This window comes from Cebidichthys violaceus, unplaced genomic scaffold (genome assembly GCF_023349555.1).
Source record: "Cebidichthys violaceus isolate CVI_PGR_0920_01 unplaced genomic scaffold, fCebVio1.0.p SCAF_1, whole genome shotgun sequence".
In the NCBI taxonomy this organism is placed as follows: domain Eukaryota; kingdom Metazoa; phylum Chordata; class Actinopteri; order Perciformes; family Stichaeidae; genus Cebidichthys; species Cebidichthys violaceus.
The window spans coordinates 22,954,940-23,021,125 of record NW_027176262.1 but is presented as its reverse complement, the minus strand read 5'-3'; the positions used below and the strand labels follow the sequence as shown (position 1 = coordinate 23,021,125).

The 66,186-nt window shown below is 44.9% G+C and overlaps 1 protein-coding gene and 1 long non-coding RNA gene across 5 annotated transcripts in view; one reads left to right on the top strand and one right to left on the bottom strand.

Moving 5' to 3' along the window:
* Window positions 1-2,565, top strand: part of hic1 (hypermethylated in cancer 1) — a 15,633-nt gene extending 13,068 nt beyond the window's left edge. For all 4 annotated transcript variants that reach the window (XM_068715773.1, XM_068715746.1, XM_068715755.1 and 1 more), the window contains exon 2: window positions 1-2,565. This exon is cut by the window's left edge. The gene's annotated coding sequence lies outside the window, so the exon portion shown is untranslated.
* A 3,413-nt stretch (window positions 2,566-5,978) lies between these two features.
* Window positions 5,979-35,991, bottom strand: LOC137888062 (uncharacterized). The gene is made up of 3 exons (XR_011105106.1): window positions 35,953-35,991; window positions 14,499-14,659; window positions 5,979-6,042 (listed from the first exon to the last, which is right to left on the bottom strand). It is a non-coding gene; the product is annotated as an uncharacterized lncRNA (long non-coding RNA).
* Between the last annotated feature and the right edge of the window lie 30,195 nt (window positions 35,992-66,186).

Sequence of the window (66,186 nt, the reverse complement as noted above, 5' to 3'; positions counted from 1 at the left end):
GCCTTTGATTTGGTGTTGAAACCAAAAACTGACTCTTAAGTCGACCAATGCAAACGTGCCTTCAATATAACGAGCGTTGATGATTCTGCAATAACGCGTATGTATGTATGTATGTGTGCCTGTGTGTGTGCGTGTGTGTGTGTGTGTGTGTGTGTCCACCTGCACATCTACATGTCCGAACGCCTTTCCCACAGTGTAGCAGAGTGAAGTATACAACAGAGAGATTTGACACTTTCAAGAGTCTTTATTACAAGCAGCTGCTTCAGATTTATTTCCCCAAACTGCACTTTTCTGGAAAAAAAAATCATTGTATTGTGATTTTTTTTTTTATTACTCTTATGATCCCCTAGAAGTCCCACAATTGCCTTTCCTCTGGCTCCTTCGCTTTCCTCCTCTTCCTCCCTGCGCAGAGCTCTCTCTCTCTCTCTCTCTCTCTCTCTCTCTCTCTCTCTCTCTCTCTCTCTCTCTCTCTCTCTCTCTCTCTCTCTCTCTCTCTCTCGTTGACCCACAGCGCCCGCTGCCTCCCTCCTCTCCCATGATCCACTTACTTCCAGCTGTTTTTCATGCTGAAGAAGACAGTTGTCTAAATGTTTATGTGAGGAGCTACTTTCTTTTTCTTTAAGCCCCTGATCAATTTCCAAAACGAACTTCGTGGCATGTGTTAAAATACAGGAGATGACGGGCCAAATAATAATAAAAAAAAAAAGAAAGTCTGACATCGTTATTGTATTCGGATCCCGAAGCCAAGAAAGGGCTTACAGAGGGAGATTAAAGGCAGCGTATCGCTGTAGAGGAAATGCAGAGAATAATGTGAGGGGAAATGTTCGGGGGGGAAAATATGCTCCGAAAGATGCCAGTAAAGTAAACATGTATGAAATTGCACAATTGAGCCGGGCCTCCGCTGCACCAGCCAAGTCATGCACTGAGATGGAGAGAACAAGTAAGGGAGAGGAGCTGAGAGGGAAAAAGAAGCAGAAACGGAGAGAAAAATAGCCTGCGCCCAATAGTCACAACCTTCAGTAAATCACAAGGAAAAACCTGGCTGCTCTGTGAGTCTCTTCACCCCCCCCCCCCCCCCCACCCCTCACTCTGTGAGCTTACTCTTTTTCATGTCCCGCTTACTCTTTTTCATGTCCCTCTTTTAGGACGTTACATTTTTTTTCTTTTTGCCTTTTCATTGTTGACCTGCTGCAGGTCATTTTTTTCTTTACTTCTAGATATTAATGTTCATGTCGGCGTGTCCTCAGAGATGTCATCCCCTTTTTCCCCAGACCTAACAATTATCACCCAATCAGCACACGACCCACAGTAGGCTCTTTGTCTTCGGGGGGCTCTGGCTGCCCGTGTCGTCTTCCATCTGTTTAGCTCGGACCTCTGTTTCTGTCTCTACCTTGAACACACACACAAGACAAACTGAGTGGACTTTGGCTGGAACCTTTTTTTCGTTTACAGTGTTCAACTTCTGCTCCAGAAGTTTCAAATTTTTTTTATAGACAAACAAAGAGCAAGGGCGACACAAGTAGGGATTTGGAAGAGCAAAAGTTGGTCAAGGAGAAGATTTGATTGTGTATATATTTCTCACACACACACACACACACACACACACACACACACACACACACACACACACACACACACACACACACACACACACACACACACACACATGCGGACACACACACACGCGCGGACACACACACACACAGCTGGATGGCAGACTGCTGCTCCAGCCCAGATTAGATCAGATTTAATTAGGTTTCCGTACTCCGTTTGGACTGTCGCTTCTTGTAGAAAAAGTCATTATTAAAGAAAAGGTGATTCCACTGACAGCTTCCTCCCAACACACACACTAAAACCTATGCCAAAATGTTACAGAGCCTCAGGGGCCTCACACACACACACACACACAGAAACATCTATTCTGGTTTTGGGGAATGTCTCTGTGTATAAATGATGGATTGTGATCTGATGGAGATCAGTGTGACGTTTGGAGGTGGTGGTACCCGACTGGTTGTGGTTCACGGATAAGGACGTTCAGCAGTAACACAGACTGCCACGCAGACAGTAGTAGCTGCGGATAAATGGAAAAAAAAAAAAAAAAAAAAAAACACATGACAGAGCATACATGACTCATTTAAAATGGAAATTAGATTTTTTTTTTTTTTTTTTTTTTTTTTTTTAGTGGAAGACAGGATCTTATTTCAGCAGGCATGAAGCGAAACATCAGTAATGTCCAGCGTTTCATTTTGTGGTTTTACCATGAAAACAAATTCAAAGCAATACATTTATTAACCAAACAGTATTTTCTGCATTTCATTGTCAATATTGATCTTACTTTGCTTAGAGAAATGAATGTATTTATTGCATGTCAAAATGTTTTATAATTCATTATTGTGTAAATTTCAATTGTGGGTTTTTATAATTTCATTTAATTATGGTGTCTTGATAAAATCATGTTGATAAGGCTTTTGTTTTTTTAAAAGCCAATGTGAAAAATGTCGTCTTTGTTTTGTTCGTCAGTATACTCAAAAATCAACTTGGCAATAAAGTGAATTGCATAACGGATTTACAAGGAAATGTGTCTTTATTACATTTATTTAGTGTTTCTTTGCACATCTAATTCAAAAACAAACAACTGTATCTAATAATACATAAATAGACATTTCTGTTAGACAAACGGATCAACTTTTCCAGATAGGATTACATTGATAACCTTAAATTTTATTACACTATTTTACCCCAATTCAAAACTCCATCAAACCATACCGTAAGTATAAGACCAGGACAGCAACCATTTGTGGTTTTGACACAGTTATTGAGCATGATATGGGTTTCGCATTAAAAAAATACACAAGACAAAAGACCGCGATCGAGACCGTTTCACAGCAACGAAGACCGCAAAAAAACCAGCAACTTCTTTACTTTTTCCTATAATGCATTCACATTCAAGTCCATATTCTCCGATATGGAGACATGTGAGTGCCTCATTTAGGACAGAGAATTTCAAATGAATCTCATACATCACACACAGTCCACATGCAACAATGAACAGATCCATTACTCTGTCAGCAGGAGCAAAAGCAGCCAGGCAGGCACACACACACACACACACACACACACACACACACACACACACACACACACACACACACACATCCTTTTCCACTGTGTGAAAATAACCTTATTATCACCAGCACGTAAGAAATCATAGCGCCTTCCAGATGTTTGATATGAATCAAGCAACTTGCCACAAATTACGTCTTTGTCTTGACATTAAACAAATTAGCATCTTTGTCTCTGGGGTGCTGTAAATCAGCAGCATTCGTGAGGCAGAGGTGCTTCCTGAGAGATCAAATTCACCAGGTGTAATGGATGACATCGTCCACTTTTATGCCGTTTGAACAGTGGGCGAAAACAAAAAGGAACAGCGTGACCAGTCATCACGCCGCAGTTCTTTCTGTTTCCAAAAGCTGGAAGGCAGACACAGCTGTCTCTGAGTTAAAAGGAACAATTCCACTTTATTACACAGTGGGCTTTGCTTAAATCAGTCGTTCTCTAGCTAACCATGTCCTGCACGCTTTGAGACATTTAGTCACCACACTTCTGTCACTATGGTTGTTCATGTAATGAGTCTGTTGTCTTTACTGACCTGAACCAGAACCAGAGGACGATTCATAGAAAGTATTTTATTCATTTTTTTGTTGGCGCCTGCTGCAGTGAATCGTTCTCTTAATTCTGCTCCTGTAGTTTATCATATTTGTTTTTATAATTTCAAACATAAACAGATCTGTCTGTCTCTCCACAGCTAATCTCGAGTTCTGCTGGACCCACCGGTCTGATATTTTGTGTGCTCATTCATGACTTCATGCTCAAGGACCTCTCGTGGGTTTTGGGGATTCACAATGTTTCGTCAGTGACTGCTGATCGCTCCTCTTAGGCCGGGTTTGCACCGGCAAGGATTCATTTAATCTGCATTTCCATCAACTGATTTGGAGCGAATCAATTCGGCTGCCATGTAGTGAATGGCTGTAATCCGCCAGTAAACGGAGTAGAAGAAGTTGTGAACCGTAAACAAGTCAGCGTGGGCATACAGCTTTTCTGATGCGATGCTTCGACATTTGCGTTCAACTATGTGAATGGAAACACGGCTGTATCGCTGATGTCAACACATTTCAGAACCACTTTTCTCGGTTCAAGGAAAGTTTTACAAAAATCAACTTCCTGGCAAAGTTAGCCAATGTTGACTAGCTCATTCAGAGGTTAGATGGAGTCAGTGAGCCAAACAGATTGAGTCAACTTATGCCTATCAGAAATGTTAGTGCCCACTGCTCATGCTGAGGCACTGTCTACACCGTGCTCTCTCTGGCCTCTCTGCCACCCGGAGTCCTCACATAATAAATGGCAAAGGTCTGAGGTGTCTGGTGTCGGGCACTGGGTGCCCCGATTCAGGCTGGTAATGACAAGGGGGGGGGGGGGGGGGGGGGGGGGGGAGAGAGAGACAGGGCGGGTGCAAGTAATACGTTTAGACTTTTCTGTGTGGAGAACACATGTCCTGCTTGTAAACTGTCCACCGGTGAAGTGTGGTATCTCTCTGTGTTTGCTCAGGGATGGAGCAATTCACTTTCCGGGACGCCGTGTATGCTGAGTGAGACCTTTTACACCCTGGATGGTATTAATACAACACGCATATAGACAATCAGTGAATTTCCAGGACTGGACTGGACTGGAAGTTTGCGTAACCTGGTGCTTCAGATGTAGAGTATACGCGGGACATGAGAAGGGCAAAGGTGTTGACTGCATAGTCATTAAACTCTGAGGGACTCTGCGGTCGGCGCACGCACACACACACACACACACACACACACACACACACACACACACACACACACACACACACACACACACACACACACACACACACACACACACACACACACACACACACACACACACACATCCTGCAGTGACTGCTGTCAGCAGGAAGGAGATTCAGGAGTTTTTTTGTTCATTTATGTGTCTGTGTGTGAAACGGTGACTCCAAAAATACAAGTGGATTTTGCAAAATAGCAAAATTATAGTTTTAAATTGGCATCCTCGGAATTTACTTTACTTTACCGCATTGCTCCAGGAAAAGATTCCGCCTCTGAAAATGAAGCATTAAAGCAACGTATGGTCACACAACAGTTCGCATATCATCCTATGAAAGAGCTTCTCCTTATTTTCTTGCGTTTCCCTACGAAAGCCAGCGACATGTGTTCCTTTTGTTACACCTGTACGGCCTTTTTAAAATAAACTCCACAGGAAATAACTAAAAAAAACAAAAAACTACTTGGTTACGCCGAGGAATAGATCGTCGTTTGGGTTCTAATAACCTCTGAAGTTACGTGATGAATAAATCAACGTTTACTTCTAGTTATACACAGGGAACGAACAATGGTCTCCTGGATGAACGATCCCTGTGTTTTGCAGGAAAACAGGGGAAATCAAGAGGAGTTAAACAAAAAGATGTACACTGGTGTGGACAGTTAGAACTTAATTGTATCTAGGCATGTGTATTTTACACAATGTTAATAATTAAATAGGTGTAAAAACATGATGGTTATTAATACAAGCATACGCTACAGACACACATGTAGGAACAACTCGTTCCTTTGATGGGTGTGTGTTTTGGTGCGGTGAACAAACCCAAAGTTCAGTCCAAAGTTCGGAAGAGAAAGAGGTGAACATAGACAGAAAGAACAGGACACACCAGTCAAACCAAGCCGGCCATCTTCATGACCTATACATGTCGCGTCTCACGCCATGTTGTGCAGTCTCTCTCCCTCCTCCTCCTCCTCCTCCTCTTCTTCCTCTGCCTGTCTATCCCACCCCAGCTACATTTCACCGCTTAGGATTCCCACCGAATGGAAAACAGCTGGGCCAGGGACTGCCAGAGCACATTATGCCCAATTCTTCAATGACTTCCCACCTACCTCTCCCCTCTCCTCCCTTATCCAGCGTGCTCCCTTGCTCCCTGTCCTCATTTAAGGTGGGGCCGCGCAGCTGAAAACAAAAGAAAAACAGCCTGTATGAGAACATGCTTCTCACCCACATATGGTATTCTCTCGCTCTCCCACTTTCTGTGAATTTGTTTCCCAACCGTACTCCCTGGTGATACTCTGGTGTTATGGCTAGTTCAGCTTTTTGACAAGTTGGGAAAAAAAACGTGGAGATATAATGCAGCTGAGCTGCACAGCCAAGCGTGCATATAGTTCAGTAACGTGTCAGAGTTATTACTCTGCCCTCACATCACACCTGGTTCACCTGCTGGGCGAGATGTGAAGACAAAAGCAGCCATAAAAAAAAAAAAAAAAAAGGCTTGAATGTCTTCAAGTTAAACTGTAGAATTAAGTTAAGGTGCAATACATCCACCCTGCTTCACCATGTTGAAGTGAGACCTTGCAGCTTTTTAAATGAGCAAAAATAATATCTTCCCTTTATTTAAACGATTGTTTTGCCCAATAAGGAGCAGTGTAACAAGACGGAAACGGTGACATACTTTCCCTTCATGCAGTTATAAAGTAAACATGGTGGCAAGCATTTACACATCCAGCAGACATGGAGCATTAGCATTCATTTGGAGCTGTGTCTTTGGCCACCGACCTGGAAAAATAGGAGGCCAGGAGGTTAACCTGTGTTCTGAAGTGAGAGGTTTGCTCTAAAAAAAAACAACTAAAAATACTTAGCCGATAGGTGCTAAAACGGTATGTAGCGCTGTGGTGAAGTTACTTAAATTAGTTTAAAGTAATGATCGATGCAATGCACCCTCGCTCTGTTCACTACACTGTTTAGTTTTGTATTCGACAGCTTTCCTCGATCTGGTAACGCATGCTAATGCTAGCTAACATAAGAACGATGCTGCTGTGTAACTCGATGTTGAATTTCGATGCATCATCATCTGAGCATTGCTATCGTGGCCACAGTTCAAAGTGCACATAGTCTCACTTCACCGTGCCTGATAAAAGAGCAAAGGTCACGTGAATATAACATGTTTTAGCTGGAGGGAGTGTCGGTCGACCTTTACTGGCAGCCAAAGCTTTAGAGAAGTTTGTAATTTAGTCGAAGTGGAGTCAACTACAAAGCGCCTTGTTGTTGTTGTTGTTGTTGTGAGTGATTGGGAGGATTAGGACGGTGCTGGGGTTTGACTGTGTCACAAAGATGAAATCAGATTTCACGAGAACTGACAGCGTAAGAAGCAGAGCAGGGTCAAGAGAAGTAGAACGTACAAGGAGGAAGTATTGCTTCACTTTGTGAAGGGGCCTCGAGTGACAAATCGGGTGTATATTGCGGGCAACGCGTGCGTTCCTATGCCAGTGCAATTTCCTGCCTTCAGATTGACTAACATGCGGGCACCTGCCCTGACAAATCCACCCATCCTGTTTCTCTCGGCTCACACAATGCATATACTCTCTGTAACCACTGCGCATACTTTGTCAAGCGAGACGCATGCAAATGAAATATTGAGGAAACGGACACAAAAGTGTAGAAACGGCACAGCCTCCTGCGCACCGGGACACCGAAACACCAATAAACTGGCCTCGAGTTATGAGCTAAACTTTCCAGAAGTTGGTGTTCCATACCAGCCCACGTGGTGATAATAGAAAACTGGTGGTTCAAGAGGTTCATGAATTTGCCATTCACAAATCGCTGGGAGCAACAAGGAGAAGCACACACACACACACACACACACACACACACACACACACACACACACACACACACACACACACACACACACACACACACACACACACGGTAAACCAAACAGGGACTTCACGCCATAAAGTTTGCACATCCAGCACAGAGGAGCGCAGCGGCCAGGCAAGCCTGGACAAAGCTGCGTGGCCTTGGGGGAGAGAGAGGCTGACGGCCAGCCTGGCTGGGTGACACACACACACACACACACACACACACACACACACACACACACACACACACACACACACACACACACACACACACACACACACACACACATAAATACAGGCAGCCCAAGCATTAGAAGTAATAATGAGATCTTTATCATTCAGGGGGAAGGTAGTGAGAGCCTTTATACTGCAGGCCTGGAGGGGGAAAAAGTTGAACAAACTAATGAGCTGGCATGCTAACAATTGCAGTTCAGAAGGTGAGAATGTGTGGTTCTGTCAGATACACATACAGGCTCTGTGTGTTAGGTCCATGGAAGCTGTGTGACCTTTCATTTATTGAGAGTGACTTCATGTTGAAAGCGTTGGCAGTGAACGTGTTCTGTGTATGACACAAAGTGTGAAGGTGAGACTGCCGGATCTGTTGCTGGAACTTCGACTCTATTGTGTTTGGTGACGCACTCTCAGGACTGAGCCTGGGCACAGTGTGTGTGTGTGTGTGTGTGTCACAGAACAGAGAGAGTCACTGAACTGTTAAAAACAGGGTGTCCATTACCTTCTTAGCGTGGAGTTACACACTTAAAAGCAGTCCATTAGCATTCTGTTCAGTCTGACAGGGGTAATAAATTACAGAGTGCTTCATCACTTTCACTTTGTGTGTGTGTGTGTGTGTGTGTGTGTGTGTGTGTGTGTGTGTGTGTGTGTGTGTGTGTGTGTGTGTGTGTGTGTGTGTGAGCACAGGGGATGGGTGTGGATACCAGCACTTTGAAGGTGAGAAAGAGTGCGGTTTCTGTATGTTTTGTGCATCTTTCTCCCTGTTAATGAGCATCTGCCTGTGAGAATCTGTTCATTTATGTGCAAACATTTAATCTTCCAAATGTTTTTTTTTTATACACAAATATAAATACTTACAAAAAAAAGAAGCAACAAATAGGTGAAAGCGGTAGCTCAGGTGGTAGGTTGTCTATTAATTGTCAAGTTGATGGTTTAAAGTTGGTGATATCCTTGAGCAAGGCCCAAATTTGCTCCCAAGTTGCTTGGGGGAAAAAAAAACCCAAAAAGATTTATTTCCCACCTACGCCGACTGCCTACATACAAACGGTGTACAAAGTACAGTGAGAGGATGTTGTAAATGCACATGTGGCACAGGAGAGGTTACTTGGTCTGTTTTGGGAAGCTCAGAAGAAGACGGTGTGTGTGTGTGTGTGTGTGTGTGTGTGTGTGTGTGTGTGTGTGTGTGTGTGTGTGTGTGTGTGTCATCCAGCTGTAGATTAGAGCCCCATTAGCCTCAGAGGCTGGTCTGCTGTTTAGACTGAGTGTAAACACAGAGCGATGGGGACGCTCCGACGTCTTCTGTCTCCATCTTCAACCTCCTGATAACACTTGCAAAAACACACACACACACACACACACACACACTTACACACATGCAGACACAAAAACATGTCTGGACAGTGAGGCTTCACCGTGCCACGTGTGTGTGTGTGTGTGTGTGTGTGTGTGTGTGTCTCCTGTGAGAGCGCTCTGTGGATTGCTCTCATGCCCTCCACTGGCATCATCCTCACTTCCTGTACCAGCTGCAGCTCGTCTCCCCTCCTCTTCGTGTCTTTCTTTCTCTCTCTTGCTCTCTTCGGGCAAATCATATTCTTCTCTCATTCCCACGATCAGATTACAAAAAAAATGTGGTTTTTTTTACGAGCGAAGCGCTATCAGCTATGAATATTGTTAGTGGTGTTACGTGGAGAAAATGAGTTCAGTAAGTAAAGCTAAAAGCAGCTGCACAACATTACGTGATTAAGTGTGGTTAAGGATGCTCTATAACAAAGATTGGTTTGAAATGGGACACACTACCTGTCTCCCAAGTGGGCGTGGTCATTGCGTGTTTGGAAGTGTTGTAAAAAGATGAAAAGCAGGTTGGGTTACACGAGCATAATGTATTCATATTTCATTTTGCTAACCTCGGGGTTCCCCAGGAAGAGCTGGAAAGCATTGCTGCGGGGAGAGAGAGACATCGGGAATACCCTCCTGAGCCCGCTGCCCCCGGGACCCCGCCCCTGATAAGCGGGAACACGATGGATGGCTGACATATCTAGCGTTACGAAAGTGCTTGGGAATTTTATTTTTTTTTTTTGATCACCAAGCTCTATTTGATGCTTTTTTTTTGTTCACTCTGGCACTCGATTCACATGCAAAGTAACCCACATGTCTTAACCATTGAAAATGGTTTGCTTATCTCAAAAACTGTTGTTGACTTTGCAGATTAATTATGAATTATGATGTCACATGATGTACGCTCTTCCATTTCTCCTTGTAAACTGTGTCGCTCAGTAGTCCACTGTTCTTAGGACGGGTCGAATTTCATGTTTGCACCTGTATGTATGTGACAATTAAATAAAGTTTAAGTTTAATATGAAACTACAGCCAGCAGCTGTTTACTTTAACATAAGACTGGATGGGATAAGACTGGACAACATGGGGAGACAGACAACCTTTTACAGGAGGTTAATTGACTATTATTAGTGTGGAAAATGTCCACTTTTATACTTCCGCTCAACAAACAAGAAGGAGCTTGTTAATTAGTGAGCTTTAGAGGTGCTGGTGTGCAGATAGTGTCACCTTCAGACAGGAGCCAGGCTCGCTATGCGCCCCTGTTTCCAGTCTTTAAGCTAAGCTTAAGTAACTATCCAGCTTTACATTGAAACGTTGACCGTATTCCTTTAATTTGTCGCCCGCTCCATCTGTACATGGGATGGCAGAAGCAACGACACCAACTCTGAATCGTTGTGAACTACATCTGTCTCTGTGGCTGCTTGAGTGTGTATATATATATATATATATATATATATATATATATGTCACAGTCAGCCTTGTACATGGACAACACAGCACATCTTCAGTCAGTTCTGCCCCGGTTTACTGGCAGCGGCCCCACTGTCCGTGCTAGAAGTCACGTCGCGAAGAGAGAGAGAGAGAGAGAGAGAGAGAGAGAGAGAGAGAGAGAGAGAGAGAGAGAGAGAGAGAGAGAGAGAGAGAGGAGCCCAGAGAAATAGTGTAGGAAGGAGGAGGGGGTGTAGGGGGCACACGGAGCAGGACACAGGAAGTGGAGAAAGATGAAGAGCCGGGAGACAATGTGATGCACAGGGGTTCTGAACCGGAGGGGAGGACGAGGGGGAGAGGAAAAGCAAGCAGAGGAGAGAGAGAGGAGGAGGCAGAGGAGGAATGTTGGAAGAGGAGGAGAAGAGGGAGAGCACAGGGTGTGTGCATCTGGCACTAGGAGGCAGGGAAAGATAGCGTGGGCCAGGCTGGCCGGACGTGTGTGTTTGTGTTTGATTGAAGAGGGATGTGAGACAGAGACCCCTCACTGGCTCAGTTTTACTGGAATGCTGCCACGGAGAGATGCACACAGACACACACACACACACACACACACACACACACACACACACACACACACACACACACACACATGCTTTAGACACACATGCACACATTTGTACAGTGCAGAACATGGAGGAAGAGGAAGTGAGAGGGGAATGAGAGAGCAACAAGGATGGTTATGGTTACAGAGGAGGGCATCCTTTTTTTCTTCTTCTTCTTCTCCTTCTTTAAAACAACAACCTTAACAAGCAGTAGCTTGCTGTGGTGGTTTGTCATTACAAACTCATGCTGTGTAGACATTCAGAGAATCCTAAAGTTCCCAAAGTTTGAAAGAATCTGGCCATAGAGCAAGGAACCTCTGCATGTGTGTGTGTGTGTGTGTGTGTGTGTGTGTGTGTCCTTCGCACGTCTTGAGAACCGTTCACCCGATCTACTCCACACTTGTAGGGTGTATTGCTGGGGAGCAGCCGAGAACGTGCGATGTCGAAGTCGGCGCAATTTCAACACGGCGCACGCTCAGTCGTGATCAACTTTGGAGTTTAGCATGTTGCCTTTACAGGCCACGGCTCATTGCCTGCAGTTCACCGTCGCTGCTTTAATGCCGGATATTCTAGCACAACAACCAAACTCTTTTTCATTTCCCTGGAGTCAACGAGCAATCAGCAGCACTTCCAGGGGCCGAGCAATCGGGTCGTATGACTAGAAACTTTACAGGTGTGGAGTTGATATTCAAAATTGAACGTTGAGTCCAAAGAGCATCGCGACTTCTTTTGATCTTGTGACCTTTGGACAGGCTAGATGTTTCCCCTGTTTTAAGTGTTTTAGTGCTAAGCTAAGCTAATTTGGCTGCTGGCTAATTATATTATTCATTATTCAGACAGGAGCGTGGCGTCAATCGTCCCATCTTATTCCCTACAAGAAGGCATATAAGCATATTTTCTGTGTTTTAACTGTAGAGGGCAGGAGAAGGGAGAGCAGATGAACTAATGAGCTGCCGGCGAGGCTTCCTCACAAACCCCGATGATAACAACAACCGTCTGTTTTTACCCAGGCGATCCAGAAAAATGACAAGTTTCAAGGTTGCAACCAAAACAGGATGGACCTTAGATCACCCCATCGACTCCTGTTTGTGTGCTACTGTAGACAATCATGCCCTTACAGAGTGGTGCAGGATGAAGACGCGCAGTGTCTTTTGGTTATTCAGCGGGCTGAAACCTGGTGAGTGAATGGGTCAATCAGAGGTGGACTAACGGCATGTTCTTGCCCCCTGTCACGTCGGTCGGAGCTCTCCGTCTGAGAACTCCTACGACACCCAAGAGTCACTTCCTGTCCAGTGAGGCAGCGTGTCCTTATCCCCACAGAAACGACATTGCAAAGTGAGCACAGGAGCTGCTAAACATTTTTGCTCTTCCTTATGGGACTCCAGAGGCCAGGTGGACTCCAGGCATATGCGCACACACACACACACACACACACACACACACACACACACACACACACACACACACACACACACACACACACGGCTAAATAGGGAGAAGTAGAACATCCCAATAATGGCACAAGAAGTGTGTGTGTGTGTGTGTGTGTGTGTGTGTGTGTGTGTGTGTGTGTGTGTGTGTGTGTGTGTGTGTGTGTGCTGGGTGGGGGGGAGGATGGGGTAGTGACATAGGGGGTCCATTGTTTCAGACTGGAAGGCAGAAGTGTTGGGAGGGGGCGAGGGAAAGTCTCGGGGGAAGCTAAATTTAGAGCACCTCCGCTCAAGTATTCCAAATATTCTTACGTGTATTTGGACGCTCACGTATACACTTTGTTACTTCATCCACTTCCATGAATTACATCACTATGCAGCCGTGACATGATCGTCCTTTTCTTTGGGTAAATTCATACTTTACCCTCAGACCGACACCGCCGCTGTACTTTTTACATCCGCAGTAAAGAAAACAAAAAAACAAACGGTACTTCAACACTGTTGATCATTTTACAGAGACGACTCGTAAGACGTGTTTGTTACTTAATTCAACTCTCTGCTGACAGTAAGAAGTGATGATGGTTATCGTCCCGGACGACAACCTCAGAGGAGAAGATGACGTGGTACACATGGGGTTAATACTTCATGTGCATGTTTTAGGTCATTTCCTGCCGGCTGTACAGCCCTGACCTGCTCGTGTGGACCTGGCCAAACAGACGGACAGACACGCACACACACACACACACACACACACACACACACGTCCTGCACTGACCTATACTTCCTGTCAGACAGCGACACCCCCTTGGAGAGCAAGTCTGAGCTGTCTCCACTACGTCCCCTGTAGAATCCTCTCATCCACTTCGGTCTCCCTCATTGTTCTTTTCACACTTGGACGTGATCACTAGGGACCACGACTGAAAATACAGCAGCCTCCTAAACAGGTGCTTCTTTACACAAACAACACGCACGCTTTGTCAGGAGAGGCAGCGCCAACAGTAGGTGTGCGGGATTTACTGACAGGCGTGTCGAGTAAAAGTAAAGAACGTACATCGATGCTCTTTGGTAACCGATGGCGACTGATAGCTACCAGGGAAAACAAAACAGCGCTACCCTCTTCCTGTTGGAGTTGCGCAATGGTTGACGTTCTTCCTTTCTGCCGTAAATCAAGCCTTCATTTTTCCAAAGTGGTTAAATTAAATTCAAAGATCACCAGTTACAGCAAATGTCCTCATCTGGAACATCATAATATAACGTATGATTCAGTGCCAAATATATTGAAGTAGCTTTTGATAATGGCCACGGTCCCGGGAACATGTGAGACAATGGTTTTGAACTGCCAGTGGGAAGAATGAACGTGTAAGAGTCCTTTCCATTCCTGACTAAACGCTCTATTTCCGCCGTCTTCTTTTCTCTTTTCAGAGCACGCCATTTCAAATTAAAATCCCAGGTGCAGAGCTGTTGTCGGCAGTTACACAAATGGTGATCTTATGCTGCTCTATATGACAAATCTGTCACTTCAAAATCTTTCAAAATGGCATAAATTTCTTGAAAACCTTAATTGTTACATGCATAACATGCCTTAGATTAAGGAAAATGCATCTTTTAAAAGTTCATTTTCTATTTGTGTGTCCTCCCTCTGCAGCAGGAGTGTGGCCGCGACGTATTGTCTTTATTGTAACATGTAACATAACGTGCGTCTGGTGTGTTATGGGTGTGTTTGTCTTCGTGCGCATCTGGTTTACCCATCAGAGCTCCAGTGTCACGTCCCTGACCCGGTGAGTGGCACAGCGCGGTTAAGCTGCGTGTGTTTCCATAGATCGCTGGAGTCTGATGTCACTCGGAGTAAGGTGTCGCTGTGGGAGCGAGCGCTGGAAGACTGATGCTGGGAACCGAGGAGAGAGCTCTGAGAAAGAGATATCAGAACCTCAGAACCTGAGTCAGGACAGGAGTGTGTGTGTGTGTGTGTGTGTGTGTGTGTGTGTGTGTGTGTGTGTGTGTGTGTGTGTGTGTGTGTGTGTGTGTGTGTGTGTGTGTGTGTGTGTGTAACGGTAGGGGGGCTCGAAGAACAGATCGATCAAGGTTTTAATGACATGCTGCAAAAGACCCATGATCAAGAACACAGCGGTGACTTTAGTGGGTCACACACATCCAGTCTGTGTTGTCACACACTGGTCAGCTGTTATAATCAACAATCTGTGTTGTAATTTAGCTCTCTCCTTTCTACCTATAACACATGGATCTCCTCGTCTCGCTGTGGTCATAGCGACCGCATGCTGTGGTCTGTGATTACAGCTGAGTGTTTACAGTCCTCTCATATTAACACTTGTGTTAAAACAGCATGGGGTACCGTCCTGGACCAGGTTGGGTGTTTTTTGTTTTGTTGTTGAAAATGCACAAAATGAGGTTTGAAATTAGATTATTTATTTTTTTGATAAGTAGAGAGGTCATTTTAGCTTAAACTATTGCTTTTGTTGCACAGAACACAGTGCTGTAAAGAGAAAAGAAGGAGACAGAGAAAAGTGTGACAAGTTCAAAGTGGATTTTGAACTTGTTACTCGTCGAGTACAGCCAAGAAAGCCAGGAGAAGCCCGTTGAGTTAAATATGCATCCTAGATATTGTTTAAAAAGTGCGTTGGACTTTTTCTTGAGAGTACTGCTCTACTTGTTTGCCTTCCCACTCCTTTTGCTTTTGCTACTTTCATTCAGTGCCAAACTACCAATGCCCAATTTCACAATACACATGTAGGAATGGCACCACATCTTTGAGATTGCACAAGTTTGCATCTGCATCTTTATGTGTGTGTGTGTGTGTGTGTGTGTGTGTGTGTGTGTGTGTGTGTGTGTGTGTGTGTGATTTCTCAAGTGTGAGGGTGTGCGTGCGTGTGTGTGTGTGTGTGTGTGTGTGTGTGTGTGTGTGTGTGTGTGTGTTCTGGGTGTGCACGTCCATGTGTGTAATGAGAACCAAATGGTGGGGTGTGTGAGTGCATGGTTTCTCTCCCCCATCTCTAATCAGACAGCCCCCTGGAGTACGTGAGCGCGGACTCGGGGCTTAGAGCGCTGAGCTGCTACATAAATCAGCTCTGCCCAAGGAGAAGCCTGGATACATGTGGACTCCTCTAACCTAGCGAACCGAGCTACAAAACCGCTGTGGGCCGTTTGGATTTGAAGGGCGTTGTTGTTGTGTTGTTCTTCGGTGATGATTAAAAAAGGTGTGAAAAGAGGTGTGAAGCTGCAGTGATGATGAGGCCGTATTTGATGACACACTGAGGTCTGGGTAGGTGGGCTTTAATGACGAGGCCACGCTCTGTCTAAAGAGGAATCACTCACGCTACATGCGTGCTCCTCATATTTGATGACGAGCTATGTTATTCCATCTTTCCCCATTCTCTCCATCTCCTCTTTCCTCTCTGCAACTTCCCCCTCTCCCTCCGTTTCTCCATACCTTCCTTTTCTACTCTCTCCGTTTCAAATCCTCATTCCCCGCAGGAGGTGGCCTCTCCTTGTCCCTCCATCTCTTCTCCTCCTCCTCCTCCTCCCTTTCTTTCTCTTTCACATCTGGCCAGGCAGCTGTGGCTGGCCAGGGTTCAGTGGGGTGGGAAGGTGTGGAGGGAAGAAGAGGAGGAGGAGGAGGGTGGTGGTGGTGGTGGTGGTTGAGTTTTGAGGAGGCTATCAATTGCAAAGCCCAGGGCACAGTAAAAAAAAAAAAAAAAAAGAAGATTTGACACAAAATGTGCACTGTGAAAAAAAAAAAATGTTTGAACCAAATCTCTTCAGTTTTTCTCAGTCTATCTATCACACTGTCTCCCTGTGCACTATTAAACTCTATTAAAGAGAGCAGCAGCGCTGGGAGGGGGGGGGGGGGGGGGGCAAGGAAGGCCGGGGGTTTAGGGAGAAGCAGGGGAAGGAGGGGGAGGACGGTGAGGGCAAAGATTTCAATATCTGATTTCCACATCTTAAATACATTAATGTATATTATCCCAGCGCTCGTTTAAACTCCGGAGAAAGGAGGGGAAGAGACGGGAGGAGGGAGGAGGGAGGAGGGAGGAGGGAAAGGGGCGAGGGCACTTATGACATTTTCATTGTGGAATCTCCTTTCTATTGTTTCTGTGGTCAACATATTGCCCAAAGATTTCACATGCCATCATGGCCACACAGGCTGCTAAACGGTCACAGATGGTATTACGGGCTTCGTTCATTGCAGACGACTTGATTCCTGTCAGTTTTAGGTGCTTTTTTTTCGCCTGCAATATGCCAATGTCAGCGAACGATTTACCGCTGTGCGAGTGAGTCATCGTGTTCCACATTCCAGGATGTCATCCGCGCTACCTTCATGCCAGCTAGTCGTCTCTGTCGGCGGTGCCGGTTCCCCTGCGCTCCAGCCCAAGTTCACGACCCCTCAAAGTTCACGTTGGGACGAGGGCCTTTCTGGAGGGAGAGCGAACTCCTCGCTGTCGTCTCACGTGACTCTTGAGCATATGGAAAAAGCTCCACTTTCAGTTGCTTGCGGTTCCTTCCAACTTATTTTATGGCCGGTTTCAGAGCCCGAAGGAGCCAAACAAACAGAGGGGGGGGGGGGGACGCATGGTCGGAGTGAGGGGGCCGAAACAGGGACGCGGTGTAGGGCCTACGGTATTCCGCAAGAGTGAGTAGGAAGTGAGAGATGGGAGGGAGCCAGTAGGATTGAAGGGGAGTGTGCAAATGTGTGCGCGCCCTACTGTTGTGTGTTGCGTGTGCGTGCACGTGTCTCGTGTGTGTCTATGTGTGTGTGGTTCTGGGGTACTCGGGAAGGTGAACTCATGCTCCTCTCGGTACAGGAAGCCCCTGATTAGTGCTAACGACAATTGCAGACCATATTAATGCAACCACACACCTCTCCCTCCCTCCCGCCCTCCTCTTTCTCTCTCTCTCTCTCTCTCACTCCTGCCATCTGCACTCTCCACACTCTCTGCCAGACATCATAAACCCACTGCAGGGCCCTGAGACACTCACCAGAGCACCGAGGGGGGGCAGGCCGAGGGGCTGCCACGCACTCAGCCCCCTCTTGCACATTCAACCCCTGCAATAACACGTCTCTCAAACAAACACATGGTGTGGAACATACATGGTACACACACACACACGCACACACACACACACACACACACACACACACACACACACACACACACACACACACAGGAAGAAATCTTATGGCAGACAGTAGAGTTGATTGCGCAAACATTTACACACCTAAACAAACACAGAAGGTACGATGGAAAGCGAAACACTTCACAGGCGCAAACATTAACAACAGCACCGAAACACACACACACACACACACACACACACACACACACACACACACACACACACACACACACACACACACACACACACACACACTTGTTTTTTCAGTTTCCAGCGAACTCGCGAAGAGAAGAATCTGAGCTTGGAGATCAAAGATAACGAGAGCATGAGGCTAGAGAGATGGGGCGAGAGAGAGAGAGAGAGAGAGAGAGAGAGAGAGAGAGAGAGAGAGAGAGAGGATGGAAAAAAGGTCTGCTGGTGTGCAAGTCTTATTAAATGTTCCTGCAGATGGACAGACGGGGCGTTTTCACATTGAGACATGGATACCCTCTCCTCTATTCTCTTGACTCCCACCCACACGTTGACATGTGTTTCACATTCAAAGCGGAGATGTGCAAACCGACGGCCAACCACTCCGTGTGACTGGCAGCCCCGCTCTCTCCCACTTGATTTCTCTCTCTGCAGTCACAGAAAGGACCTTACAGAGAAGTGTGTGTGTGTGTGTGCATTTATTGAGCTTCATGTGAGCGTTTTGAGTTTTTGATAAAAATGAGATCAACCTGCACATTTCTGTGCCAAAAAATTCAAAAACAGCTGAGGTACACCGATGCAAACTAGGCGGTAATGGTGAAAATGACAAAAAAAAAATCATTTTGCTGCTTCCAATTGTTTTGTTCAGTCCAGTTCAAAGATTTGTATACACACGGCTGTGTTGTGTGTCTTTTGTTACGCTGACTAACACACACCATTGTTGTTAAGCTTGCGACGTAGCGACCGTCTTCACTTCGGTCGCAGCTTTAGTCTGTTGCTGACTTGAATGGTTTCGTTCAGTTCAGTGAGAAACTAAGAACTCATTGTAAACAGAAACCAGTCGTTGCATGATGGTTGTTTATTTGGCTGTCATGGTCTGTTAGGCAGCTTTTAACCAGGAAGGAACAAACCGTGTGTCACGACTCCGCTGCAGATTCACTCAGTGACACCAATGATGCAGTTCAGCTTGAGGTTTTTACCGTTAAAAGATTTGTTTGTTCGCCCACGAAACACTTCTACTCCAAACAAGGTAACACATGGCAACATGAATGCCAACGCAAACACACATAAAGACACATCACTCACACATGCACTCCTTCACACTGCTGTTTTGATATCAGTCCAATTTAGTTATTTTTAATGTAAATATATATAATATGCAATTTTGATAGAACACATCTAACTTAACATACTGAAATTTGGAATTCCGTCGCCATAATCTATTACTTAATAATCCACAAACAACTTGTATTTCTTGTAGCGCAAAGAAATGTCATTTATTACAATATCCAAATTTGGTAAAGTGCAAAAAAAAAAGAAAATCTAAAATCTATTATTTATTATAAGCTCAAAAATTGCCGTAGCGCTCACAAATGCCACGTCCCAATGGTTTTGTCGGTCAATACTGAATACACACAAATCATGAATTGTATCTCTAAAGACATTGTCTCGGGGGATCAGCTCTGTCCTTAGCAACAAGAAGACACATCTCTGAAATGTATGTGTGCTCATGTAGGTCTACTGCATGAATGCATGTGTAAGACCAGCAACAGGTTTGTTTGATCACATTCAACAGAGATGTGAGGTCAGAGTGAGCGGATGAGGAGCAGACACTCACACAAAACATAAATATACACACACACACACGCACACGCACACGCACACACACACACACACACATAAAAGAGAGAGTTAGATAAAGGGGAGACGGCATGAGGAAACACATGGCATCATATGTCTGTGAGTCCGAGGAGGCAGGTAGTGACTGAGAACATAAACGTGGTCACAGACGAGAAGAAAGGGTGCTGGGCTGCAGACAAAGGCGGAGATGGGTGGGAGCGGGGGTCTTTCTCTGTCTAGTTTACCCAGCTGGAGGACTAAGAGACCCAGACAGAGCCCTGATGTCACCTACTGTACCCTAACCCTCCCAACTCCCCGGCTTCCTGTCCCCGCTGGAGTGATGTCACAGGCCAGCTGGGGATGTCACGTCCACCCCCCCCCTCCCACCCAATCCCCTCCGCCCGTCCCCTCTCTCAAGTCCCCTTCAATCACCGGAGTCCCACTGCGACCCCGGGACAGTCAATGGAGCACGTACCAAAACACAGACAGAAACGCACACTCACACACACACACACACACACACACACAGCAGCGATCATGTTCGCAAACTCAAATCTATCAAACATAAATCATTTCTATTATGTAATGTAGGCAGAGCGAGTAAATTAAATGCTAATAAATACAACAACACAACCAGCTGTGTGATCCCGAAACACAGTTTTAATTTGGTTTATTGTTTTACGTAATTCACTTGTTTTCACGATACGAAAAGCAGAGAAAGGAAATAACACAATCCCGGGGAGAGCAGCTACCAAACACCGCAACGCGTCTCTAGGCACTGCACAGGATCCAGTACCCCTCACAGGATCCAGTACCCCTCACAGGATCCAGTACCCCTCACAGGATCCAGTACCCCTCACAGGGCTTCACTCTCAGGACTCCTGCTCCTCAAAGTGAACTAATGCACCACACCGGTCACCACTGCCGATTTGATCGTGATGGCTCACAATATCAGGTGTATTGCAAGTAAGCCAAGGCGGGAAAGTAAAGACACGTCCGCTCGTATCAGTTACATCACTTAGAACTCCATTTTGGCTCATAAACAACTTGATTTACCTACAAACCTTTTGTTAAAAACTCACATTTCAGGCCGGATTACAAGAGCTGGATTATGAACACCATTCAATCCTGTCATAAAGTAAAGCAGCATCACTACTGGGAGGAAGTAAGTGACAGATTTATGGCCAAATGTGACCATAAAGAGATCTCAAGCATGTTCAACCTCTTAGGGCCACCTCAAACTAATGAAATAGCACTGAGTCCCTGTTAAAGAAAGAAAAGGAGAGGACTGCAGTTTTCATATTCTGAAGAACTGTCATGTTGGCTGTAAGATATTGATAGATTTATGTAACGTCGTCTAAACAAAAACGGAGATGGGAAGGTGGAGGAAATAATGAGTGAGCATGCCTGAGGAGTGGCTTAGGCATGCAAGAGTATAGTCTACCTGACTGAACTTACGCTAGTTTCATTTGAATGCTAGTCAAATATAAAAATGGATTAAAAAAGATGGATGTAATAATTTCTAAAAACATATTTTGCTTCATTCCATGTTTGTTGGTGTTCAGCCTTTCAAAAACAACATTTTCATCACCAGTTGCAGCCATGTGCAATAAAAGTCGGCATTATGCACAAAAGCAACACATTCTCTCATGTAGCATCATCACCATGAGAACAGTTAGGCAGGAACACAAATATGCAACAGCAGGACTCTTTTAACAGGATTACAGCAGCACAATGTCTTTTAATGACATGATGTAAAACCAAGCGTGAATGTAGGGCAAACCAAGACATGATGGAATTTGTCGGCTGAATCTTTTTTTTTTGGCATTTTTTTAATATGATAGAAAGGATTGACTATAGGGCTTTTATCATTAACGTGTAAAATGCAATAGAACCATTAAAAACTACCATTCGAGGGCTTTCATTTTCCTGCTCAGTTACAATGAAGAGAGAGAGAGAGAGAGAGAGAGAGAGAGAGAGAGAGAGAGAGAGAGAGAGAGAGAGAGAGAGAGAGAGAGACACACACACAGAGAGAGAGAGAGAGAGAGAGAGAGAGAGAGAGAGAGAGAGAGAGAGAGAGAGAGAGACAGAGACAAAGAGACAGAGACAGAGAGACAGAGAGACAGAGACAGAGAGAGATCCATGCCCCCCACCCACATACACACTGTGTTACGTGCAGGCCGACAGGACCCCCCCCCCTTTGCAGAAACTGAACGCCACAATCTTCCTCCCTTTAGCATCCCCTCTCCCCTGCCCTGAACCCACCCTGTCCCCTGCTGGCCACTGTCCTTAACCAAACAGACAACACACAAATGCATCCATGTACACACACACACACACACACACACAGTACCCGACATTCTCACACACCCACACATACTGTACAAACACTCTCTGAACTTTAATACCGGATTATGTTTCAGCAAAGCACATCCGTGTGTGTGTGACACACACACACACACACACACACACACACACACACACACACACACACACACACACACACACGCTCTCCTTCTGAAAACACACACACACATCCTTTCACTTTCTTTGATGGATGAGGAAATGCTCACACAAACATATAAACAAGACCTCCATCCCAAACCCCATTACATCTGTATGCTTTTCCTAGAGCTTCAGTTGAGCCTTTCGGGACCTGACGTATCCAGCGGCTCCGCCTCCCCTCCTATCCTCTCTTTCTCTCTCCCGGCTCAGGCCCTACCTGATTGTCTGCTTGTTTTCCCTGGCGGCTCCCGGCTTCCGTTCCCAGGCTGGGAGGTGGGAGGTGGGAGCGCAGCCTACAACACATACTTTCCACCCCTGAAGGCTGAGGGCCAGCGGCGGTTCCTCCCGTCCACAGGCCCTACAGGAAGCACTTAAGCCCCGCTTGCTGCCCACCAGCTCAACTCTTCGGGCTCAGGCTTGGGGGCAGAAGGAGGCAAGAGACGGGATGAGAGAAGTGCATAAGAGTGAGGAGAGTGAGGCTGCAGAGTGTCCACTCTAAACCACTCTCAGTTTTGGATGGAGGTTTTCAGGCTCGACAGGGAAACATCCAGAATGCATCTAGATATGGCGTCCTTATATTTTAGTGTGGATGGGGAAAATTGACATTTGGAAAACAATGCTCAGAAAGTAAAGTCACATCTTTCCACCGCTTCTAACCTTTTCTTTGATCGCTAATTTGAATTGTCATTAATAATTGCAATCATACATACATCTGGGAACCAGACATGTCTTTTTTTAAGTCTTTTTTAAAGCCAATCCAGGAATTTTAAGCCAATCCATTTGGTAGATGTTGGGATATTTGTCTGGTTAATCGAAAACTCTTGACCTGCAAGCGGAACAACAACAAAAAAAAAAAGGTCAGAGGATCATCAACGTTATTCAGATCAATCCTCCCGTCCAATAGATAGTTTGTTGAGGCATTTCACGCCAAAAAACCTCATGGGGGCAAGAGTCAGGGCAAGAGCAGCCGAGAGGAAAGACAAGACATCAGTGGGACAGTCAAAGGTCAGAGGTGCACTGCAGTAAACAGCTCTTTTTGCTCACTACGTTGATGGTGCACCTGCAGGTCTCTATTTTCCAGCTTTCCCCACGTTTGACTTCCCGCTTACAGCGGCTCCTCTCAGAGTACGACTCGTACAAATGACTCTCATTATGTGGTAATGCTGTAATTACATGACCTTAAAGTGCTGCCCTGCCGTAGAGCGCTGCAACTTATTTCACTGTAAGTGACAGCATTCACACCGTACACCAGTCTGTGAAGCTTGTAATGCATTTGTGATGCATCCCCCACCCCAGTTGTTTGCCTTTGGGCTTTTTCATGCTGGAGTTTTGGGGCCGAGCCATTCTGTCACTGTTGAATGTTTTGGTATAGCCAGACATGGAGGTGAACACTAACAATGACTGTGAGGCTCTCATGTTAGATTAGTTCTATTTTATATGAACCGAGTGCTACGGTAATCCACCAAGATCACATAATGGTGATTTGGTACCCATTTCCTGGTTCAACGAGCTTTCATGTAGGCCCAGTAATCATTTGTAGAGAACTTGAACTGTACGTTATACCACTAAAGCTCAAAAGCAGCCACACGGGCCAATAAAAAGACAAGTACGGGGAAGTTATTAGACATAAGGACTTCTTTTGCTGTGCACACGGATAGAAGCTCTGCACTGGAAAAGCAGATTTCTCAACAAAAAAAAAAAAAAAAGGTCTGACTGCCCGGTTTGCCTCAAAGCTTGGATCTGTTTTTAGTGGTGAGTCTGGAGAATACGCAGACACTTACTGTTTTTTTGCAGACACTGCTTAAAAGCAAGAGTGGCTTTTGTAAAACATGGGTCAGTAATAACACACTTCAGCGCTGAATGATATCATTTGGCAAGAAGCAAATCAACAAAGAAAACTGGAAACTGCAACTTTTTTTTTTTTTTTTTTCGCAACTGGGTGATTAACTGTTGATAACTGTAAAACCACATATGAATTTGATGGTGAGAGGAAAAATGACTATGATAAGGTTATGACTCTGTGATCTGATAAATGCTAATACCACTTATCACACGACGTAGCCATGGCGACAGAGGCAGTGACACTTCCGCTCTCAACGCCCTACAGATAAACACACCCACAGAGTCAACGTGATCGGTGGCTCGGATGGTATGACGAGCTTCAACCGAGCTTCTTTTTTCTGCTGCTTAACTTACTAATCATACTGCAGTTGCCATGCGTGGATATAATGTAAAAACATTTAATGAGAAAACCCTGGCATTGAGCTTTTAAAAATGTCACCGCTGAACATAATCCAGGGTTTTACAGAATTGTCCCATATGAATGTTTAGTCTGGTTGCGTTCACTCTTTGACACTTGGGGCTCATCCAAAGTGCTGCAGCCCATCTAGTGATGTCTAGCCCCCAACTCCTCGAAATCCTCCCATGTACCCCGACCATTATCCAACATTGGTTTGAACCTGCAGGGCGAGCAAAGGACACAACCCTAAATACTTGGAAGCCATGATTGAAATGTGCAATGAGAAACTACATTTGGCCACTACTGACTAATCTGGTCATGTCTCTGTCCACTCTGGACTCCTGCACCTCAGTCATGGACCATCCTCCTCTCCGCCTAGATACCACTAGAGTCTCTCTCTCTCTCTCTCTCTCTCTCTCTCGCCTCTCTCTCTCTCTCTCTCTCTCTCTCTCTCTCTCTCTCTCCACATCCTGACACACTATCTCTCCGGACTCCACCTCTGATCCTGAGCTCCAACCTCCAACCAGACCCTGACCCCTCGGCCTTGAACTGAGGTTCATATCCTGTTCTCAAACACACACACACATACACACACCAATCAAGTGGTTGTTGCTGTTCTTATTTTATCAACTTGTTGATAGAAAGAACATTTTTTGTTGATTTCTTTGTTTGAAGGATTCTGACTATACAAGACTTGTGTCACTGATAACGACTTATTTCTTGAGAGTAATGTCGGCTAGTTAGTGTGTGGTTTATTGATGGATAACTGAGTTAACTAAGTTTGTAAAAAATGTGGAGTTAGCCTGGGGTTATATATATATATATATATATATATATATATATATATATATATATATATATATATATATATATAATTAAAAAGCAGCTCATAAAAGAGTTCCAAACACTGAGCTGGATAATATGAATGCATACAATTCAAGCTGTTTCAAAATACGCTTAGAGAACCAAAAAATGAACATAAAATGATAAAAGTACAGAGCCTGATCGGCGCTGGTGAGGGTCTTTTTTTCCCACTTTCTATTGGTGGAACTATTTTCTCAGCAGTGCTCACCACAAGACCAGGTTTACTGTAAGCTCCAGCAGAACAGTGTCTTCCTATCAGAAACACAGAAACACACCTGTGATGGGTACAAATTATTAAATCAACTACCGTATTTATGCTGAAACAAAAAGAGTCAAAGTAATGGACCTTTTGTCCTTATCTTCTTATGATTGTAACAAGTCAACATTTTCTGCACTCCTGACAAGTTGACTTGTTAAAGCACTTTTTCCAAGTGTTGAAATCAAAACGTTAATGTCATCACAGTTGTGCTGACAAGAAACTACATGGGAAGAACATCACATGGCGAGACCGAAAAAGAACCGTGTCTGGATGTAAAATCAGGTCGAGGAGACGTCTGATTTAAAGCTCGGTCTGGCCTCCTCCCTTTTACTATTATTAGAGGGCGTGAGTGAGTGGCCTAATCCTGATTGAATTACATAGTAAAGTCACTCGCTGGGTATCCAGAGCTAAGACAGTGGCCTCTGTGTACCCTGCACTCAGAGCAGGAAGCTGCCAGCCTCTCTGAGATTAGGCCTGTTTCCTCTCTGCGCCGTGCACTCCCAGCGACCCTGTGGCCCTGCGACCCCGTAACCTTCCTCCCAGTATGTATGGCATACACACCATCAGCCAAGGAGTGTGCCAGCTGGCGTGTGACACACACGCACGCACGCACACACACACACACACACACACACACACACACACACACACACACACACACACACACACACACACACACACACACACACACACACACACACACACACACACACACAGCACTAACTCATTCCTCAGAAAATGACACTTGAGTTCAATTCAAAAACAATATGGCCTTTCCTGGCACAGGATTGGAATGCTGAAGCGTTCAGCAGACACAACACACTCACGTATGTCAATACTGTATCCATATACAGCACTACTCCAATAGCCCCCCCCACCCCCCCATCCTCTCTTACAAATTGTGGCAGTAATTTTTCCCTCTCGCTGAGTTTTACGAGCCGTAATGTGAAGCACCTGTAGCCACAGAGAGGCCAGACGACGGTTGCAGGAGTCTGTCTGTGACCCAACTCTAGCTTAGCAGGACACACACACACACACACACACACACACACACACACACACACACACACACACACAAATTGTGAACATTCACAATGTATGTTTCATTGGGGCATCTTTTCTTTGATGTTGATCCTGAAGCCGCTACTATCATTTTTATTCTAATAGCAGAACGGCAACAGCTAAAGTTGCGCTAACGGCGTGACTCTGTGGATGGCGATGTTTGTCGGTCAGTCAGTTTACCGCTTTGGTCCAGACTGAAAACATCTCAACATCTGCCAAATGGATTGGCACAGGGACCGTGATCCCCTGACTTTTTCTCTAGTGCCATCAGTACGGTTGACATTCATGGTTCTGAGAGAAATGAGTTGAACTTTTGGATTTACCGTGCAAATTTGGTACAACATTCACTTTCGCTCTGTGAACTTTGGTGACATCTAGCACCATCATCAGGTCAAAATTCCCTTTGGCTCACCTACCTGACATTGTTAAACTGAAAGCCTCACAGAGCGTGTCTACTATTACGCTTGTCACTGTAAAATACTGTTTTATACCGCAAAACCATCGCGATATCAGAACAGCAATGCTTACTGCGACAGATAAACCAGCAGCAATAAACATTCATATGAGAAAATGATACAATCGCAGCGGTAACAAACCACTGGAATCCAAGCAATAAACAGAGTGAGGAAGGAATGGGCTTATAAAGAAAGCTCAGTGTGTCTCATCAGTGTATTTGTGTCACAAGCCTAACACCTGACCGGGAGGATAGGATGCTGCAGCTAACGATGATGTAGACAGCGCATCATCTCACAGCGACTCTGGACAGCTGAGGTCAAACCTAACGCTTTCCAAAGTTCATAGCGCTTGCTGTTAAATGGAGGGTGAGATTCCCTTCATCTGACCATATGTGTGTGTGTGTGTGTGTGTGTGTGTGTGTGTGTGTGTGTGTGTGTGTGTGTGTGTGTGTGTGTGAACATGTAACACCCAGGCACTCAGCTTGCTATGAAAACAAGGGGTCATTAGCCGGAGCACAAGGCTGTAACCTGCAGTTCTCTGAGGTTTGAGGTCAGCTGCTTTTTATTACCTCGGGGGGGGGGGGGGTTAAACTTGGTGCGGACTGAAAGCCCGTTATCCCCGGCCGGGTCATCGAGTTTGGATACAAACACTGATGCTATTGATGGCCTTTTGCTCTTAGTCACTCAAGAGAGAAACCTTCAGACGAGAGGTTAAGTATGTGTGCGTATGAACACACTTAGACACACGTAACAAGCTCACCCTTTGACCCGGTCGCCCGCTGCGGTATACACATCCATAAAAACGACTTAAATCTCTCACTGTAAAATATTGGCACGTGCTGCTATTATTAGTCAACCATGCAGTAGGGCTTATGCGTGTGGTTTCTGGACACATCTCCTTTAATTATCAGTAAGGAGTCATGAGCAAAGTGAGCACAAACTCCTATTTCATTCGGCTAATTAAAGCAGGGCCGTCAATTGACTTGATTGCAGCAAGGGTATAATTGTCACAAGCAGCCTGTCACCACAGCTGTACCGCAGACGATACACAAAACAGGCACCGACTGTAGCACAGGGTGCGCTGTGACTCTGCTGCAACGTGAACGGAGGAGTTTTTTCTATGTTGTTTTTCAGGACACTTTCTTATTTAAGTCACAGTTATTTCACTCCCACATACCACCAGTCCCCCCCCTGTGTGAGTAAAAGTCATTCATCTAAATATATATATATATATATAAGACGGCACCAGCCTGTTAAGCAAATGTCAAACGGGAACGGAGAAAACATGAATGAAGCAAGAAAAAGGGGCGGGGGCTAAAGGCGGTAAAAGACTCAAAAAGGGAATAAAACATAAAAAAAGGACATGGCATCCTATAAATATTATTATTATCAGCATTCCTACCATGCTATATAATTATGTCGAAAATACATTATTTTCATTTTCAGTGTAGGGCTTCAAGAGAATGTACAATATTGTGACAGAAGGAATAGTAGGAGTTAGAATATGTTTTCATGACAAGCTAGCAGGCTACTGAAAACCTGACTTTGTGCTTGCATTTGTGTTCATTAGTTGGTGGTTATTTTCCTTGTGCATGTCATTTCAGACATCTGAGTTAACTTTGTGTATTTGACTCTTTGACTCAACATGCTCCCTTTCAGTGCTTTTACACACGTTTTCCGCTGACATGTACCTTTCACTCACTGACTTTTACAAACATGTTCCCTTCCCCTGCTGTAGCTTTTCCGTCACTGCTACTAAAAACCTGACACTGTTGCACACCCTCTCACACCTGGTCCCGACCTTTACTCTTTGGGTTTCTTTGGCCCTCACCGGGTGCTGGGCCTTGGATGGTGTTAAATCAAAGAGTCGTTTTGATCCGGGTCCAGTTTAGCGAGTGAGGAACATGTTCAGTCAATGAAGATGTGGCTGCAGGGCGACGCAGCTTGTTTGAAATGGAAATGAGCGCTGCTTCTTCCTCTCCTAGCTACCACCAGGACTCACAATGGTAATTCCCCTCCTGATTTATCAGTGTGAATCAATTCCAAATGAATAGATTAGTTCTTTCTCTTTTTTTTTGTTGGCGGAAGGATGCCATCTGTAACGGATCATAAGGTTTGTGAGGAGCTGCAGAAAGTGTGTTACAATGAGTGTAAACCCGCGCTCAGTAGAAACACTTAAAGCCTCTGATAAACATTCTTATCTCGAGGTGAGATGTTGAAATATGATCTGCTCAGACAGAGCAGAGAGCCAAAGCCCAAGGGGTGTGTGTTTGTGTGCGAGTATGTGTGTCTATTAGTGTAAAGGAGGTTGTCCCCACATTGCCTCTCTTTCCCTTCATCTGCAGCGCTGAGGGCCAGTTTTATCAGCTCCATCTCTGGAGCTGACAGTAATGTGTGCCCACCCATGTAGTCAACTCTCTGTGTGTTGATGTGCTTTGTCTGCAAGAATATATCTCCCTGTGTGTGTGTGTGTGTGTGTGTGTGTGTGTGTGTGTGTGTGTGTGTGTGTGTGTGTGTGTGTGTGTGTGTGTGTGTGCCAGTCAGCAGGCCGGGACAATGCTCAAAATATCTTGGCTGATTTATAGCGTCTCCTCAGGCTTTGGAGAGATCCAAGGTCTGTGCAGGGACAGCCAAGCCTAATGACTTGAGACACACACACACGCACACGCACACGCTATCTAGACACACACACACACACACAACAAAAGATTAGTCCCATCTATGTGGCTTAATGTAAACACATAAAGAAATGAATCAAAGCAAAGCAACGTACCAACTCACTGAATGCACAGTGAATATATAATTAGAATCTGACTTATTTCACTGAGCTCAACAACGCACGCAGTCAACCACCAATTTTCTCTCTGCCTTAACACTGGTTATGCTAGTCACTTGTCTTGGGGGCAGACTAGTGTGAGCATGAGCATAAGCGCTGCAAGTCCATTTAAAACAAACTGATAAACAGGTCTTGTCTAATCATGTTGTTGACGATTTCAGGAATATGAATTGAAAAGAACCTGTCTGCTAAATGGGATGAATCACATGCAAATGGCTTCAAAAGTCTTCACAGCTAAATGACAAAATAAGCTTTTTACGATTTTCTTCCAAAAGCAACCCATGCAGTGATGTTGAAGTGTGCTGCTGGTGTGGTCATTGAAACAACACTTTTCAGATGGATAATACGTTTCTCTTTAAGGCACGGTTGAGTTTAGACAACCACAGTTGGTTAATGTCAGGGGAAAATCGCTTCCAGAGTAACATATTTAATACATTTGAAGGCTTATTAGACACCAAATACTGCACAACGGTTTTTAAGACTCAAACACAGGGTTTTACAACACCGGATAGTTATCTCAGGGGCAACCCTTTTATCTTTCGTTGTGACAAATGCAAGTTAAACTGTAGAAATACGTTATTCACGCTACAAACAAGTCTACCAGGAACGTATGCCCGCATGCATGTGTGGCGAAAGTTGAGCATGTTCCAACGCCGTGTTGGTTTTGCTGGTTTAAATATGGCAAGAAGTTAGCAAGAGAAAGCAAGAGAGAGAGAGAGAGAGAGAGAGAGAGAGAGAGAGAGAGAGAGAGAGAGAGAGAGAGAGAGCGAGAGAGAGAGAGAGATAGATGACCGGCAACAAAGGTTCCTGCACAGAATAGAACCAAAGAGATCTTCACCGATGGGCTACCAGGAGTCCCCAACTTGTGCTTTATCTTGTCACACATACTGAAAAATGTACTTCCATACTCACAAAACAAAATGAAAATGGTTTTAAGCTGGTGGGGCAGTCTCAAGAATGCTTTTATATTGTTGTCTATCAATATTTTACAATGCATCTCGTGACCCAGAACGTGATCTCGGCCACAGCTCACGTTTCACTTGAGTGTTCATGGCCAGTTGAATATATATATATAATCAGCTATTTAAATCAGTGAATTCTTATCAGAGCTTCAAATTGGGCCATTCAAGTCCCGCCCGGGCGTTTCAGAGTGACCACAGGGCACTAATGTGATTCACAAACAGAAGGATTTACAATAGAGATTCGTCTACGAAGATAATCTGCCTCCCGAGGCCACCGGCTCCCCTTATGTGGTGCTTTACTGGAGCCACGTCAGTTCTTGAGGAGGGAAGTCTACCCAGCCAGATATGAGAGCACCGTGACCAGGACACGGGGGTGAGGAGAGGCCGGCCGAGGGATGGAGGGAGGTAAGATGAGGGGGGATGTTTGAAGTGGAAAGAGATCCTAGAACAGTTTTTATAGCTTCTTCTTATGCCCTTCTGCAGGGAGAAAGCAAAAGGGGTGTTGTTGTTTTATTTTTTTCAAACACATAAAGTTTGAGATTTTGATGATTTATAGAGAAAGGAAGAGAGGGAGAGAGAAAGAGAGAGGGGGAGAGAAGGAGGGGTGGTGGCAGGGGGGGGGCGGGGGGGTTTAAACATGATGCAAACCATTTGGAGTGGGGAGCGGAGGTTGCCAGCACAGCCTGCTCTGTTTAAACTGGAGAGGAAGTGACCGTATATACAGCATGCCAGCAAACTCCCTCTCCCTCACTGTCTTTCTCTGCCTCTTCTTTTTCTTCAGCTCTCTCTCTCTCTCTCTCTCTCTCTCTCACACACTCTCACACACACACACACACACACACACACACTCTGAGTTTCAGAAGCTCAAGGGTGTACGTACACATACGCACACACTCCCATCCACAGAGGTCAAATGATGACCATTGGTTAGAGAGGGTGTTTGTTATTCTAATATTAGGTTTCTTTACATCACCGTCACCAGGCCCATCACCATTATTATCATTATTACTATTATTACAATCTGGAAGGCTGGGGGGTACACGGGAGAGTGAGAATAAAAGGAGCGCAGAGGGGAGAACAAGAGCCAAGAAAGAGAGACTGAAAAATGAAAGACGGAGCGAGAGGGAGGAGAAGAGGTCAGCGTTTTCCCTCAACACCCGTCCATGACTTAATCTGATTCCGCTCTATTGAGACCTTCCCAGGAATGAGGATTTGTTGTAAGAAGTGAGAGACACAAGGAGCGAAAAAAAAAAAAAAAAAAGATGGAACAGGGAGAGGGAGACGATGGAGAGAAAGGGTGAAGAGGAGGTGAAGGAGAAGAGGAGCAGAAGAAAGAAAAGAGAGGTTTAGAGAGAGAAAAATGTATACCGTGATGACGTTACATGATGTACCTCTTGAATTAAAGAATGCATTTAGACTACAAAATAGAGTGCATTAAAAGGGAGCGTTTGGGTTATTGGAAGGGGGGTTTGTAGGAGGACTTATCCGAATTACCGACAGTTATTTGCAGTCGGTAGTTTTGCAGAAACAGACAGGAGTATAGGCATCTAAAAGAAAGACCCGCTTAAAGAAGTCAAAATGGTTTAAGAGTACGCTGAAGCAGTAGACAGTTGTCCTCTGGTTCAGCCTGCGGAGCCTCCACCTTATTACATTAACATGGTGCACACTGCATGGACATTAATATACTGCATAATATAGTATTCTGGACCTTTTGCAGGTTGGTTCAGTATATTTTTTTGTCTTTTGTCTGTTCAAAAATGAATAAACAAAAAAAAAAAAACCACATATCCATAAGTTGTCCTGACATCTTTGTTTTCCCCATCAAATCAATAAGAATCGAGCGTGAATCAAACTGAAACAGAACCAGTAGTCCCCACGCTCTGCAGACACACAGGCCACCTATTTCTGGTGTCGGCCTCAGCTGCGGCGTGCCAGTCTAGACCTCACTAAACCGGAGCACTGTGGTCTGGTGATGTCATCCTAAAATAATAAATTAAAAAAAACACTCTACAGCTAATTGGTTTATGATCACCTCCAAATTGGCTCCCAGTGGACTCTATCAAACGGAGAGGCTAACATGAGTGGAAGGGTTACTTGGCAGTTCAGAGGTTTGACACGCTGCCCCCGCTCTTCCACTTCCAGTTCAGACAGAAAATAAAACCAAAAGCGCTAATATACCAAGTGCTCGTTTTTACTGGTACGCTTTTGTTTTGTTTTCTTCTTCCAAATGAATTCTTATAAAGAGGGTCATCAAATTAAACCCAATAAATGGCAACAGAACAGGATCTGTAATCCCAACGTAAGCCAACTAAAACAACAGCAAAGGAAGATTCTACAATGGGCCCGAGCGTTTGCAGTACCAGAGAGAATGGATCCACGGTGGATTTTGACTGAGGAACAATACACAGATGCTGAACAAAGCATGCCGTTTCTTTCTAACTCAAAGAAAACTGACTCATGATTAAGGATTCAATGCTTTATTGCCGTTTCTATGTGGTTAATAGGAATTTGCTTTAGTGAGCTAAAATAAAGCAAAACAAAAACCTCAAGGCATCACATAACCACACTGAGGACATAAAACAAGTGGTGAAAACATTAAATTACTATTATATGCTATAATGTATCGCTGTTCTCCATGTCTTTATGTGTAGGGTAACGTTTAATCACTACACGTACATTCTTCTCTCAGAGTTCACTACACAGGGACGCGCAACACATGCTGTAAATGCTTCAGAGTGTGCTCACACACGCCCACACGTGTGTGTGTGTGTGTGTGTGTGTGTGTGTGTGTGTGTGTGTGTGTGTGTGTGTGTGTGTGTGTGTGTGTGTGTGTGTGTGCGCCTGTGCACTTGAGTGCGCGCTGTGCCGTTGTGTTGCTGGTGGCTCGGCTTCAGGATTGTGTCGAGGCCGTCTGTAATAAATGTGCCCAGGCGAGTGGGCCCAAAAAGATATATCACAAACAGGAGGGGAGGCAGAGTGCACAGGGGGAAGGAAGAGGACGGAGCAAGTGGGGGCGAGGGGAGCGGAGTGGGAAAAGAAATGCAGAAGAGGAGAAAGGAGATGGGGGGAGAAAGGGGAGGATCGATTGGTGAGGGAAAAAAGAAAGGGGGGGCAGGGGCTGCTTTCTCCTGGGTCCTGCTATGTTTCCCATTATGTAAGCCCTGGTCACCGGCAGCATGCCAGCAGGCAAAATAAAAGAGTCTCTCTGGCTTGGCACGGCTCGTATTTTCCTATCCTCGGCACGGGGTCAGGGAGGGGTCAGGCAGCTGGATGGGGCGCTGGGGGGATTGTGGGGTCTGGGCTGGCCTCCAAAACCCAAAAGGCCCAGGGTTCAAGTACCAGCTGAAAGCAATCAGAGGGAAATCTGGGAGTGCCACAGCTGCTCGCAGCAGCGTTGTTCTGTGGCTCAACTCTCTCTCTGACTCTCTCTTGTCCCACTTTTCCCCTCGTCGTTGCCTGTTTCCCCCATCCCCTTACGTCTTTTGACAGACAGACACACACACACACACACACGCGCGCACACACTGCATACTTTAAACATGAAGCCGTTAACACATGGAAGCTGGTATGTGCATCAGGGTCGTGTTTGTGAGTACGCTCATGTGTTTGCATGCGGGTATGTTTTTGTGAGCGTGTGTAAGCAGGGTCACCGAAAAGACAAAAGAGGATCCAAACAATGGTAGCGGTCCAGTCTGCTTAGAACCGCGGCGAATCTCACACTGCGGCTTTGTATGTGTGTTTGACCGCAGAGCCCGAGCATCTCTGTGAATGTGCACGTCCGCTAATGCTGCATTTTACATCAGTGTGTGTGTGTGTGTGTGTGTGTGTGTGTTGTGCACATTTTTGAAACGCAACAATGTAATGGTCTCTTTCAAAGATGTTTAAGCCGTTAAAACACTGGGTACCCATTAGGCTGCAATATACAACGTGCCAGCGTAAAATGAAGAATAAAAAGTACGGGTGTGGTGAATTTTCCTGCTCTGGTTTTGGTCTAATCTTCGCCTCGGAGGGCATGAGAAATACCAACAAGTACAATAATATTCGTATATTACTTCCATGCTTTTCGGAAGTTTAGAAGTCTACAGGTTTATTTTTTTCTTCCCCTCCAAGATGACAATCCACAGGGCACAAGAGGTCACTAAACAGCTTGATGAGCATAGGAACAAATGTAACCCAGCGCAGAAACAGATGAAGTATGACTGACTTGAAAAGTGCATTTAGGGACATTTATTTCCACACCCTGTTGTTACCCAGACTTTTAATTTGAGCAGATAACTAAATAGAGAGCCCAGAAAAAAAAAATGCATATTACAATAATGTTTTCAGTGAGGAGAAAAAAAATGGCATACTGACAAGAAGAAGATGCAATAAAGGCTAATGCACAGGTGACGTTTTGAGTCATTTGCGCGACTGTTTAATAACTTTCAGCCATGAAGGATATTACGTTACCAATTTAGTTTCTAGTGTTCTGTTTCCAACCCACCTCCCAAAAGGAAGCTGGATCGAGCATGTCTGTGAAGCTGGGTGCTTAGGCTCCTCTGCGAACTATGGTTACCTGTAACGTCCTAGATCAGCAGAGACCGTTGATTGTACCGAGAGTATAATCTTTCATTCCTAGGGTAGCAACAATTAATACCTGTTAAGCCCGACGGACCCGTATTCGGGTACGTTGTGCTCAGATTAGTAGCGAATATACCGTCGAAAAAAAGTCCATTTATGCATGTGTACAATTTATGAATGTGTACGTGTTATATACCAAAAAATAAATAAAAAATGCTGGGTAATACAAACAATCCAAGACATTTTTACAAACTCCAAACACAATTCTACACAACTAATATAAGCAACTAGAAGATTTACCACAATATCACGTATTTCTAGCCATGACTCGGCGAGCTACCGCTCCTCTCCGAGTTAGCATCACAAAGCTAACGGTTAGCACGGACAACCGAGAATTCGACACAGATTCCAGAGATACCTTCAGAATGTATCTCCGGTAAACCGTCACAAGGCTGTGAGCAAACAAACACCAGAAGCACAAACCGCACTATCCTTCAAAATCATACAAAGCTCCTTACCTTTTCGTTGTTCTCCTGTAAATCTCCGCTTAATTCCGTCAAACATATTCTCTACGTGTATCCGGTGCGTCTCTGAAATGTTCCCGTGTAGAAACAACATTCATTCATGGATGGAGGAAGGAAAATAAGTCTGGATTGGGATATTAGTGCATTTTACAACTTTTAGGACCTACTGATTGAAATGAGGGCTATTCAAGTGTTCATAGTGGGAAGTTGATGTACCTCAAAAAAAGCAATTTATTGACTGATTTACAGATGTCTCTTTGCCAATGTAAGTCTATGGGAAACAGTCTTTTTGGGCCCAATGGCATCACATGAAGAATCAGGAAGTTGTAATTCCAAAAATTCAAAGCCCAGCGCTCTTCGGTATCAAGACTCAGCATCTGAGATGACATTTTCCAACAACATCAATAAAACAACATCAAAAAAGTCACTGGATTTATGGAATTGTAAGTATTACAGACATATGCAAATTTCCCCCAAATGTGCAATGAAGGTGTTTTGGCAGATTGCAGAAGCTAGACACCCCATTAAGACACCTTACGTTGCAAATACTTACTTATTAACACAGACTCCTAAGAAACACTTGCTATGAATCCTCTCATCAGTTGAGAGATTAGTAGCTACAGCACCATTAAACTTACTCCAGAGCCGTTCATCTAATAATGGGCCAGAGATAGTGCAGAGCATCCAGCAGGGGCCATTAAGCTTTGCATAATATTTAATAGGGGCCATGGATCTTTGTTATGTCTCGCTTAATGTGCAGGGTAGATTGTCTCGTGGCCTGCGGTGTATCCAACGAGCTGGCACCGCTGCTCCTGCCAGAGCAAGAACACCGTCCTCGCACACGAGCCAGGCTTGCAACCTCTGTTATCATCCGTATTCCCCGTGCTTGTCTCTGGACTCCCTCAACTCATGCCCCCCATCTAGACACCTGGGAGGAGGAGGTAGGGAGGGAGGGAGGGAGGGAGGGAGGAATGGAGGGGGAGGCAGACGGATAGAGCAGCAGTACGACAGAGAGTGGCAAAAACAGAGGAAGTGATAGAGACAGTGAGCCAGCCAGCTGAGCAAGACCCCAGACACAAAGGGCTGGTATGACACACACACACACGCATGCACGCACACACACACACACACACACACACACACACACACACTTATACACACACATATACACACTGACATTTGCTCACTTGTGGTCCAAGAAAAGGGGGGACTGACAGATAAGGCTTGTGCCTGAGGCATGTGCTGGAGGAGACACCCACACTCGTTCGTCGAGTCGTTCCCTCGCTCTGAGTGACGGAAGGAGCAGGGCTGGCTGTCGTCAGCCTGGCCCAGAGCAGGAAGTGTGCTGGGGATAAGGCGGCCATGTGGCAGGATGTTATGGATTTCTAATTAGAGCAATTCATCTGTCAGCAAGGGCGCGCTTTCACTCGCGCTTTCTCTGGCCCTGCTCTCGCCGGACCTCCATACTTCACACTCCTTACTTCACCCACTCTTTACGCACGCATTCTTCACCCAGGGCGAACGCGAACATGCACACGTGTCCCCGGAGCTTTCACAGTCATGGCTTGTCCAACATACTTCACCTTGGACCGACTACACCAGAACCAATAATTCAATCACCACCGCCCACATGGACCAAACAGCCCAAAACGGGCTGAGGGGATCCCCTGAGAGAGCTCATTCTTCAACAGTGTAAAACCACAACTGAGATAAGGACTCGCCACTGCAGAAGGTGGAGAGGGAGGGAATGAAACCAGTTGTCTGAACACGTAAACACCCCATGATGCAGTATTCTCAGCGTGCCTCGAGGCAAGTGTTGCAGAGAGCGGCCTGATCCCTGGTCGAAAGCGATAATGCTAAGCTGGATGCTCCAGTGGACTAACAGTACAGATCAGCGAGCTCCCCGGGGAACAGACCCGGCTATTGTGTTACACCAGATATCCTGCTGCTGCTCTTTTGGACGGGGGCTGATAATCAGACAAATAAACAAACAAAGAGGAGGTGTGCTCTATGTCTGACTTGTGTGTCTGTGCCTGTGTATGTGTATGTGTGAAACAAGCAGTGATACTATAATCAACTGATAATGACCTAATTATTGGATAAAAATGACAAGGTGCAAAACATCGCCTCTGGAGAGCTGTGATTTTCTTCTCCTTGCCATGCTAGCGGTAAAGCTGCACATTTGTGTTTTGGAGTTGTTACAGTAAATCATCTTTCAAACCGAGACGAATGGATTTCAGAAAATAGAAGCAGTATTTCTACCCACAGCAATGCTAGTCGGTCTGTGGGCCGGTTGGTTCAGCACTTTGGTCCAGACTGTAATATCTCAACAGCTATTGGAGGGATTGCCATGACATTTTTTAGACATTCATGGTCCACAGAAGATGAATCTCTGTGAAATGACATTAGTGATCCCTTGACCCGTCTAGTGGCGTCAGCTGGCCAATTGAATCCCTTAATTCAATGAAATATACATCTGCTCAAAGGATCGGCACAGAATTCAATATAGATTTTGTTACCCTGACTTTTCCTTCAGTGCCACAAACAATTTAACTTTTTTTTGTGTGGAAATATTGGAAACATTTTCACAAACACGGGATGGATTGCCATGCAATTTGGAACATATATTCATGTCCCCCTCAGGATGATCCCTTCACTTTTTCATATAGCTCAATCATCACAATTTCAATCTTTGGTTTATGACTTAAATATCTGCTGAATTGATGACATTATCGCATCAGCCTGAGCCCAGTACTAACACGGTAAACCTGGTAAACAATTTACCTGCTAAACTTTAGCATCGGTATTGTGCACCCGTATTAGAATGCTACATATGTAACTGTTACTGTACCACTCTGTGAGGATGTCTGTTTAGTTCAATCAATTCAATTAATGCTTTATTGTCATGGGGAAAGCAGTCACATCAAGACTAAATCAAGAATCAAAACAGATGGCAAACCATGAATTAGGAAAAAGTGTAGTATATAAAAAGGAAAAACAACACAGATATTGTGTTTTGAAGCAGTCCTTCTTTATCACAGTATGCTGCTTCTTCTCTCTACTACAGCGAGGCAAAGTCAAAGGTGAAAGAACAAGAAAAACTGAATCATGAGGAAAAAGCAGCAATGGAAGAAAAAGCATGATGAGCAAGATGGAAGTGGGGAGGAGAAGGAAGACTCTATGTGCGCAAATAAAAAATGGAAAAGAGAAAGGAAAAGATGGACAGCGGGTAGGGATGATGAGAGGACCCGCAGTGAGGGAGTGATAAAGCAGAAAGAGGGTGTGAGAGAGAGCAGAGTGAGCTGGGTTGGGATGAGACGGGTTGGGGGAGGAGGGGGTAGGCTGTGCGAGGCCGGGAACACAGAGCAGCGGCCGGGGGGATGTTTAGATAGGTGCAGGCTGCCACTAGGAAGTCCACGCTCCAGTATAAACAGGCCGCCACACAACCCAGCACTCCCAACTGTGGGAGAAATCTGCCCTGAGACGCACGGAGTGGCGCTGGCCGGCAGAGCGAAGGAGGGAGGGAGGGAGGGAGGGAGGGAGGGAGGGAACGAGGGAGTGGGTGGTGGGAGGCAGGGGAGGATGGGTACATGGCCACTTTCAGATCCCTGCAGAATATATACACAGCTGACTCTGGCCTCTGGACCCATTTCCTCTCGCTTCCCTCGCCGAGGTCCACGCAGGACTCCTGAGGCCATTTTGGCTTCTCTTATCTCCATGTAATCGCTGCCTCATATACCCGCCAATAAACACACATGCACACACACTTGCGGGGCAAACGTGAACGCACACATTCTGTAGGGCACACACAGACACACACATAGATGTGTTCGTATTACTATATTTGTGAGGCTGTTTATTACACTGTATTCAAACCGTTAACCGTCGATGCCTGTACTGAATCTTCAATAATCAAAACTTGTATTCTAATAATAATAATAATAATATATCATATTACCATATGTAATGTGAAAGGAGTAGCTCACTGCGACAAACCCACAAAAAATTATCTCTAGAACATGCACTTCCCCTCTACTACTATTTTTTGAACTCTTTGTTTGGTTTTCCACAACTTTATTTTGGTTCACTCCCACGGCTCTCATCTGGGTCGTTTCCTGCTGCTTTCAGATAGCTTCTGAACAGTACCTGCCAGAACCAAACCGCAGACAGTCAGAATCAGGACTGAGCTGGTGAACGTAAGAGGTCTTAGTAGCTAACGAACCAGATATTTCCCTAAGGAGTTGGTGGGGACCCAAAAAGAGTGAGAAAACTGGAGCTTCATCAGGTGGCCAGAAAGCACAGCTCCAAGGAATGATGATGTCGCTCCCTATTTGATCAACATGTAATGGACCATTTGCAAAAACATTTATCATAACTTTATAAGGTAATAATAATATGTCAGTGTTGGCCAAAAACCATCAAATAATGCAGCTTTGAAGGATTATTTCACACGACTTTTGTAATTCTGTCCCAGTTTCGGCCATTGTCCTGTCAGTTATGTGAACACTGTACTCACCAATGTAATTGTTAAGACCTGGGAACACGTTACAGAGTGTGAATAGACAACAAACATGAGCTGTCAGGTTGTAAACAAGGCGTCTTTGTAGCCAGTTTACCAAAACCCCTGACATCTTGATAATAATGTCACAAGTGGTACGTACAGTATTTCAAAGTTAAACCAAGAGGTTGGTCTGTTAACAGTGCTGTGTGTTTACAACAAACAATTTAAATGTTCTTCACTTTCTCTTTCACTTTCAAATCTGTGTGCTCCGATCGCAGCAATTACATTTGTGAAACTATTGTATTCATAATTGCTATCGATATGTTACAACACCTTCATACCATAAACATAAACTAACGGAAGAAGAAGAAGGAAGATTGTGATTACTGTGGAGGAGCTTTCTCGTGTTTCTTTCGTGATGAGGACATTCAGATCTTGAAAGTACAGAAATACAAACACCCCCCCCCCCCTATACACTGGTGAACTGCCACTTATCCATTTAAACACACTAGCAGTCTGACACACACAAGCCTTGTGGTTTATTGTGCTACGCAGAGGGTTTTCAGGGGAAATTCCTTTGAAAATGAAACCGAGTGAAAATACGGACGGTAAATGAAGAGAAACATTCCAAAAGAACCAGCACCAACGGCACATCGGCCGCGCAGACTTCCAACTGACACCATGTCCTGTAGATATCACGTTCCCCTCCACATCACCTGGAGGAGAGCGAGACACAGTCACGCTCACGCTCACACGAGGGAGTCCATCTGCACCTGGCCCAGACACCTCTGAGCTTAGTGAGGAGAAAGGCCAGTCCCACCATGTTTAGTCTGTTCTTCTGGCCTTTCAAAGTGTGACAAGACCCATGAAGGGCTGAGGAGTAACTGAGGGGACTTACAGTGTCATGATGGATTCACAACTCTTCTCCTGCAGACGTGTGTGCAGTGGAATATTTACTCTGTCTCTGTCACTGTGAAATACTGTAGGTAGAACTAGACTTGGATAAAGAAGTTTTTAGTGTCATGTTTTGAATTTTACACACGACAGTATGTTACCCGCAGTTTTACCTGTTTTAACCTGCTCAATCCCACTGTCACTACAAATTCATGCCGCGCAGCTAAACAACATTCAAATCCACAGAAATCTATTTCAAATTGTAGCAGAGATCTATAAGTTACAAGTATACCAGAAAATTGTGTGTCAAGCTGAATTTTGGGGGAGCTTTTTACACCATACATGTAAAATATTTCCATTTGATAGTAATAAGCATCCATAAAAAACACAGACTAGAGTTTGAATATTTCACAAAATAAACATCATAGCCTCAGATCAGACGTGGAATGAAAATACATTTAACCATTTTCTGTATTTCATTCAAAGAAATGAGGCGTACCAAACAGTGTGTGTCTGTAAGTGAAAATAGTACGTATAAATCGACGGTATTTTTTCCTCGTTTTTAGGTTATCTTGGTGACAAGGGCAGTCGTGATGTGATGAACAGCAGTTCAAATATTTAGCTAGCAAGCATCAGCCAATTCCCTAATCAGGGCCAGCTTATAAAAGGCATTGTTGGCATAGAGCCTCATTCCTTTTTGGCCCCTGTCCTCCGTTTTGCCTTGACGTTTTGTTTAATTTACATAGTTAAACCAATTGTTTTTGTGTGTTTATTTGTCTCGATTCTGTTCGGTACTAGTTCCCTTTTTCTTTTGGTGAAGTAGAGTGCCTTTTGTTGGGAGGCTAGGCACCCGAGGTGAGGTCATGCATGCATGTACAAACACTGGGATACGAGTGTAGACTGCATTGTTTCTGTCATGAGGTGAGTTACCCATAACACCCCTGGGCACTCCTCAGTGCAGTCTGCATCCCCACCAGTGGCCTCGACTTAAATCCTGCAGTTTGCTTAGTTTAGGTTGGATAGGACATTTTAGAACGTTAAAGATCGTGATGTAGTTTTAGAGCTTTTGGTTAGGCCTTTTCAGCTTAGTATGTAATAAAGAATTGTTCTTATTAATCCCTTATTAGTTTCAGTAATTTTCATTTGTCCATTATTTATTTTTTCTTTCCCTGCAAATTTGATTATTTCATTATTCCTTGAATAAAACTTTTGGTTTAATATATACAAAACCCGTGGGATCTTTGTGCCTTATCAATTCTCAAAACAATATCTTAAGGTTCCTAAGCTTCCAAAATGGCCACTTGTGCTCTGCTGGCTGCCCTGGGACAATCGTTGTCCACTTTTAAGCCACATCATTAGCTAGAATCAGACTTAAGTGTGTGTCATGGCTCAGTATCGCTGACTAATGCTGTTGCAAATTTCATAGGAAGACCAGAAGAGTGTGAGGGCAGCTGAGGAGGACAACACTTGTGGCCTGACAAGAGAGGACCAACACCCAGTCTAACACATCAATGCAAAGATACACACACACACACACTCACACACACACACACACACACTCACAGACACACAAACTGACTGCCAGTAAACACTAACAAGTCCAGCAGCTCTTCCTGGAACAGCACCATGAAGCAGCTGTGAGTCCCAGCAGAGCCTGACTCTCCCACTCACTGGGCCTCTCACAGGCAAACACACACCCATGCCCTCACACAGTGATAGACATACCACACACTCTCACACAAAACCACACATGCCCTTTTTATGTTGCTCACTGGGCTTTATACTTGTTTCAGTTGAGGTTAAAATAACTCTTTTATATTCTAAAACTGATTCCTTTTCGGTTTGAAAGAGTGTGTGTTCACACAAAAACTCCGTGTACAGACTGACCGTTTCATGATCTGAAGGAAACTGAGAGAAAAAAACAAAGGCAGGCAACTTATGAAAAATATATCACTTTTTATCTCACAAAGTTGTAAAGTTTGTGAGCCCAAAATACCCCTCACCCAAAACACCACTGAGCCAGCAGGCCATGCCCAGAGAGACAACAATCACATCTAACCGCGACCATCCAAGGAGCCTATCGTCATAACTCACGGGCCTGCAGCTATCCCAAGGTTTATTTGTAGCCAGCCTTAAACCATAACTTGACAATACTTTGGCTGCCACCTATGAGCAAAATCTTTCCCCAACATCAACAATCTCTGGGTGTATCATAAACCTCTTGAGCTAATAATCTATTAAGCTATTAAACTATACTTCACTGCATGGTTTACTCCACCCTCAACCTTTTCTCCTCACTTCACTCTTGATAGACACATGTCTAACTCGAACTGGCAAAGTCTTGCACCTGGACGAGGAGCGGCACAAAGATATAATCGAATATATCTAAATTACCTTAACCCTTAGGCAACGCAGACATCATCTCAAATGGCATGTCTAATTCATGGTACCCTTATAAATTACAAGTCATGGTGTTGGTGCTTCTTCTAATGAAACTAATGCTGACTTACTTTTGTTTACACAATAAATAATCTACACATCAAACCTCTTACCCACTTCTTGTTTTTTACAATTTCTCAATCAAGGTACACATACACACACACACACACACACACACACACACACACACACACACACACACACACACACACACACACACACACACACGCACTCACACGCCCTTGTGAATTAAGGAAGGATCGTCTTATTATGCTTCCCTGCACCTGTATCTTGGTGTCCAAGAACATTTTGTTACATGCAATTACAGGTGAGGGTTCATACAATATACAGAAGAAGTGTGCGCCCGGTGCACAGTGAAAACACCTAAAACTCCCTGTTCCTGGCACATACTTGACAACAATGATAAGACACAATTTACCAGATTTTGTGGTATTTCCAGATCCTGCCAGTCTCAATGTTGACACATGGTGATTTGTGTCTTCCAAAGAAAATACCTCATATCTCTGCTCTGTGTTACAGCAGACGTCTTTTCTTGAGTTTTCACATCGGCTATACCAAAATATTTCCTCTGTGTAACTCAATAGGACAAATACATGAACCGTACAGTACGCTGTGTGAACCAACCAGACTTTTACAGATTTATCGAAGGTTTCCCCCGCAGACCTTCACCCTAACTCATTTAAACAGTTGTGAAGAAACATTGTTAAACCAGTTGAGTCATCTTACAAATAATTTAGCTGCCTTGAATTCCAATATTCCTGCGGTTTCAATCCTCCTGCTTTTAATAAAAAAAAAATCCACAATTGCATCATCCTGTGGGCAAGTTAGGGGATTTATTTAGACAAAAACAAATAACCATCGCCGCACTGACTTACAGACAGGCATTTTTATAATGCTCCCGGCATTATAAATACATTTCATGTTGTGCACAATAATTTAGAATATCATACACTGCTTAATGTAAAGTGAAAGGATAAGTAGGAGACAGGGATTGCTCTCTTACCACATACACTCTGTAACTTGCTGACACTATCGAACTTAAATATCCAAATGTTTCATTACAGCGCACAAACAGACTGGAAGAGGATGTAAGACGCACGGCTGCACTTTCAGTGACACAGTTTCCCAGGCTTTGCTCTGGCGTGCGTCTTGCGTCACTACATTTGGTCTCATGTGGTTTTTTTCTGTGGTTGCAAATGCTCCAGTTCAGAGAGAGAGCACCGAGCTTCTAACACAGCTCTCAAGATCATGGATCCATCCCTGCATAACCACTCACTGTAAAGCATTACAAAGAACAGCACTGGTACGGACTACCAATCAGAACAAAAACAAACTGAGAGAAATGTTTTCTGGCCCGGCATTCCCACATGGGAAATCTCCTCAAGATTTCCCTGAATGAAGTCCGGAGCCACTCGGAAGCCTTGAGTTCGGACTTGGGCCCAATTTGAATGACCTTAGCAGATGGTTCGGTAGGAATGCTGGAGTCACTGTGGTACTGTCTTGCGCTCCGACCGTCCTCCGTACCGACGTGAGCCACAGCCATTTCATTACCTTCCCCCTCTGCCCTGTGAGACGCAGACCTACGGAGCAAAGCGAATGATGGAAGCTGCTCCCTCCCCAGAGTCCCTGCCCTCTGGCCATACTGTGTGTGGATCCAGAACTACAGGGTAAGACAGCTCACAGGCAGTGGTGAAACAACCCTTTGGCTCTGTCGTTCAGGACAGAAGATACATGGAAATGCACAAGTCTGCAGGATCTTAAGTTTCCCCGTGCTTTCAAATCCAGATAGAGATGTGGCAATAGTTTCTACATGTGCCAATCGAGAGATGAAACCTGGAAGTAAGCATGCGCTGATCGACTGGTAACCAATCGTTCTCGACAGTTTGACTGGCGGTCTCCATGAAGGCGGATCAGAAGAGCCGATTGACGATAATGCATCAATTCTGAATTGAAACATTTTCAGTACTGATTCTTCTCAACACGCAACAACTGTTGTTCAGTGCCATCCATCTGGGTCTGATACCGACGCGCCGCACTCTCAACTGACTCAAACGATCATGGGCTGTTGGTTGGACAAAACAAGCAATTTGAAGAAGTCACCTTGGACCTTTCTACTATTTCAAAAAATGTCAAAAAGTTGCTGTATAGTATGCATAGCCACCTGCTGAATTGAAGTCTTCTCAATGTCCTGAGGAAAATCTTCCACCACTATGTCCACTAGCTAGTTGCTAACTTTGTTTGTCGGCTGTTTGGTGCCGGGCAGATAGTGTAGCACCAGTTCATCAGAGCCTTTTCGCTGAAAACTGTAGCTCTCCCTGCGCTATCTGTCGAAGTGGAGCCTCAACGCTGTTTCTTCTTCTTTATGTTTTATGGCAGATTGCAACGATTGCTTTTGAGGTTGTATAATGCCCCCCAATTCACAGGAGACATTGTTGCATCTATGGGTTACATTCTAGCAATTCTTCAAAATACTCTGCTAGTTTTATCTTTTTATGTGGGGGGGTTAAATGCATGTGTTCTGAATATGGGGAGGGGACACATATCCCCTACGTCCTCCCCGAAAATCTACACTAATGTGTATGCATATGGTCATGCATCAAATGAACCAAGAGTAAACACAATAAAATGTGCGCCTTTTGTAGGCAGCTCCTCAAACCTGGGCGCCCATTCAGACGGGGCAGTCAGCCAGGATGAGCTATCACTCCGCTGGATGAGTCCATCCACCAACCATGTGTCTGTCCCGAGCAGTAAAGAGAGAAATGAGACTACCCAGTGACCGCTGGTTTATAATCAGTCAAACACAGGCGTGTCAGCCCTGCGCCCCGCGACACTGTGCTATGCACACTAAGCAGAGCTGGCGGCTGAAGCTGAAGTCCCGCTGAGCTCTGACGTTCTGCCTTGCCTTTTGCTAAATTGAATCAATTCATTCTCATGACCCATGGCAAATCAACGTGACCAATTTACAGGGCTGTCTCAGCCGTTGCTGTCAGCGCAGCCCCTCTGGTACATCAGGCAGAGATACAGGTCCTGCCAGAGATGACAGTGTGGAATTTAAACATTTCAAACCGTGGAAAGTGTAATGCTCATTTTTCTCGTAGCGTTGGCCATAGGGGATTTGGCACATTCATCACAGGGACAGTAGAGGAGGACTAACGCCGCTGTGGCATGGTACTTATCACTGTGGGGATTATTATTGGATTGTGACACAAAACTCTGGATTATGTCTTAGTCCTCTCTGTGCTTGTAATGTAAAACTTGGATTGGCTGTTGAAAATGAAATCCACAGCCGTCTTCTTACAGTGTGCCGCAGACACTTACAGGCACAGATATTAGTACGATCAGGTTACATTCTCTGCAGGCTTTAAATGGTAAAACTGACCTTACTTGACAGTTTAGGACCGAGTTGAAATATCCAGGCATCCATCAGAAGGGTTTGTGAGAAGGGTGAGAGGTAGAGAAAGCAGAAAGAGCGTGTGAAAAGGAGAGTAAAATATAAACACAGCTAATGGGATCGAGCAGAGAGGGATGAGAATCCAACAGGAGGACGGCTGCTGAGAGAAAAGAGGTACGTTATTATGGAAAAATCACATTTTGTCATCCGGGTTGATTTCCTGATGTGCTGGAAGGCATATTCAGATGAGTTTAGCTCTAGCTGCACTTGTTTGTGTGTGTGTGTGTGTGTGTGTGTGTGTGTGTGTGTGTGTGTGTGTGTGTGTGTGTGTGTGTGTGTGTGTGTGTGTGTGTGTGTGTGTGAATACATGTGTCACTTGAAGGGAACACATTATTCAAAAAGGAAAAAACTGTGCAGAGAAAGTAGCATGTATCCTGGCCCTGATGCACTGATAAAATCTACACACGTGTACAACTCCACATCTCAGAATAGAGTTAAGAGCCTCTCAAGAGGAAACGGCGTGCACCGTGCACACACTGCATGTTGCAATGTCCGTGAGTTTGCTCTTGTGCGTCTGACTGATTGAGAGAGTTGCGTTGTTTTTTCTTCTTTTCGTGTGTGTATGTTTTGCATTGTGTGTGAGTATGTGTGATTAAGGAGGGGGTGGGGGATCGCAGGTGGCTTGCTCCGGTGTTCTGCCAAGAAAGCAGAATACCCCGGGGTGAGGTGGAATAAATGAGAGTGGGAGAGGTGAGGGAGTGGAGGAGGAGGAGGAGTGCAGCAGGGGAGGAAGGGAGAGCGGAGGGGACTTGATTTAGATGGTGGTTATCATAATCGATTAAAAACTGTTTTCTCTTCAGTTTCAGCGCCCTGTGTCTCTCGCCGGGGCTCGGGTGGGGCTTCCAAGGGAAGGGCCAGGCCGGGCCAGATGACTTCATTGCCATATGGTATCCAACCTCACAGTCACACTCATTTACAACAATACAGCGCATACCCATTCTCCAAACACTCCCTTTGTTATGCAGCACTCGGTAATTCTGATAAAACTCTGCCCATACTCACTGCTCTGTCATCCTAGGTGGAACCTACAGTAAGTGGCCTCTAACCACAGCCAGCCTCCCTGATAGATTACTGGTACCTCCTGTGAGTTTCTCATAGATCAGATTCCTAGTGCTTTTGCAATCTGTTGCATCCGAAGCCACAATGTCAGAGGTCTGCTTGGTCTCACAAGCAGCATTTGTCGAAATGTTTGTTTCCTGATGTAGAGCCATGGCTGGATTAAACTGTTACGGGGGCCTTGGGGAGAACTTTTGCTGTTTGGACCCTCAAGTTCCTATTTGTGCGCGCAGCTTCATTATTTGCCCAGACACCAAACCAGCGCTCCAATTTTGGAATAATGCTATGATTTCATAGATTTTTTTTAATCTAACTCTCAGCAAGATGCTGTTTTTTGTTCTGGTGTTGCCCTCTTCACTTAGTTGGTAGTCCAGCCTTGTGCAGAGTGCAGGCTGAGATAACAAGTCAAAAGTCAACCCTTGTCCTCTGCGGATTTAGTCATTTAGTGTCTGTTTATTCATTCAAGGCCTCCACCATCCAGCTGGCTACTGGCGTCTATTCAACAGCTGGTCCAACAGTGGTATCGTCACGATGCAAGATTGTTTACACCAAAACAAATGAAACCACATAATTGTACAGCACAAAGTATACCTGAATATGACCAAACACCCAGCCACATATCTAATCCCAGCTGCTGTCATAACCCAAAACCAGAAGATCCCAGTGTGACTGAGTGTGGAGTTAAAGCGTCGCATACTTCTGTAATTACTGTGTTTTAAAAAAAAAAAAAAACGTTGCCTCTATAGAAGTCAATAGAATCAGGGGTTACAGTAGGCTGTGCGCATTGAGAGGAATATGGAGAGAGGGAAGAGAAAAGACGCTCAGAAATGCTACAGCAAGCCCGTGAACTCTTGCTGGTAACGGCAGAAAATATGGAATGCATTACGGAAGTGACAGAGTTGAGGATGAAGACACAAACAAACACATAAATCCACCATAGAGAGACACATAGATGGGTTTGGAGACAGACAGGCACCCTCTGCCATTGCTATCCCTCTACATCTGCTCTGTCCCTCTCTCTCTCTCTCTCTCTGCCTTTATCACACCATCTTGCAGCCCTATCCCTCACGTCCTTGGTATTGCTCTCTCTCCCCTTTGCGCCCCAAATCATCTATCTTCGGTTTCCGTCTCCAGTGCCCAGGGTGGACCGGGTCCCACTCCCGCTGTCCATCTTCCTCCTCTTGTTTTCCAGCCTGAGGCCCAGAGAGAGAGGCAGAGAAAGTATTTGCCCTGTCTCTCCCTCTCTCTGGCTGTGTCTTGGCTGCTCTATAAAGGTTAGTGAGAGCATGGTGTGGGTGTTGGTGTCTCAGGGTGAGTTATGGGTACTACAGCCAGGGGACCCCAGAAAGAATCGAGTGAGCGTACTGTTGGGAGAAGGATGAAAGAGAAATAAGAAAGAGGGAGGGATGGAGTTAGGGCAATTTAAAGGTTCAGAATGCCAAGTGCTGATGTGTTTGTTTTCCATCACTGCTGTTCCGGGCAATGACAGAGAGAGAAAACAAACGGCAACACTGATATATTACATACAGACTTTCAACTCTATTCTCAGAGCAATAATTCTACAATGGAAGTGTCTTGCTTTCGTCGCCAAACCTTGGTTATCTCTTCATATCAAATCTTCACGCGTGGAATCTTGGAAACAGATAAGTGACTCCAAAACAATGTTGAATAGTTTTGCTCACAGGAAGAAAGACGGAAACCTAAACAACGTATGTGTAGGCCCAGTAACTGCGAGTGTGTCGTCACAGCAAGACTCGTCATCACATAAACTCGCCGTGCAGCTGCAGAGATGAACATGAACAGACTGGTGGTGTTGGTTACATTAGCCATCACGGTGGCTTGACCAGAGCGCACATATTCACGGCATGGCGTCTGTTCAAAACCGTGACTTTTACTGTATCATTTCAATGGCGTCTGTCAACTTTTACACTGTGCAGTAGGGCTTTATGCTAAGTGTGAATACCAGTCTTTATAAGGTAGTGTGTTGTTCCTGTTGCGTGCAGAGACAACTCCAGGCACGCTGGATCGTCGAGCTCCGGCGCTGTAAGGTAATGTATGGGACAGATCGGAGGGCGGAGGAAGAGGTGGAGGAAACAGTGGAGCAGCAGAGATGGGGAGAGAAGAGGGCGGCTTGGCTCTATCAGTCCCTGCAGCTGGATGACGGGAGGAAGGAGGGAAAGAACAGAGGGATGAGAGGAAAAGAAGAAGGAGAATAGAAAGTGAAGGTATCGTATACCCAATGACCTGCCGGTTGGGTCAGTCATTGGATCAGTCCAAACATTGTTGAAACCCACACGACTTTATTTTAAATTGTAGTGGAGACCCCAAAGTTTCCAAGGATACCAAATATTACAGGCTGAGTTTTGGGAAAACATGCAAAAAAAATGATGCACATGGTTTTAGGTTTAAATAAACATATAGCTTCAATAATGAGCTGGAGCAAGAGTGATACTGTCACACTGAGTGGAATTTTTTTCCAACATTAAATCTGCTTAATGGGAAATGAAAAAGGGGAACACTGGAATTTTACGAAACGAAAAGGAGAAGAATAAAAAGTAAATGGGACGAGGAGACAGAAGAAGGGGAAGACCCCCGGCAGCTCACACAGACCCAACCTGTGCGCTGACCCACAGCAGTTCTTATGAATGGAAGGAAATTGTCTTCTGAAAAAAAAGCCTGTTCAAAAAACATGAGCAATAATAATAGAATCAAGCAAGCTACTGAGAGCAGAACAACAGTAGACGGGACAAAATACGTGAGGAAAGATGGCGGGAAGTAAAAAAAAAAGGAGACGCAAAGGTAAAATGACAACAAGTGAGGTTTATTTGATTAGCCTTTAATAAATATCTGACAGATTTCCTGAGGAAATATCGCAGATCACATGTAAAATAGTTTAAGACTGATGTCAACTGCAGCAACATATGAAATCTATTAGCGAGGAGCCACAGCAGACACAGGGTGAGAGGGAGTGAGAGAGCAACGGAGGAACAGAGAGAAAGAGAGGGAGCGCTGCTGAAAGTCATGCAGGAGAAAAAATCTCACAGCCTTTCCAAATTCTTCGAGAGGTAAAAAAGTCAGCCAAGACGCAAAATCAGAAAAAGGAGGAAAAAAAGAAAAGAACAGAAGCACATGCCCGCGCTCACGCATGCATGCATGCATGCACGCACACACACACACATACATACACCAACACACACACACACACACACACACACACACACACACACACTTAAGCACTGATCTCCACATCCTGCTGGGTTCAGGGCCAGCAGTGAAACGAGTGCCCAGACACCGCTGCCAGCCCCAGGGAGGGATGGAGAATGGAGACACACACACACACACACACACACACACACACACACACACACACACACACAGAAAAACAGAGAGAGGAAGAAGAAGAAGAAAAAAAAAGAGCAAGAGAAGGGTTGGCAGGAGGAGTAGCCTGCCAAGAGTGCTACCATCTGTAAAATAACATGGCTTCAGGGCAACGTTTTGAAATGTACCTCTTCCATCTTGTTAACCTTTCACCTACTATTGTTTACCTGTAAATGAGAGCTCACGCCCCCCGGAACTGACGCATGTCTATGTGTTTGTACTTCTGAATAAAACTGACATTTTGTTTTAATTGAAGTACAGAAACTAAATGCGCCGCTCAAGACAGAGGATCTGTTTTTTTCCTGCACATGTCTGTGAGATTCTACATGCAAAACACATGTATAATTTATATCTGTGAGAAAGTTCATCAGTTCAAGATAGAGATACTGAAAGCTACACAGGCAAACACTAAAATCTCAAGATGGTTAACACACACACACACACACACACACCCACACACACACACACACACACACACACACACACACACACACAGAGTGGTGGTTCCGTATTTTGGAAAGAGGGGAACTTGTACTGGCTCAGTGGTGCCAGTATGTCTGTGGCAGTGTGGCAGCCATGGTGTTCCGCCACCCTCACCCTTGCTCTCCACCAAGACCAAACCACAAGCCATTACCCACAAGCCAGAGAGGCCTGGATATACCCACTGCCACACACACACACACACACACACACACACACACACAGTCAACCAACCACACATACCAAGTAAAGAGGTAGAGTTCTAGAAAATGAGAATGAGTGAGGTTTCTGTCTTCCTCTGCCTTCTATTCCCCCTTTTTAATCATGCACGCCTGAAAGGGCACTCAGAGTTCAGCGGGGACAAGCAGGCGTTCAGGCGGGGAGGTGCCGCTACAGAGATGAGCAACAGCATTACTACATACTACTCTGCCTGGCCTAGGAAACAGAGGTGATGACTGATGTGAAATACGTCTCTTAACAGGCACGAGGGTGACAGTGTGTGTGTGTGTGTGTGTGTGTGTGTGTGCATGCTCAGTTGTGCTCCTTGTGAGGAAGTATTCAGATATAGTTCAAGTGAAAGTAGCAAGACTTAATTAGAAGTAGACACCGACGCAGTCTGTGTTGCTTCCATCCCATTCATCTCTGTGTCCCTATGACAGTGTCTCTTTGGTGGGGAGACAGGGGGTGTCAAGCGTGAATTGCTTGTCAACGCCCCACCTTTTTTTGATCTAACCACAAGGGGGCGCCAATGTTAGACATTCTTTTAACTATAGTGTAGTGGAGTAATAAACTTAGAACGTATATCTCTCTGGAATAGTGCAGTGAAAAGTGGTCCAGATCCAACTAACGTGTTGTTTGCTAATCAATTTTATCGCAATTCAACATATTTCATGAGCTTATTGTGTGAAATCTTTACCTGCAAAAGTAACTGAATTCTGAAATGTGGTGCAGCAGAATTCAAATGTAAAGTAAACTACGAATCCCTGAAAACGGAGTACTTGAGTAAACTTGGTGAGCTACTTTCCAGCTCTGCATATAAAAAGCAAGGCAAGCGCAAGCATCATGTCACTTTAGAGTGTGTGCGACCCAAAGGTGTCCGTTTAAATCTACACCCAGAACTCCACATCTCACCAAGTAGTGTGTATGTGTGTGTGTGTGTGTGTGTGTGTGAGCGTGTATACTAAGTGTTGAAGGTTAGGGTTCCTGTATGTGTTCCCCCAGTTGTGTAATGGCCCAGTGGAGCAGAAAGTGATGAGAAGCCGGTGTTCGAGCCCAAAGCAGGCCCTTATATGGAGCGCTGGAGCTGTTTTCTCTCCTCTCCGCTGTCTTGCTTCTCTCCAAAAGTGCTACAAGGTCGGAAGAGAAGAGGACATCCTTCCAAGTCAACATATTTACATATTTGCAGCGATGTGGGGATATTCAGCCGAGTGTTGGCAGGCGAGGCAGTGGTCAGCCAGGACAGCTGAAAGTGGACATCTGGGTCTGGGCCTTGGCTGCGGCTCACTCCCTCACCCTTATCACCTCATCGTCCCTTACAGCCGAAAACATCACTCATTTGACAGCTTTGCACAGCTCATTGGACATCTTAAGATTTTATCTTTAGAAAAACTTGGAACGAACTTAGGCATGTGGAACTGGACCTAATATATGATTATGATCCATAACATACAGTGAAGCCATAGAGGGCATATTTTACATGTATGCCCGATGACATGCAGCAAGTTTTACACCAACGGAGATTTGATCTGATCAACGCACCAGGTCATGTCATGCCTTATCGTATCTTATGCATCTTTTGGCGATGGCTCACTAAATGTGCCCCAGGGAACCCCCTCATCTCCCCACCTCCATGCAACACACCACCTTCTTTCCTCTCTCTCTCTCTCTCTCTCTCTCTCTCTCTCTCTCTCTCTCTCTCTCTCTCTCTCTCTCTCTCTTTTGCCCCTCTCCCTCCTCTCTCACCCCCATAGCTCTTGCAAGGAACACAGCACCGTGTTTCTCTTGGCAGAACTCTGCAGGCTGTCCCTGCGCGCCTGAAAAACCAGCGTTCTCCCCCCTTGTCCCTGCAGCCAACGCGCACATTTCTTACATTTTCTGCCTGCTCTCTGTGAACAGTACACTTCAGCCTCCTCACATCATCCAGGCTCCCAGGCACTGCAGGACAGGGTGGGACAAATAGGTCCTCTCACTTACATTACATTCACATCCTCCCCAACTCTCTTCCTTTGTCTCCAAAGTCTCTCTATAATTCACTTTCACTCTATCCAAATCCCCCTCTCTGGTGGTTACTTGCCTTTTTCTCTCCGTCTGAGTGAGCCAGTTGAGCGCAGGTGTGAGGGTGTATATGTTAGTTTGATGAGGGAAAGCTGTTAGTATGAAAGTGTCTGAGCTGATAGGGAGGAAACCGGGTGTCTGGCAGGCACTGTCTCAGAGACAAGTGTCACTTTGGGGGCACACAGATGTCTCAGCCAGTTAAAGGAACTGAGTCTCAGATCAGTCCGGCTGCACAGGTGCAAGCTACGATACAAGTCAAATGCAGGAAGTGGCGTGTTCGACAATAAAGAGGGTGAGCTTACAAGAGCTGAGTGAAAGAAAGAGAGAGGCAGGGTGAACGCGTGGTCGACTGCACACATGAACACATTCGAGATGAACTGGGCTGGATTCAAACAGCTGGATTTGAATCCAGTTGCCTTCAACTCCAGAGGATGGACGTTTAACCTCTATCCCACACACCGGGCTGTTTTGGCAGCAGATCACCTTTTGTATTTATTATTTAATTTATCTCTTCTAAACTTTAATTTAAACTTTATTTCCTCTGTGAGTCTGGGCATTGCTACATAAATGAACGTTCTCAGAAAACAGAGAGGGGGGGGGGGGGGGGGGGGTGAAGGAGGAGAGGGGGGAGAAAAAAAAGAAAAAAAGTGCAGCCTGTCTCTTGGGTGCCCTTTTTGCCATCCCATTTCCTATGCATCTGGTCTGTGTTTGTGCGGAGAGGGAAAGGGGGAGCAAAAGGGGGACGGCCGTCTGGGGCCGATTAATAACCAGTGATTTATAGGAACTTTTATAGAATAATACAATAAAAATGTGTGCGTACGTGTGTGCTAGCGCATGTGTGTGTGTTTGTGCATGCGTTTGTATGTGTGCTCGCCTCAGTGAGAGTGCACACAATGCTTTTCTAATTCTGAGGAATCAAAAACAAATTATCGGGAAAAAACACAGGCCGTGCTCGGGATAAATTGGGCACAGATGGAGGCAGGAAATAAAAAATGAGCGCAGAGAAGACAGTAGGAAAAAAAAAAAAGAGCGCAAAAGGAGGACCGCGAGGGAAGAAGGGGGTACCAGAGAGAGGGCAGGACAAGGTGAGGGTGTGATGGAGAGAGGTAAAAACACAAATACGGAAGAGAGAGGACAAGAGGAGAGAGGACAAGAGGAGAGAGGGTGAGCAAGAGGACAGAGATGATGTGGAGGAAAAGAGGAGAGTGGGAGGAGAGAGATCAGGGGAGTTCCCATGCCCCGTGCAAAGGAAATGGGCTTAAGAGAGGGGGTTAGCATGTGTGTGTACGACATGTGTGTGTGTGTGTGTGCGTGCGTGTGTGTGTGTGTGTGTGTGTGTGTGTGTGTGTGTGTGTGTGTGTGTGTGTGTGTGTGTGTGTGTGTGTGTGTGTGTGTGTGTGCAAGCGGGCAATGAGATGAGCAGACCGCTCTCTGGCACAGAACTCAACTTCCTTGCCAAAGTGCGATCTGTCCCTCCAAAGTCCTAGTTCATACCCATCCATTTTCATCACTCTGTGAGAGACACACACAAACACACACACACACACACGCACACACACACGCACACACGCACACACACACACACTGTGATGGGTCCTCATTTCACACCCACATGGCTTTTACATTTAGCTACATTAAGCCTGATGTTTACCAAACTGGAGAGCGATCAGTGCATTTGAATGAATTGAATTTTATTATCATTTCTAGCTTAGGAGAGATACATTCAACACATATGTCTGCTGATATGTTTGTAATGATACAATTACACTACAGCAATGAAACAAACACAATATATGTTTGAAGTTAACACAACACCAGAGTGAATTGTAACATAAATGTAATGTTTAATTAGAAATCCATAGATAAAAAATCCATATTGCCTGATCCTTATTATAACATCATTATCTAATCTTGTAAAACTTTAAAATATTGATATTGGTATTCGTATAAAAGTAAAGTTCTGGTCGAGCGCTACCTAAAACCCATCGCGTGGACTGTAGAAGGAGAATCGTGGAAAGGCACTGAAACCTGCTTTTCTAATCAGGAACTGAAGAAAAATGACTTCATTAGAAATGCAGTGAGCATATTGATGTATGTCATACTCCGGCTCTGATGCATTGAGTGGGAGCTGTTTAGTCACAGGATCATCTAAAGTTGTGTAACTGTGCTCTCTGACTTTGCTCTGGAGTGGACAGTGAGAGCCAGCAACAAGCACTTCCCAATATGAATGACTTCCTGTGCTGTGGGCCTGGACTGTGGCATCTGTCAGCCCTCCACCCCCACCCTCCTGCTCCATCACTCCCTCCAACTCACCCCTCCGCTAACGCTTTGCCTCTCCTCCCTCCCTCCCTCCCTCCCTCCCTCCCCCTCTCCCTCTCCATCCCTTTGCCCTCTTGTCCACTTCCACTGAGGCCTGAATCACACAATGTTTCACTCGAGTTGCTGGTAAATACTCCCCCTCTCCAAGCCTCTGGAGCACCCTCCCTCCTTTCTCTTCTTCCTCTCCTTCCCTTCGACCATCCCTTGGCACTGCCACCCACACTCCGGTTCCCGTTGATCCCTTTGACCCCCTTTGACCCCCCCCCCCCCCCCCCCTCCCCAAGCCCAATTCAGGTTGCCCCCGGGTAGGGGCTAAAGCCAGGAAAGAGAGAGGGGTTGGTGGTTGTTGGCAGGGCAGCAGAAAACTGAGAGGACTATCACTGGAAACTCCATCAGTGGCTGAATCACTCTCAGCTGAGCTTCGCTGAGAAGTAAAAAGCTGGCCATGCACTTCTAGCCCTCGAGTATTTGTCTGTCCATCCAATTTTGATATCTTTTTATCTTTATCCCAGTGACCAAATATGGAAAATCAACTCAGTCCATACACTGAGGAGAGTTACGCTGCTTTGGATTGTATTGTTGATCCACTTAAAGCGTGAAAACATTCGGGATATTATAACTATTATGTGTAACATAATATTGTTCTCTCTAGAGAGCGCATGTAATAATGAATGAAGGCTTAACTTGTGAGGTTTTGGTTTCTTTTTTATACACTCGTTGCACTTAAAGGTTGAATGTGTTCATTCATAAAAGCATTGGAAGATACAGTTCACCTCGTCTTATCAACCAACATCAACTACAGAAGACAAGATTTGAATATCCATATAAAATCAAGGCAGCATGAATTGGTTTTCAACAAATTAAACAAGGATAAACAAGCATTTCACTCTCTCAACTTATGTTGGAAATATTTTTTTTATCTACATTTGACTAATTATCTACAAAAAGAGAGAAAATATCAAAGCTTAAAACAGATCAGTGAATGCAATTTGTTCCTTTCTTTTTCTTTTTTTTTTAAGGGGAATGTATCCTTTGAGCGAATGTGTCTGCACAGGTTGCCCAACAGCATGTGAACATGTGATCAGATCAATTCAACTTTGGCTGACACTTGAGGAATTATTATCAAAACACTGCTTCGCATCTCATCTGGTTTCCAAGAGATACGGACAACAAACATTCATACAAAGACTTTCGATCAACTGTCACATTGTGTTGTAGGTTTCCCTAGTTCCATCTTCTCTTTTGATGCATGACGTGTGAACAAAACTGCAGAAACACCGTCTTTGCTCTCACACTGATCAAGGCCAATGGACATCTCGTTGTCTGTCCCAGCAAACCACCGCAACACATGAGAGCTGCTATCTTTCTGTGGACATAAAAGAAAACCATCATTCTGCATGTTAGGCATGGAGTTGAACTTGCTTTCATAATCACATGTACCGACGGTAAATGAGTATGTGACAGCGTACACGTGTGCCTTCCTCGTGCAAAGGTGGCTGCTGCGACACAAAAGGGGCAAAAGACAGTACGTGCGCAAATCAGGTTGAGTACGTGCCGACCTGCCACTGTGTGTATGCGAAAGTGTGTGCATGCGACTTTTGGCCCCAGTGTGACTACAAAAGTGTACGTATTTGTGACCGCACTGAAGTGAACATGGCCGCCACAAAGGGAGAAAATGAGAGAAAATAGGAGAACAAAAAGAGAGGCTAGGCGTCAGAGGTGCAGCAGAGTGCCGTCTGTACAAATGTGGGTATGAAAAGACACACACACACACACACACACACACACACACACACACACACACACACGTATAGGCACATGTTTAGAAATACACACACACACACACACACACACACAGTAAAGCTGACACAAAGCCGCACACCCACAGGTTTCACTTCTGCCTGGTGTGGCAGCACTCTTGAAACACCAATGCACCAGGGTTAAGGTTCATATACAGGTCAGGGCACATATACACACACACACACACACACACATAGAAAACACACACTTAGAAGAACTTCTGATGATTTTTAATCCATATAACGCAATAATAGAGGTTATACAAGGCAGCAGAAATAGCATTACTGTACCTGCTACTCTGCATGTATCATTACAAGTATTGAATCTGAAGTGTCTGTTAAGTACCATTGAGAATAATGACAATAGAAGATGGTGAGAGGGCCAGCAGGGCACCAAGGGAGGCACACACACACACACACACACACACACACACACACACACACACACACACACGGACACGAAAAGACCCAACAGAGGAGTGTGTCGATCACCTCGCCGGCACCTGCGCGTCGCTCAATATTCATCAGGAGAGACCAAATCTGTCAGAATCATCACGCGAAGCTGGTGAAAGTGTTAAGACTGAGCCCACGTCGCTACAGGGGAAACAAGCGCATGAGAAAATGTGTTTGTAGTGACGTTTCAGAGTTAAACTGAGATGGGGAACTTGACCCTGGGAAATGAGCAGAAGCATTGCCGTGCCTCATTTGCATGGTTGTTATGTCAGAGTATTTCTCAATAAACCCATGGTGCTTATCTGTAACCCTGCGACATCTAGTTATGGAAATGAATTCACTCAAAAAAGTATTTGAGAATGTGCCTTCTGCTGCAGATTCCATGATTTTCTTTTTTTTTTTTAACCAATCTGATGTATGTAAGCGTGTGTGTGTGTGTGTGTGTGTGCTTCTGTTTGTGTTCAGCGCATGTGACAGGCTAAGTATGTGTGTGTGTGTGTGTGTGTCGGAGTGTCAGCAGGGGTGAGAGCAGCGCTGGTTGAGGGGGGAGAGGTTGCGGGCGTCGGAGGGGTGGGCGAGCCTTTCTCATGGCCTCCGAGCCCTCTCTGGACCATATTCTCCTCTTGTGATTGGTTAATTCCCAGACACTGTCACCGAGACCAGACACAGCATACACACACACACACACACACACACACACACGTACCACAAAGAGAGAGAGAGAGAGAGAGAGAGAGAGAGAGAGAGAGAGAGAGAGAGAGGAAGAGAGGAAGAGAGGAAGAGAGACAAAGAGACAGTTAGGCAGTCAGACAGGCTGACACAAATACAAGAGGACAGAGAGAGAAAGCGAGCCGTAAAGACAGAGCGGGTGTAAATGAACGTGACACTGAAAGTCAAAGAGTCAATGTGCCAATCAGTGTCAGCGTTAATGCAGCAAGGCAGCCAGTGCTGCAAACACGGCCGGCCTTTCTCCCTTTCTCTCTCTCTCTCTCTCTCTCTCTCTATCTCTGTCAAAGAAGGAGTCTGCCCTCTGCTGACCGCGTTCTTTAACTGCATTTGTAACGCTTCAACTCGAGTACTCAGCATTACGAGAGGGCCCGTTCTCATGAGTGAAGTCTCTGTAAGCAGAAGTAGCAAACACAGGAAGGACTCTTTATCTCTGATATCAAACTCTCGCAGGGAACCAGTCGCTTGACAGGACAGCTGGCCCACACTATTTTAAAAACCTTGTATTGCCACAGAAACAAAAAGAGACAAACATTTAGTTGAACGCCTCAATTTGGCGAGACAACAGCCTGAGAATGACACATGGGAACATTTGTTCTTGTTGCTGATTGAATGCTGATTGAATGCTGAGTTTGCTGTGTCTGCGGGGGAGATAATCCTGGTGAAAGTTAGAAAGCTGGTACATAACCAGTAGTCACTCATTCAAAAAACCTAATTTGTAGGGATGGAAAGAACACCACAAATACAACTCAAGTAGCAGCATCCTATTTGGGAAATAGGATAATAATACTGTGGTAAAAGCACACTAACATTTCTAAGGAAATGCATATATAATCACCTTGGATGGGCCGAGTTGGCATTCTGATTGTGATCATTTAAAAAAAACAAAAAACCCCACTACAGACTGAATATTCTTGTTTTTGTGCAACAGGAGAACACAATACTTGCAGTACAATGTGTCAAAACGCCCTCCTATTAACAGGGCAATCTCTCAGTAGACTGAGCTACAAGCAGGCCAGCCATGAGCGGTAATACTGCACCTCCATGTGTCACACACTGCTGAGCCAAAGCTGCGACGGGAGACAGGAGTCTGTTTAAAAGGTAGCCTCGGGCACCGGGGGCCGGCCATTAGTCAAAAGCTAATGGCCGTCTTTAATATGCAGAGTCATACAGACAAGAGATTAACAAGGCAGTGACCCTCAGCAGGCCGGATTAAAACAATAGTTTATGCAGTAATCTTTGTTGAGCCGGCTATATATCACCTTCAGTATCAACACACCATAAGAGTGTTTCCATAGATTATACACACTCTCTTGTGGGTGTGTATACAGACGCCCTCAAGCAGGTCTGGCACTTTAGTGTTAGCACAAATGGCAAGGTTGTTTATGCCACAGTCAGCTGGTAATCCCTCTGTTAGGCTAAGCGCTGCCCTACGAAGTATGAGATGCACACGCGCCACACGTGGGGGGGGGGGGGGGGGGGGGGGGGCACACGCACACACACACACAAAATCATGTGTTTAAAATACAGTGAGTGGATGCGTTATCTACTTCAAAGGTCATTATGATTAACAGTTAAAGGATAAGGCTGGAGTTATTCTACATGGTTCTTATTGTCCATGAAAAGATCAAAACCATCAATGCCTTAATTTATCTCTCGCCACCAAAGGCTGAACTCGGACACGCTACCTCATGAACACCAACCTATGTCATTGTAAATCTCGTTTTTACAATAATGCCCTCATTACAAAGAAGTGTAAAACTCAAGGTTTCACAAATGATAAAGACAAACACATACAATGTACATACATGACCCCCCCCCCCCCCCCCCCACATGTTCAATACAGACACTGATGCAGCACAACAAAAACATGACATCAATAATGTTTCAATCTTAAGACGCATGCTGGCCTTGTCTTTGTAAGAGCAACTCTTCAGTGTGTGTTTGTCAGTGCTGACGAGTGGCTGTAACCCTGGCAACAGCTGCCGAGGTGCTGCTATCTGTTCTCCCTGCCCACTGATACCCATCGCACTCACTCTCTTTCTCTCTTTCTCTCTCTCTCTCTCTCTCTCTCTCTCTCTCTCTCTCTCTCTCTCTCTCAGTGAGTCATGGTGCTCGTCAACTTCCTGTGCAACAACTCACTCTGATCCCCCATAGTGCACCAAGGATATGTTTTGTGTTGAGCACTAGTGTCAACATGTGCTTGTGCTACACATTAAATAATTTAAACTTTTGCTATTTTTATGGGTTTATCTTATGGCGCAAAATGTTTTTTATAACCACCCCCACCCCACTTAAAAAAAAAAGAAGTATTTGACCTCAGACGTCTCCAGTAATACATCACTTCTTCTACTGTGGTTTTCAACTTTCTCTGACGTTTTCCATCAGGTGACATGTGGTACGTGTCTAGAAGTGTTCGTCTGTGTGTTTCCGCTCCCAAGCAGGCCGACTTATGGTCATCGCTGTGATGGAAATAGGCCGCGCGTCAAAGCTTGATTTATTTATTATTTTTTTTTTACTGCTGAAGATGTTGAAACCAATGGAAAAAAGTTATTGGTTTAAGCATCACAGCTAAACTGGACCCTTACACATACAACACATGCATATGTGTGAGCTCTAACACAAATAGCAATATCAATAAATCTTCTCTCTTCTTACCCTGCCAAGGGTTTTTCCTCGTGAGACCAGCTGTTCATGCGTCTGTGGGATACATGTGTACAGGTGGAAGATCGCTGTATTGTTTGGAGCCAGCGCTGTGAGCCAGGGACTTCCAGCATCCGATATGCAGAGAAGATAAGGTCTATTTGAAAGGCTAGCCACTCCGGTTAGCCAAGACCCATTCATGGCCAATAACAGCTGGCTTGGCATACACACACACCTTCTCTCATCTGTCTGATCTGGCCCCAGACTCTGACAGCAAGATCATAATCACATCCATTCAAGATTCAATCACCGCTTCTGGAACAGAGAGAAGGCTGAATGAGAAGTATGCGTCTCAGGTGAAGCACAGCGCCGTTTCATTGATGTTGAATGACTTCTTAGAGCAAAGTGCGCTCTTCGTTGGTGGGAAACACAGACACAAATGCAATGTGAGTGTAGATCGTGGGTATAAATGTCAGTGTGCACGTGTGTGTGTGTGTGTGTGACCAACTACCACGAAGTGTGAGCACAGAAAACTCCAGGAACAGGTCACCAAGTGCTACCGAAGATAAGTGAACACAGAGAACCGGATAGAGATGCCAAAACTCAGCACTGCTTCCCTTTGCTCAGAGACACCCAGAGATAACGGAGCACTTTTGCTCACTTTATGATGCACAAATAGTGTCAGACCTACTGTGTCTGTATTCACCATAAATAGTCTATTGATACAATTTTAAAAATGTTTGTGCACAAATGATTCAAACTGGTCTTTTGCACCTTTGCAAATTTGCTTTGAAATTCCTTGCGTCTTATTTATATTGTGTCTTACAATAAATAATTATGCATGCTTGCTGCTTCCTAAATATTGACAAATGCTGATAGAAACTGACATATATGTCTATTATTGGCAAACTTTTTCTCAGTAAAGGAAAGCAACTGAGTAACACAAGTGCTGCACTTAAGTACAGTTTTGAGAGCTTTAGTTGCCGGTTAATTTGCAAGTTTAGATTTGACATACGCAGCATCTACGTCTTCGTCCTGTCCTAAAATAACGTGTTTTAGTGGAGAAAAATATTTATCCATGCAACACCTGAGATGGGCTTATATAAAACAAATACTTACTTTCACACGTGAGTGTCTTGCAAAGTACGAAGCGGACAAGAGGAGGCCTAATTGTAGGCGTAGTGTCATTTGTATTTCGGTCCATGGATGATGTGTTCTTAATACCAACAGTAGAATACCTGGTGCAATTCAACTTATCTCCCTACCGCAGCGAAGGGAATCTAATTGCATATCGTGATTTTCAGCTGCATACAAACTTTATCTGTTTGCCTGGAGGTGTAGAACTGACAGGATGTGCGTGATAAACTTCTGTGCCAAACAAGACTTGTAGACATTGAACACAATCTTTGCCGCATGACCTGTAACATTTGTATTCCTCCAAATATATGATAAATGTATCTTTTCAGAAACATAACACTTGCTCCAAGCGATGCAACTCATCGTTCCTTACTCAACAAAGCTCTCTTAAGATCCTCATTTGCAAAAACGCATATGCAAACACAGAGAAAGAGGCATGTTTACACAGAGTGAAAAGTCCAAACTACGTCCTGTGGAGAAAAAAAAAAAGGACACATCACAGAGAAATGGAAGGTACGAGAAGATGCTGCTGCTGATTTTAGATTATATCAATTGGCTCGTGACTGTAGGTTAATTTATCTTGTGAGAGAGGATTGTGACATTTATGGCAGGAAGAAGGCCTTCCAAGGGTTTGAGGGCATGGCAGAAGCACAGCGATGAAGACAACGCTGGAGCTGACTGGGTTTGGGACCTCTGGGATTTGGTGAAGCCCTGTGGAGCCAGCGGTGGCTTAGGTTTCTGCCCTGACACATTCGCAAGAGCTACACACACTCTCACACACACACACACACACACACACACACACACACACACACACACACACACACACACACACACACACACACACACACACACGCACACACTCACACCTGCAACCAATCTTAGCATGTGGCGTCATTGTTGTATTTGCACACAAGCAAACAACATACACAAACAAACATATTAATTTCATATGCATTGCACACACACACACACACACACACACACACACACACACACACACACACACACACACACACACACACACACACACACACACACACACACTCTGTAGTATGGGTACGGTGAAGTCTCGATTTAGCTTCTTCACTTCATAGAAAATGAGAGCTGTCAGCAATGAGTTACGCTCGTGGTGCAGAGTTCCATGGACTGTAATGATGCATAAAACATCCAACAACCACTGATTTACTTTTGCTTTTAATTATTGCTTGGCCCATACAGTGTGTGTGTGTGTGTGTGTGTGTGTGTGTGTGTGTGTGTGTGTGCGTGCGTGTGTGTGTGTGTGAAAGTGTGGGAGCGGGACCCACAGAGTGCACTGACAGGGCAGAGATACTTCCACCCTCACTTGTGCATCGCAACACAACAGCAAACCACAAAGTCACTTCTGCTACCTCTGCTGGAACAAAAGGTCAAATATGATCCTACTTTCAGTCAAGTCCAGTTCCCTTTGACAACACAAGTATCTTGTCACGAAAATGTTGAATTTCTATTTTTTTGCTTTGATGTGCAGATTCTTTGCATTAAAAAGACTGTAGCATGCGCATTAACACACATTCTTAAACTGGAATAATGCACCCTTTGACTCCGGTTAAATTAGTGACTTTAGTATGTTTGTTCTTAGGTTTTTAGATCAATATTTGTTTTTAATCTCACTTATTATATGTTGTATTTTCGTTGTATGCTTTCATATCACCACTCATTCAGAGACTGCTTTAGAACACTGATCGTGGACTTTCGTACTGTAATCTATCATGTTGCAACATGCAGACGTTTCACTATTCTAGTTTACACCAACACAAAAGCACACTTTACTGTTGCAACAAGTGCATTACAAAATCTGACCACACTAGCAAAAAACAAAAAAAAAAAATAGAATTTAGAATGATTTGATCAAGTGAATTAAGCAAAAGCAGCTTTCATAAGAACTCCATTCTTCTCTATCGAGGTGAAGTGAAACGGTCGCAGAGACAGAACACCGCAGCGGCCGAGAGCTAAAGGTCCTGACCCCCCGGGTCAGCTGAGCTGCAGCATGTGTGGGACTCAAAAAAGCAGCAGTAGAGAGAAGCCTCCTGATGCTGGCCGCCTGTGTGGCTTCCCCATTGGTCGCTGCTTCCCTGTCTGCAGGGGAAGCAGGACAGTGCCAGGGTGCAATGTTTTATGAGCTGGTCTCATAACCAAACTCACCACATTCCCACAAGCATTGCAGTGAAGGACGTGACTCTGGCCACGCAGCGGCTGCAGCCAGACCACAGGGAGCGTGCACCGTGCATCACAACACATATATATACACACACACACACACACACACACACACACACACACACACACACACACACACACACACACACACACACACACACACACACACACACACACACACACACACATATATATACTTATACTGTATGTATATGTGCACATTTCAGACCGGGGCAGAAGGGTTGACTCATCAGAGTCACGAGAAACTGCGCTAGTTTTGTTTAATTAATGAGGAATAATGAATCGCCAGGCACTGGATTAAGTCAATTGACGCGACGAAGTGCTTTAAAGTCAAGATTCACTAACTGGCTTATTCTGGAGCTTTCAGTTGTATCTCACGGCCTTCTTCAGCAAATGGAAACTTGCCCCCAAACACATAATGACACCTTAGTAAGTGT